Source organism: Dryas octopetala, chromosome 5 (assembly GCF_963921425.1).
Source record: "Dryas octopetala chromosome 5, drDryOcto1.1, whole genome shotgun sequence".
Lineage (NCBI taxonomy): Eukaryota > Viridiplantae > Streptophyta > Magnoliopsida > Rosales > Rosaceae > Dryas > Dryas octopetala.
Genome location: NC_141370.1, coordinates 3,263,211 through 3,331,718, shown reverse-complemented (window position 1 = coordinate 3,331,718; position 68,508 = coordinate 3,263,211). Strand labels below are relative to the sequence as shown.

At 36.9% G+C, this 68,508-nt stretch overlaps 2 protein-coding genes, 2 long non-coding RNA genes and 1 other non-coding gene across 6 annotated transcripts; 3 read left to right on the top strand and 2 right to left on the bottom strand.

The window, feature by feature from the left end:
* Nucleotides 1-9,748: 9,748 nt before the first annotated feature.
* LOC147283589 (uncharacterized) lies at nt 9,749-20,914 on the bottom strand. 2 transcript variants are annotated; one of them, XR_015122521.1, is made up of 4 exons: nt 20,809-20,914; nt 20,141-20,210; nt 10,633-10,777; nt 9,749-9,888 (listed from the first exon to the last, which is right to left on the bottom strand). It is a non-coding gene; the product is annotated as an uncharacterized LOC147283589 (long non-coding RNA). The 2 variants fall into 2 exon arrangements; XR_015122522.1 differs by lacking the exon at nt 20,141-20,210.
* An 8,749-nt stretch (nt 20,915-29,663) lies between these two features.
* Nucleotides 29,664-31,879, top strand: LOC147283588 (uncharacterized). The gene is made up of 3 exons (XR_015122426.1): nt 29,664-30,119; nt 30,302-30,523; nt 31,714-31,879. It is a non-coding gene; the product is annotated as an uncharacterized LOC147283588 (long non-coding RNA).
* Nucleotides 31,880-46,913: 15,034 nt separating this feature from the next.
* Nucleotides 46,914-47,020, top strand: LOC147283587 (small nucleolar RNA R71). The gene has a single exon (XR_015122701.1). It is a non-coding gene; the product is annotated as a small nucleolar RNA R71 (small nucleolar RNA).
* A 1,538-nt stretch (nt 47,021-48,558) lies between these two features.
* On the top strand, nt 48,559-54,039 carry LOC147283586 (Pectin lyase-like superfamily protein). Its single transcript, XM_086243677.1, has 5 exons — nt 48,559-49,261; nt 50,791-50,911; nt 51,760-51,934; nt 52,371-52,441; nt 52,688-54,039. The coding sequence occupies exons 1-5, from the start codon at nt 48,818-48,820 to the stop codon at nt 53,320-53,322; spliced, it is 1,446 nt and encodes a 481-aa protein (XP_086099803.1). The 5' UTR covers nt 48,559-48,817; the 3' UTR covers nt 53,323-54,039.
* A 145-nt stretch (nt 54,040-54,184) lies between these two features.
* Nucleotides 54,185-55,465, bottom strand: PSAN (photosystem I reaction center subunit PSI-N, chloroplast, putative / PSI-N, putative (PSAN)). The gene is made up of 3 exons (XM_086243678.1): nt 55,075-55,465; nt 54,530-54,655; nt 54,185-54,391 (listed from the first exon to the last, which is right to left on the bottom strand). The coding sequence occupies exons 1-3, from the start codon at nt 55,366-55,368 to the stop codon at nt 54,302-54,304; spliced, it is 510 nt and encodes a 169-aa protein (XP_086099804.1). The 5' UTR covers nt 55,369-55,465; the 3' UTR covers nt 54,185-54,301.
* Between the last annotated feature and the right edge of the window lie 13,043 nt (nt 55,466-68,508).

Below are 68,508 nucleotides of genomic sequence, written 5' to 3'. Positions count from 1 at the left end.
GATGTCTATTTTCTCTGATATGGTGGAACGAATCATGGAGGTATTTATGGATGATTTTTCTGTTTTTGGTTCGTCTTTTGATGCATGTCTGGATAACTTGTCTTTAGTTCTGAAAAGATGTCAATAAGCCAATCTAGTGCTTAATTGGGAGAAATGTCACTTCATGGTTCGACAAGGAATAGTATTGGGTCATGTGATTTCAAAGGAGGGCATACAAGTTGATAAAGCCAAGATTGATGTGATACAGAGATTGCCGCCTCCATCAAGTGTTAAGGAAGTAAGAAGTTTCCTAGGCCATGCTGGGTTTTATAGGAGGTTCATCAAGGATTTTTCCAAGATCTCCAGGCCTTTGTGCACCTTATTGCAAAAAGAGGTGAATTTCGAGTTTAATGAGGATTGTTTGGTTGCCTTTAACAAATTGAAGAAGCTACTCACCTCCGCTCCGATCATCATGCCACCCGATTGGAACTTGCCGTTTGAGCTTATGTGTGATGCAAGTGACTATGCTGTTGGAGCTGTTTTGGGTCAGAGAGTTGATAAGCTACCACATGTGATCTATTATGCAAGCAGGACTCTGAATGATGCACAGTTGAACTATTCTACTACAGAGAAGGAGTTGCTTGCTGTGATCTTTGCTTTGGAGAAATTTAGAAGTTATTTGATTGGGTCTAAGATCATCATTTACACGGATCATTCCGCTCTCAAGTATCTGCTGAATAAGAAAGACGCCAAACCGAGGTTGATTAGATGGACTCTGTTGCTACAGGAATTTGATATTGAGATCAAGGATAAGAAAGGGTGTGAGAATGTGGTAGCAGACCATTTGAGTAGACTCGTCAATGAGGAACAGTCTGAAGAGGACACACTACCGTTACGAGAGTCATTCCCGGACGAGCAGCTTTTTGCCATCTTGACTACTCCATGGTATGCTGACATAGCTAATTATTTAGCAAGTGGAGTGTTGCCCAATGATCTGACACACTACCAAAGGAAGAAGTTTTTGCATGATGTCAGACAGTATGTGTGGGATGATCCTTATTTGTTCAAATATGGGTCAGATCAGTTAATAAGACGATGTGTACCGGAAATGGAGCAGAGGAATGTCATTGAGATGTGCCATTCTAAAGAATGTGGAGGCCATGGTGGAGGAACTAAGACCGCTTACAAGATTCTTCAAGCAGGTTTCTTTTGGCCCACTATTTTTCATGATTGTCGTCAGTTTTATCTCACATGTGACAAATGTCAGAAGATGGGAAATATTTCTGCTCGTGATCAGATGCCACTGAACTTCATGTTGGAAGTCGAAATCTTTGATGTTTGGGGTATAGATTTCATGGGACCATTTCCATCTTCTTTTGGATACGAGTGCATTCTGGTGGGAGTTGATTATGTGTCTAAGTGGGTGGAAGCTGTCGCTTGTAGGACTAATGATGCTCGAGTGGTCTTGAATTTCCTTAAGACCAATATCTTTGCACGATTTGGTACCCCAAGAGCAATCATTAGTGATGGGGGGTCGCATTTTTGCAATAAGCTGTTTGAGGCCGTGATGAAGAAGTATGGAATAAGGCATAAAGTGGCTACTCCCTATCATCCACAGACAAGTGGACAAGTGGAAATATCGAATCGTGAGATCAAGTTCATTTTGGAAAGAACAGTGCTCGCCAATAGGAAGGATTGGTCTACCAAGCTTAATGATGCATTATGGGCTTATCGCACTGCTTACAAGACGCCCATTGGAATGTCTCCATTTCGACTGATCTATGGGAAAGCTTGTCATTTACCAGTTGAGCTGGAGCATAAGGCATATTAGGCGATTAAGAAGTTCAATTTTGATATTCATGCCGTTGGTGAGAAAAGGAAGTTGCAACTTAGTGAGCTGGAAGAAATACGATATTTCGCATATGAGAATGCTAAGTTGTACAAGGAAAGGACCAAGAGGTACCATGATAAGAAGCTACGTCCAAGAGAATTCTTTGTTGGAGGGAAGGTGTTATTATATGATACAAGATTACGTCTCTTCCCAGGCAAGTTGCATTCAAGATGGACCGGACCTTATGAGGTGGTTCGAGTGTTTCCCTATGGTACAGTTGAACTCAAGAATCCGAAGAATGGGAACACATTTAAGGTTAATGGTCATCGTGTGAAGCCTTTCCTTGAACCTGATTTTGAGTTGAACCAAGAGAAAATTGATTTCTAGTACAAGACTAGGTCTGGCTGAAGACGTGAAACTTAGCGCTTCTTGGGAGGCAACCCAAGGGATGGATGACGACGAGGAGGTGATTTGGTACTTATGCATGGGCGAGCCTTTTCACACCAGCCAAGGTACGTTTTCACCCTCTTTTCGCTCATTTAAGTAGTTTTGTTTTATTTATTGTTTTTCCCCTCCTCTGTTTATTATATTGTGCATTACATTTGTCTTTCATTTAAACATTGAGGACAATGTTTCTTTTAAGTTTGGGGGTGGGGAATGCATTGCATTTTTGGAATTTAAAAAAAAAAAAAAAAAATTTTTTGAGTCTTTCTGTTTGTTTTGTTGTCTTGAGTCCCCAACTGATTGATTTTATTATGCATGGCTATTATGAGCATGTCTAGCTTGACTATATAGTATGAATTCTTCTATCTCTAGTATTGGTTCATAACATGCTTTACAACTCTATGAAGTGGGCCTTGTTTTCATAAACTTAAGTGATAACTTACATGACTAGAGATGCATATACTAAATAGAGTAGACTTGTATGACCTAAGTGAGCTTTTGAGCCCTGTACTTCAATTCTTGAGTGTTGACATTACTCTAAAATTTTCGTTTCATATAAAGTCGTTGTGATCTCATTATTCTTTCTTTTGATTAAGTACTTGGAATATAATTGTGAATCAATAAGCTAGAACTTCTCTCTTATTTTACTCAAAGCATGGATATAACTAATGAATCTTAGGAAATGATAGTAGGCCTTGTTTGTTTTAACCCATAACCTAAGGCCTACCCTGTGTTATAACCCTAGTCAAACATTTTGAGCCTAATGACCTTTTCTTTGATTACCCTTGTACCAAATCCTAAGTTTGGGGGAGTTTCACTCCTCTACCTGTTTACCTTACTGATGGATTTGCATTGAGCTAATGAAGCTGTGAGGTTAAAAAGAAATGTGTGTGCATAGCTTGGAAGAGAAGGAATTGTGCTTAAGAATGTGTCGTTCCCTTATAAAAAAAGAAAAAAGAAAAGAAAAGAGAAGTGTTGTTTAAGGGAACGAATGATTTCAAAGGATGAAAAAGAAAAGTGTTCGAATTCAAGACTATGATTACAAATTATGCAAGGAATGCCTCTACTTTTGTTTTGAGCAAATCCATAGTCTGTAGCCCTTTGTTATCCGTTTCATTTCAATACCTTATCCTAACCTAAGCCTCCATTACAACCCTTATTAAAGCCCTACTTGATCTTGGGAGAATTGTAGTTCATTATGTGGAGTCTAGATAAAAGGGAAGCTTATGATTATTGATTCTGTTTCAAGTATTTTAAATCATTTTCTTGAGATCAGTGTTTTTGTTCATGGGTGCCTGTCTTTCATTATTAATATGTGAGCTTTTTGCATTTGTCTATCATATCATCTCTCACATATACTTGAGTGCACATATCAACCCAATCTCTGAGTGTTTTATTGTTGAGAGCATGCCTTGGTGAGAATTGGAGTTGATACTATTTTGGATATGCTGATTTAGTCTTGTTTGTCTAAACACTTGAGTTTGTGTTAAGGATGGTCTATATTTTTCATGGGGGAGTAAGGTATGTTAATTGAAACATTATTAGAGGTCGAAGAATGAATTTTATGTGTATCTTGCTTGATTATGCTATTTATGGCTGTGCTTATGAAATCATGCGTTGGGATGTTTTGAGTCTGTCTTGAGTCTTTTCTTTGTTCTTTTTGCTCGAGGACTAGCAAAATCTAAGTTTGGGGGTATGATGAGTGCTCATTTTACACTATTTTATGATACTAACTCCCTAACTCAAAGTGCAATAACTCGATATTTTGTGTGTTGTTAGTTTGTTTTTGTTTTTATAGGATAAAATGAGCAAAGAAGAGAAAAGGAGCCAAAAGGATCATTTTTAGACATTTCCTAGTCAAACTGGGAAAACGAGAGAAATCCTGGTCAAACCAGGAAAAGGGCCGAAATCCTAGTCGAATGAGGATTCCTAGTCACACTAGGAAACATCAAGTCCAGAACCATCATTGCGGAGCCAGAAATGAGGAAATCCTGGTTGAACTAGGAAACCTAACCCAACTAGGGAAAGGAGTCCTAATGACACTAGGAGACCCCAGGGGCAATATGGTCATTACGAGAAGACAAAATGGATAAGGAATCCTTCATTTACAAGAAATCCTAGTCACACTAGGAAATGCTGGTCAAAGTCAACTCTACAAAATCAAGGTTCCAGAAGCTTCCAGAAGGTGGTGGACACCTTGGGAATAAATGGAGGGAAGAAATGAATTCGAACTCAAATGGAAATGAGGGGCAAAATGAGAAGTCAAAGTTAACGGTCAAGGGTCAACTATGACAAGTCAACAAGTCCAATGGGTCATGGGCCTATGCAAATGCCGAAATCTGAGGGGCCATGCATGCATGCATGCACCAGCCCAAAATGAAGCCCAATGCGCAAGCCTCAAGGTGGCAGCCATGAAGTGAAACCCTAGGGGGCTGGCGTGTGGCACTTAAGCCCAAAGCCAAAGCCTTGCCGCAAGCCCAAAGCTTTCCTTAACCCTAGCAGCAGCCGCATCTTCTCTTTTCCTTGCCTTCCAAGGATTCCTCTCCTACTAATCCCTATAAATATATCTCTAAAAATCAGAAAAAGGGTTCGGAAGTTCTGCCTCTCTCTTTTAATTTTCGGAAAGCCCTAGCAGCCCTTTCACCTTCCTCTTGACGCAGCCCCTATCTCTTCCTCTTCTCTTTATTTCTCTTTCTTTTCTTTTGTGGCCGAACCCTAGCAGCCACCTTTGTTTATGTGTCTTCTATTTTTGCGCTGAATTGAAGTAGGAGAAGGAGGTCAAGCCACAGCCACCTCCAGCAGCCACGCCATCATCACCTTGCTGCCACCTTGCCGAGCACCTCAGCAACCTTGCCGTGGACTCCAAGGCCGAGCAGCAGCCCACCATGCCACCTTCTTGCAGCCGCCTCCTCTACCTTGCTGCCTTGGCTTGATTTCTCTCTCCCTTCCTTTTTATTTTAATTGTTTTATTATGCTTTATTTGTTTATGGAATTAATTATGTGTAGCTGAATATTGGGCTAGGGCTAGGATGAAGCCCTAGCATTGCTGTTCACTTTCACTATGGATTATCAATAATTTAATTGTTTATATGTTGACAAATCTTGAATCTCTGTTTAAACTGAATCTATTTGTTTTGCATCTTTGACTGATCACCTTAGGTTGCATGCATCTAGAATTATGTTGTGGAACTAAATAAGCTCGAAAGGATGATAGTTTCAATAGGCAACAAGTGGGTATCCTAAGATAATATTCATGAGAAAAGAGATCATAGAAGACGTAGGGTACATTAATTTGGAGCTATGCGCTATGTGTTTGTCACTCTCACAGATCGTAACGACTCTTGCATGGGTAACAGCTGCCTTAGCTTAGAACTAGGGAACATGCAAGTTAACTGGCTAAGGAAGGCCCAAGAAGCTCTTAGTTTATGCACAGTAAGGGGAGTAATTGCTAAAAGTGACTAGCCAAACCTTTTAGTAGACGAACTTTGTCAACATGTTTACTTATTGATTGTTAATACCCATAGTGAAGTGAATGGTATGCTAGTGGTGGATTCTGACCCCTAGTGTTTCTCTAATATTATTTTATCCAAAATCTTTCAGTTTGTCATTTTAAAGTTTGTCATTTCTCGTTTAGTTTAGTTAGCCTTAAAAACCAATCAAAACCCCCCATTTGCGTGTGTAAGTTAGAGGTGAGTTAATTGAATTTAATTGATTTAGTAATCGTACACTAGTACAATTCCCTGTGGGATCGACCTCGTATTTGCAAGCTTTGCTACTTAGCGATTCGTGCACTTGCGAGTTAACCTAGAGCTCAGAAAAGGTTATTTAATTTGCTCTAGGAAAACATACAACAATCTTGGTGAAGCAATCAACACAAAAACAAAACTATTTTTTTTTTTAATAATAAAATTTTGATAAACTAAGAAAATACTAGAAATTTCAAGTAAAATTTCAAAACTCTACCCCCAAACTTAAATCAAATATTGTCCTTAATGTTTTGAAAGGAAGAACAAGACAATGACAAAAAATAAGAAGGAAGAAGGTTAAATAAAGAAATTTCTTGAAAGATGATTGTAACGACTCGAACCAAATTCTACTAGAAATTTTATTTTTATTAAACTATGGTTTTAAGAGGTTTTTAAGGAATGTTGAATTGTGACACCCCGTATTTTTTCCAAGGTTTATTTTGAAAAGAATTTTAAAGATTTTGAGATTTATTTGGAAAATAAAAAGGGTTTTGATTTAATTTTTAATTTTTGTTTTAAATTGGGCTTGACCCGAAAGTTGACTTTTAAAATTAGTAGGCTTTTGATTTTGACTTTGGGCTTGTCGGAAAGGTCTCGAGTCCACGAGTTCATAGACACGTAACATGAGTCGATTCGAGTTACGGTTTAAGAGATACAGACATGTGAAGTGAGGGACAATTTTGCAAATTTACAAAACTGGGTTTTAAATACCCAAAAATCAGATTTTCTCACTCTCTCTCTCTCCTCTCTCCCCGTTTTTTTCCTCTCTCTCTCGCCGCCCCTGCCATCGACGCGTAAGGGTGCGTCCGGCGGCGGCTGGTGTCGGGCTTTGGCTCCCCGCCATCGCCGCCCTCTCCACCCTCTACCCTGGTCTCTGTTCAACCCAGAAAAGCCCTGAAACCCGAAACCCAGCCCGGACCCGATTCGAACCCTTGCCGTCGATTTGACTTTTTCGGCGAGATTTGGGTGGACGGACCCACTGGGTCTTGTTCCTCTCATCACGGCGAGTTCAGCCGTGGTGTCCTCTTGCTCCGATAATGCTCCACGACGGAGCAATGAGCTCGGGAAGTCCAACTCAGTCGTCGGCTTCCATCGCCAATTTTGGCCATTTCCGGCGACTTTTTGCCGTCGGTCCAGTTTTGAAAAACGATCCTCTAGGTATGGGCTTCTGTAAGAACCCGAACCAAATTTCTTTGCAAATTTAAAATTTTATTCAACTTTGTTCATTTTAAGAGATTTTATAAGGAAACGAAATTTGAAAGACCTTGGAAAATTTTTACTAAATTACTTTAGAAATTGTTTTAAGAATTTATTTGGTGTGTTCACTGACAATTGATTTAACGTTATTTCAAAACTTATCGACTAAAAGTGTTACATTTTTTAAATTGTGAGACCTTGTATTTTTCAAGGATTTATTTTAAATATTTTAAAAATGTATTTTGATCATCTTAGGAATTTATTTGGAAAATAAAAAGGGTTTTGATTTAATTTAGTATTTTTGTTTAAATTGGGTTTGACCCAAAGTTGACTTTTAAAACTAGTGGGTTTTTGATTTTGACTTTTGGCCCGTTGGATAGGTCTCGTGTCCACGAATTCGTAGACACGAAGCACACATCAATCGGAGCTATAGTTTAAAAGTTACGGATGTGTGAAGTCGTGGACATTTTAGACTTTTGAATTTGGGGACTTAAAATTCAGAAATTTCTCCCCCTTTCTACAACCTTCTACCTCTCTCTCTTAATTTTTTTTTTCATTTATCTCTCTCTCTCTCCTCACACACTCACGAGCTGACCACCCCCCCCCCCCGATTCTCTCTCTTTTCTCTCTGGCCGATCGTCTTCTCCGACGAGTGTCTCACCATCCGGCAGCCAATGGCGACGAGACACCCACCCATCACCTCGCCTTCTCCATTTACCCCTCATCTTCCTCTATCTTAAAAGAGCGTCGCCAACATCGTCCTCGTCCCACGATCTTCACAGCGTCGCCGACGTCGTCCATCTCCGCGTTCATCATCTTCACGCATCACTCGGGTAGTTTTGTGGATTTCTAGTGGTTGATTTATGTTTTGGATGGCTAGGGCTAAGATTTTGATGGTGGGTTTTTGGGTCTAGAAATGGAAATCTGGCTGGGATTATGTTTCTGTGGCTTGGGGTAGTTTTGAGTTTAATTTTGTGGTGGATTTTGGTTCCAGTGATTTTGCTTTAGAGGCTGGGTTTGGGATTTAAAGGGTTTTGAAGGTGGATTTCAACTAGCTTTAGGGTGGGTTTCAATTTTTTATGGTGGACCTTTATTTTTCTTCAATTAATGAGTCCATTTTCCTATTATTCTGTTTTTCTCATTTGTTTTTGCTTTCCTTTGGAATTTTAAATTCGTTCTTGTTTGTTTGTTTTTTCTAATTTGACTGGTGACTCTTTCATTCGACCCCATTTGAGGAATTTGTCTCCTCATCAGCCTATTTTGCCATTTGAGGTATTCCAATCCAAACCCAGCTCTTATTTCCCCTTTTAAATTCATTTAAAATTTGTGTTTGGTGGTTTAGTACAGTGGATATGTGCGAGATGAATGGTGAATAAGTTATACTAGACTTGATAATGCTTGCATAATTATATGACCTTCACTACTACAAATCTTAGCAAAGCCAACCAATTTCAAGGGTATCCTCCCTCCATTAAACAACTAATGTTTAGTTGTTTAAGCTATTAGCCACCAACTACCCTCTAATGTACTGTTAGTTGTACAGATTGAGGTGGCTAATACTCAATACATGACAATGCAAAAATTTCGGTTGCTGCAAAGATCAAATCTGACATTGATGTAGACAAGGGGACATTGATGTCGACAAGGGCTTAAGCAACTAACAGGGACTTTTGTTAGTGGTTTAGTGAAACTAAATATATAATAAAAAACTGATTAGCCATGCCTTATTAAACCAAAGATGATTGGTTTGACAGTGATCCTCACCATTGCTGCAGTGGTTGGTTAAACATGTCAACTCTTTTACAAATGGTTTGAAATTTATTTCAATTTGGTGGCAACCTGGAGATTATGTGCTACCAATAATACCAACTAATTCCATATATGGTTTGAACATATTCCACTAATATGGAAATGGTGACATGGAATTACTAATACAATTCAACCCCATCTGTTATGAAAATTATTGGTTGATTAAAATTGGAAGACATTAATGACAAACAGTGGAGTGGGCTTGGTGTTTACTTACCTTGTAGTGAAGTGGGATTATTACTAATTTTTAGTGAAATGGCTGAGCAACTCAGTTCTAAACTTGTGTTTGTCTATGTCTATTTAGTTGGCTGTATAATGTGTTCTTCCATTCCATTCCCTTCACTTCTTTTTTGTCTTTTATTTTCTGTGTTTGTACAAAATTGATATATACTTGATTTCTTTCAGGAACCTAGAAAGCATTCTTAGAGTTGGTTGATCTCATAATCAAGACAAATTTATATGATATGGAATTTACAATTCTTTTATGATTCTTTAAAGGTTTAGAGATAAAGAGGTATACGTCTATACTATAGTATTTTTACAACAATATTTTATTTCCTTTGTGCTCAAGACGTTGAGCTGGTCTTGGCTCAATTTGAAAATGGAGACTGTAATTGTGCTCTCGTCAGCACCACCAGCTTTTGTGCTTTGCAACAGGGTTTTCATGGATGGAGGAGGTTGGTATTCAATGTGATGAAATGCAGGCTGAGGTGGATCTCTGGCACAAAGTAATGTCATGTCGATGATTGGTGGAATTGTAAGGTCAAGACCACGAGCGATATCAGACCATGTATTTATAAAGTGGAGGCTAGAAACTTCATCTACTACATGATGTTCCATGCCAACACCAAGAGAAAATCCACCACATTTGAAGTATGTGACCTACAAAGAGTAAAATCAAGAGTTCCTCAACTTCAATAAGTTAGTGTTGTGACCTGCAAATGGGTAAGTAGTTGAAATTTTATAATGAATTTAAGCTATGTATTCACTCACATATAATAGCTAGGAAGGTTGAGTGATGCGAAACTACTCTTTGATTAGTTGATTGGCTACTCAATTTTTATTGTTTTGCTTTGCTTTGAATTGGCTTTCACTCAATTGCTGCCTTTATAACTCATTCTTTTATTCATTTGACAACCATTTAATTGGCTTGTGCATTCCCTCCTCTCTCTATCTCAGAAAGTGTGCATGTGCATTGTTGTATTTATGTATCCAACTTAGTGACCACAATGAGTTCAAACTTCTCAGATGGAAAGGTCAAGAATCTAAACCACCTAAGTGACCCTAATGAGTTCAACATTAAACTTGCGTATCATACCTCCAAAAATGGGGCAATAACACGTAATTTAACTATCCTCACTTTCCTATCAGATTTTTGTTAATAATAGGAATGTGAAAACCATCTGAGATAAGAAGCACATGTTGTCCTTCAAGTATTAAAAATTCTAGTAAGGCAAAAGTGAAAGCTTTTAAAGAAGAGCTTTCAGCAATTTCCTGGAATGAGATCATGGAATGCCTTTAAACTTTTTTCTTGTCTACAACATATTTTGTAACAACATTCATATGTAGCTTGTAGTAAATAAACAGAGAGCAAATTACAATTTGCACTCTTCAGGTTTGACTCACCCTTCTGGCGCCCCTTCCCTCTTGATGGTATTGGTTATATTTGAGTTAAGAGTAATAAGTTCAACTTGATGTTTCAGGGATGATTCCAGAGCACATGGTCTTTTGTTGACATCATCAAAGGATGAAGTGGTTGTCCATGGGTCACCTGATATGGGTTCAACAAATCAACAATCCAAGGAAACTAGTCAATGGATAACTCTTGAGCTTTATCCTCTTCGTATCTTATGCATCTTTAGTCTTTTTCATATATTTTCTCTTTCTTAACCCTCAATCCACTTTCTGTTATCAATTAACTCTCAACTTCTTTTATTAAATAGTAGAAGAAATGATAGTTAGAAAAATAATAATAAAAAAGAATAGTCTCCAGATTTGGGATGTAAATGGTTTATGACACAAGTGAAATCTATATGTAATTTTACATAGTGTAGATATCATTTCTATTAAGACTTAATATGTTTAACTCTTAAGCCATCTGTCTATTTATTTCATAATCATAGACATGTTAGGATTTTTATTTTCTTCCAATTTCTTGTTGAATCTGATTGTCTTTATATGAGTTTAAAGCTCTATATTTAATGAAAGTATCATATATTTGCATTTGCATAATATTATAAAAGCATCAAATAGGGAAAAAAAAACTTTTGTATTTCTTTTGAATAAGATAAATATGCTATAGATTAGACTACTTAGAAGTTTTACTCTTAATTTCTTGGGAGTTTCTATTGCATAAACATATTATCTAGTTTGAAGACTTGCACAAGGTTAACTCAGGCTTTGATTGGTAATTTCTGCTGTCATATGGTTCTTATTTCATTGGTAGTTTTGGTCATATGGTTCTTATTTTATGGTATCGATCAATTGTCTATCATTACTATGATTATTGAACTTTCCCACATGTTGTTTCTTTTTGACTTCCATGCTAATTTGTCTACCACAGGAATTGGATATAATGGGTTCCAAGAGGTTGTTCAAATGACAAGCTTCCTTGGGCAAAGGTTTGTATATGCCAATTGATAAATTTAAAAAAGAAAACAAAGATTCATTATGAAGCTATGGTCAGTAGTAAATTAGTAAAGCTGTCATTTCTTTTTTATCAAAAATCCAGACTGGGGATCCTTTGGAGAACAAGTATCCATAAGTGTGTAGTATGCTTTCTTAAACTCCATCTTGATTTGTGGTCTGTTGTTTACTCTAAGAATGAGGGTCTAACATTATTTTGGAGCTGCATTTAATATCTGTAATTATTCTTATTTTGTTTACTGATATGAGGTTTGTTTATTGATTTGGTTTTAGTTGAATCAGTATTTTGATTGTTCCAAATGTTGTTTCCTTTTGTTTAGTCTTGGTTGCTCAGCTTCATGTTGACATAATACTAAGTTCGACACTGGAGGTCCGGTCCTCAAAGGAGAGGTCCGGACCTCAAGCCTAGGTCTCAAACACCAATCTTACTGGAGGTCCGGTCCTCAAGGGTGAGGTCCGAACCTCAAACCTAAATTTCTAAATCCAATCTTACTGGAGGTCCGGTTCTGATCGAAGGGTGAGGTCCGAACCTCAAGTCTAGCTTTGTATTCTAATTTCTTGTGGGATTGAATGCTGGATCAGAATGAAATTTTAAAGCTTGCATGATTATTAAAATAATAAGTTGGGCACTAGGAAAATGGACCAAACATGATTTGTTCACAGACTTTGTAGTGATGATCTTTTACAGAAATTTCAAAAAGATAAAAATATTCACTTATCTGCAAATGAGAAACCCAACAATGAAAAAAATGCATAGACCCAACAATATTTGGTCAAGATACAAAAAGTTAGTGGATTTTCCTTCTTTCAAAACTCTTTTACTTGACCAAATAAGTGAATATTTGTATCTTTTTGAAATTTCTATGAAGTTTATCTAAATGTGACTTTGTGTATGTTTGTGCTCTTTTACAGGGACTTTGTTAGTTTTCTTAGAGCTTTGGAGTTGGGGCAGCTACTTAAAAAGTATAGGGAGAATGAAGGACAATACCCAAAAAGATATCAATGTACGTGTAAATATACAAAATTATCAAGGATTATAATAGTGTTTTCAATTCTTCTATTTAGAGCTTGCATATGACTTGCTTATTGCTTTGCATTGCACTGGTATCCTAGTTATTAGCTTTGTTTTGATTGTAGTTGGCAGTAAGAAGCTGGCAGATATGGATGCGTATGCTTGTGACTTAGGGTGGTCAAGTTAGAAGGAAATAAATGTGTTATGTTAAGCTAGGTTTTTTTTTTGTTTTTTGTTTTTTTTTTGTGCCTCTTCTTTTAAGCTAGTTTGAATGAATGTATTTTTTGTACAACTGATCACACTTATGGAACCTATCATGTAATGTAATCTTACATATATTTATGAAGTATCTTTTGGTTTAATTATGATCATGAGCGTGCATTGGTATACTATAACTAAGTGTTGTATTGCATTGGTTTTTATTGAAAACCAATGTACCAAAGTATTATATACATCAAAATCAAATGGAAATTATTATCTTACACAATGGTTATATGGTTAAAACCAGTTGTACTAAGTGTCGTCCTACAATGGTTTTCAACAGAAACCGTTGTACCAAAGCATTATATACATCAAAATCAAATTGAAATTATCTTGCACAACGTTTATATGATTGAAACCGTTGTTTAAAGTGTCATCCTACAACAGTTTTCAATAGAAACTGATGTACCAAAGCATTATATACATCAAAAGCAAATTGAAATTGTTATTTTACACAACAGTTATTATACATAAACCGTTGTCTTAATGGCTATTTCACCTCGTGTTTATACTTAAAACAGTTGTAAAATACATGTATTAAGGTATAGAAACCATTGTCTCACCTATTAGTACACATCGGTTTTTAAATAAAAATCGATGTCTAGATAAGTACACAACATCGGTATCTCCTAAATCATTGGTTTTTGAGGGTGTATATACAACGGTTTTAAATTAAAACCATTGTGTTAATGTTTACAAGACAACTACCTGTTGTCTATTGGTACCCCAATAGACGTCGGTCGATTAAACGACAGTATTCTGGCAACTTACACAACGGATAAAATCCGTTGCATATTTCGTTTTTTGTAGTAGTGTTTGATCAAGTTTCACAGTCGAATAGTACATTGATGGAACCGGTTTAGAAACTTGATAGGAGTTACGAGTTCAGGAATCACTTGACTGTTACGATTATACTAAATTTCGAGAACGAAATTTTTGTAAGGGGGGAATGTTGTAACGACCCGAACCAAATTCCAACATAAATTTAAATTTTTATTTAACTATGGTTTTAAGAGATTTTTAAAGGATGTTGAATTGTGAAACCCCGTATTTTTTCCAAGGTTTATTTTGAAAAGTATTTTAAAGATTTTGGGACTTATTTGGCAAATAAAAAGGGTTTTGATTTAATTTTTAATTTTTGTTTAAAATTGGGCTTGACCTGAAAGTTGACTTTTAAAATTAGTGGGCTTTTGATTTTGACTTTGGACTTGTTGGGAAGGTCTTGAGTCCACGAGTTCGTAGACACGTAGCATGCGTCGATTCGAGTTACGGTTTGAGAGATACGGACATGTGAAGTGAGGGGCAATTTTGTAAATTTACAAAAGTGGGTTTTAAATACCCAAAAATCATATTTTCTCTCTCTCTCTCTCTCTCTCTCTCTCTCTCTCTCTCTCTCTCTCTCTCTCTCTCGCCGCTCCTACCACCGGCACGTGATGTAACAATCCGACCCAAATTTCACGAGAAATTTAAATTTTTATTCGTAATGGCCATTTAGAGGCGTAGTGCAAGATTGAATTGTGAGACCCCGCATTTTTCAAGGATTTATTCTAAATATTTTAAGAATTTAATTTGATCATTTTGGAAAATAAAGAGGTTGTGATTTAATTTTAACCTTCTTTTAAAATTTGTTTGACCCAAAAGTTGACTTTTTATTCTTTTGGGCTTTTAATTTTGACTTTGGACCCGTTAGATAGGTCTCGAGTACACGATTTCATAGACACGTAGCACGCGTCGATCCGAGTCATGGTTTATGAGTTACGAGGGTATGATGTAAAGGCCAATTTTGTAATTTTTGCACAAAGGAATTTTTTTAAATATCCAAAATCTGTTTGTGTTTTAAAACTCATTCTCTCACGTCTCTCACGCATTCACTCTCCCTCTCATTCTTTCTCCTCGACACCACCTCCCCCGACTTCCTTCTCTTTCTCTCCGGCCTCTCCCTCGCCGTTCCGCCAAGGGGCAGCAACGAGCCACCGCCCTCAGTCCCCTTCTCTCTCTCTTCCCCCGGTCTCTCTGTCTCTCTCTCGCGACCTCCTCTGTGCGCGCGGTTTCACCACTGGAGGCAGTGGTCCGGCTATCTTTCAGGCAGCACTGAGGCCACCTGTACGAAGCCCAGCTACCGGCCAGTCCTCCCCGTGCTTCCCCTCGCCAGCCGCCGCCCCTGTGCACAAGAGTCCACCGGAGAAGCCAACAGCCAACGCTGGCTCTCTTCGTGGATTTCGACTGTTTCCAGCCACCGTTGGCCGTGATTCTTGAGGGGTTTTACTCCTCTAGGTATGGGCTTTCAGTCCCCCTTGGTTTAGTCGATCAATTTTTAGTATTTTTGTGAATTGAAATTTTGGAGTTTATCTGCCTGCTCGTGCCTATGCACAGGATGTGACGAGCTTAATTACTAAAGTGTATGACTAGCAGCTTTTCCAGATACTAATGTGACGTGAGGTTTCATTTTATGGCTTAGAGATGGATAGTTTGCATGAATGATAATGGAGGATTTGAGTTAATTACATTATTGTTTATCTTGGCGTGATATCAGGTTTAGTCGTTTACCTTGTATGTTTTATGGAAATTCCTTTCAGATCATTGTGTTTACTTGTATGATGAAAAATGTTACATGGACTAATCGTTGACTTTGTTTGAAAAGGAGTTTTGATAGAGTTTTAAAAACTGGGAAATTTCAAAGAGCGATTGTAAGGTCTTAGAGATTATTATATTTAGGGCTTCTAAAAAGATAAATAAATCTTATGTTTCGTTTTCATAACTTATCCACTCACTGAGATTTTTTCTCACATCTTGTCTATTTTGTTTTAAATCTTCCCCCAGGTAGGAGCGATCGAGCCAAGAGAAACGTCGAGGCATATTGAAAACGTTTGAGGACATTGTAGGCTAGAGTCCCCTTACATTTTTATTTGTATAAAATCTAGAATGACTCTGATAACTTGTAAAAATTAGTTGTATGTTATTTTACTTTATCTTTGGACAGGTCAGAGACCTTCATTTGCTTTGTGGTAGAGGTGGCTGAAAGAAATAAAAGTGTTTTTCTACATGTCTCATTAGTGGGTTAGTCCATTTTCAAGAGAGCTGCTACCGAATTTTCGATATGATTTTCCTTGACTTGAATCCCAGAGGATCACTTCAGGTTTTCAGGGTGGAAAACCGGGGGCTGTCCTGTCACTTGAGGGCGCGTCCGGCGGCGACTGGTGTCGGGCTTTGGCTCCCCGCCATCGCCACCCTCTACCCCTGGTCTCCGTTCAACCCAGAAAAGCCCTAAAACCTGATACCCAGCCCGGACTTCATTCGAACCCTCACCGTCGATTTGACTTTTCCGGCAAGATTTGGGTGGCCAGACCCACTGGGTCTTGTTCCTCTCATCACGGCAAGTTCAGCCGTGGTGTCCTCTTGCTCCGATGATGCTACATGACGGAGCAATGAGCTCGGCAAGTCCAACTTAGCCATCGGCTTCCAATGCTGATTTCAGCCATTTCTGGCGACTTTTGGCCGTCGGTCCTGTTTTGGAAAACGATCCTCTAGGAATGGGCTTCCTTTCCCTTAAGGCGTGGTCGTTCAATTTTGAGGTTTTAAGAATTTGATTTTAGGGTTTATGCCTATTTCGCATTTCTCAAATTGGACTTGAATTAGAGTTGTTTTTGTGCAATTGAACGTCATATTGTGCAATTAGGACTAATTGGAGTTGTTTTGGGGTGTTTTCTAGGTTTTGTCGCCGCTGCCCCCGTTGAAACCGCCACTTGTGGCGGTAGGTTGGGTGGTTTCCCTTGTTAATCAGCCTCTCTAGGACTCCCAGAGGCCAATCCCAGGATCCCTACTGCTAATTTATGAATGCTGTATGTTATTTGGGGCCGGGCAGCCACCGTGCGTGGTGGTTACCGCCCATTTCGGCTGTTGAATGGCTAAGTTGTGAATCTTGGATATTAAATTATTAATTGTCTGGTCTTAACAGATGCACGAGCTTGGGAAATCTTATTCTCGATGCTGTCATGCTGCCGGATTGGAGATCCGAGCAAAGGCGCCTGAAGGACAATTCTGTCTTTTCACAAGTTACACGGTGAGTGAAACTTATTGGAATTGGTCTGGGAAAACAAAAACTTAGACCTCATTCGATTAAAAGGATATATTGATCATTTTACCTCTTTACTTGAAATTCGTATATCTAACTTCCCAAATTATTAAAGTAGGTGTGTTTTTATACTAGGTCGATAGAGCTTCATCTCTCGGCTATTCTAGTGGCAAACAAGTGAGGGGTCGTGAGTAAGAATCAATTTCAGAAAGGATTCGTCATAACTCGGAGTAAACTGTGAGTGGATTTTGTTTTATAAATATTTTATGCAATTTGGGTTTTATTTATTTAAAAAAAATTATTTAATTATTGCATGCTAACTTAATTGACGGTTTTAAACAAGCTAGTGCAAGTTTATTCATTTTGAAAAGAGGAAAATAATAATGATTTACTATTACTGTTTGGAAACTTATATTTATGATTAATTATCTTGGAATTTTCGATTAATAATTTATGAGATGTTTTGGAAATCTGTTGAATTGCATAAGTTCGAAAATCTTTTGGTAAATAATTGTTTTGATATGAGTTAAGGAAGTAAGATTTGAGATCATGGTTGCAGTGCATGATTATCATAAGGAAGGTTTATGGTAAGGGTTCTTAGGTATTATTCTAAGCTGTTTATGATTAAAACTTCTATTTCTTTGGAAAGGATTTTGATTGAGCAGTCTTCACGATTTGAGAATGATTTTATTTAAGCAGATTTACTTAAAGAATTATATTTTCAGTTTTATCTGAATGAGTATTCCTGAGATGTGGTTTATTGAGATATCCAAAAGCAGTTTCAAACCGCCATATTAGTACCCCCCCTCAGCAGATATAGATTTGCTCTGAACTTGACTAGAGATGACGTAGTAGTGTAGGACCATCACTTGCTCTGCGCTTGCCTAGTCGGCGGTGTATGACCAGCATTATATATTGCTCTGCACTTGCCTAGTCAGCGGTGTATGACCAGCATCACATATTGCTCTGCACTTGCCTAGAAATGACTTGGCAGTGTATGACCAGCAACATAAGCTATGCGTGCACATATGACCAGTTATTCCTAGGGTACTAGTATGGCGTGAGGTTTCAGTTTGTGGACATTTTGAGAAATGAAATTACATCCATTTTAAATGACAGTTTCAGTAGAGCATTGCGTTTTTATTTCAGATATTTTAACAGTTTTACAGCTTAAAAATACTATTTATTCTTCAGAGTTCGAATTACAGTTTTGAAATGATTTAAAAATGGATTTGAGAAATAGTTTTAAAACTAAGGGATTTTTTTAAAGAAAATGAGTTCAAAGTAAACAAGCAGTTTTACAAATGATTTTCAAGGGGTTTGTTTTAAATTTTATTTTTGTCCATTCACATAGATTATTCTCACGTGTTGTTTTTTTTAATGTTTTTCCCCCAGGTATTAGAGATTGCAGAGATCGGACCACACCACGTCGAAGCATCAGCTTTCCCTACCTTTCGTTTGTCAACATTGCTAGCACAATGTTATTGCCTCATTTGTTTTTATGTTTATTGATGTTGTAAAAATCTATGTAGTTATGCTCTGTTAAATTTTCCGATATTATTTTGGTTTACAGTGGAGGTTAGCGGGCCCGACACCTGGTTGGTGTTGGACTCCACAGGTGACAGGACCGTCCCCAGCTTCCACACTAGAACCCGGAGTGATCCTGTGGAGTCCAACACCAACCGAGTGTTAGGCCCGCTAATCTCCACTGTAATCCAAAATTTATGTCTGAATTTAAACAGAGCATAACTAAATAAAATTTTTAGCAAACATCCAAAATCATACAATCAAATAAGACAAGAATATTGTGCCAACATGGTTAACGGACGAATGGTGGAAAAAACTGATGCCTCGACGTGGTGTGGTCTGACCTCAGCAATCTCTAAAAGCTGGGGGGAAAATGTAAAAAAAATAAAACGTGAGAATAATCTTTGTGAGTGGAGAAAAATAAACTTTAGAACCAACCCCTTGAAAACCATTTGTAAAACTGCTCGTTTACTTAAACTCATTTTCTTTAAAAATCCCCCAATTTTAAAACCATTAATTTATCAAATCCATTTTTAAATCACCTCGAAACTGGAAATCAAACTCTGAAGAACAAATAATACTCTCAATCTGTAAAACTATTAAAATATCTGAAATGAAAATGCAAAGCCTTACTAAAACTGTCATTTAAAATATTTATTGATGCAAATTCATTTCTCAAAATACTCCACAAACTGAAATCTCACGCCACACTAGTGCCCGGGAAACTACTGGTCATACACTGCCGAGTCATCTCTAGGCAAGTGCAGAGCAATATGTGATACTGGTCATACACCGCCGACTAGGCAAGTGTAGAGTAATATGTCATGCTGGTCATACACTGTCAACTAGGCAAGTGCAGAGCAAATGCTGGTCATACACCGCCGAGTTATCTCGAGGCGAGTGCAAAGCAATATATAATGCTGGTCATACACCGCCGACTGGGCAAGTGCAGAGCAAATGCTGGTCATACACCGCTAAGTTATCTTGAGGCAAGTGCAGAGTAATATATAATGCTGGTCATACATCGCCGACTGGGCAAGTGCAGGTCATACACTGCCAAGTCATCTCTAGGCGAGTGCAGAGCAATTCTATACCTGCTGAGGGGGGTACTAATATGGCGGTTTGAAACCGCTTTTGGATATCTCAGAAATACTCATCCAGAAACAAAACTAAAAATATCATTTTTTTTTTCAATGAATCCGCTTAAATGAAATCATTCTCAAATCGTAAAAACCGCTCGATCAAAATCATTTCCAAAGAAATAGAAATTCTAATTATAGACAACTTAGCATAATACCGAAAAACCATTTTCATAAACCTTCCTTATGAAAATCTTGCCATGCGACCATAATCTCAAAATCTCATTTTCCTTAACTCATGTCAACACAGTTATTTCATAAATGATTTCTAAGCTCATGCACACTTCACGAATCAAATTATTTTCATTCATGTAAACACATTAAAGTAAGCTTATGGAAAATGATTCTGAAATCACAAATCCAAGAAACTAACTCATGAATTATGATTTCTCAATCAAAACTAAAAAAAAAATATAACTAAAATAAATTAAAACATAAATTCAAGGGAAACTTTTCCAAAATAAAAGTCCAACTCACAGTTTACTCTGAGTTATGCCGAATCCCTTCTGAAATTAATTCCTACTCAGGACCCCTCACTTGTTTGTCACTAGAATAGCCGAGAGATGAAAGTATATCAACCTAATATAAAAATACGTCTACTTTAATAATTTGGGAAATTAGATATACGAATTTCGAGTAAAAAGGTAAAATGATCGATATGCCCTCATAATCAAACGGGGTCTAAGTTTTTGTTTTCCAAAAAAATTTCTAATCCGGTCAACACCACTCACCGATATCATGACTTAACATCTTCCTCAAATAAACAATCACAGTTTCTCAATCAATGCAAAGCAACATTTCTTATTCTCTTCATAATCAATATAAATCATAATAATACCAAGATATAAATAATAATCCTCAAATCATACCAATACTTCCTCAAAATTTAATTCGATCAATTTTGTATAATAATTGCCTAGTCATCATTCATTAACCTCGACAATAAGCATTTCTTCTCTAATTCATCAATTATCGTCATAGTATCTCTATAATTCCTAATTAATCCCTTCGTCTCAAATCTTCATCACTACATTCTCATGATTCAAATCCTACATTTAGCCTCCTCTAACAAAAAACAACATATCACACAAAACAAACAATTCATCCACGGTACTCAACAATATAACCAAATAAGTTTCACTCACCGTGCAACTTGTGAAAAGACAGAATTGCCCTCCAGGCACCTTTGCTCGGATCTCCAATCCGGCAACATGATGACATCGGGAATAAGATTTCTCGAGCCCATGTACCTGTTAAGACCAGACAATCCAATAGTTTAAACCAGGTTTCACAATCTGGCCGTTTTACGGCTGAGTCAGGCGGCCCACCACCACATACGGTGGCTGCCCCGCCCCAAACTAAACCAAAAAATTCTAGGAAACTCACCCAAAACACAACAGGCTCTGGAATTAGCCTCAGGGAGTCTCGGGGAGACTAATTGGCGCGAAAACTATTCAACCCGCCACCACGAGTGGCGGAAATCGGAGGTGGCAGGGACCGCATGACCTGGAAATTACCCAATTTCAACTCCAATTATTTCTACTTGCACAAAGGATCCTTCAATTGCACAAAAACATCTCAATTTCATCTCTAATTTAAGAAATTCGAAAAATAACAAAAAACCCTAAAATCAAATTTTCAATTTCTCATAATTGGACAAACACACCTTAGGGGAAAGATAGCCCATACCTAGAGGGTCGTTTTTTGTAACTGGGTCGCCGGCCAATTATCGCCGAAAACTGCCGAAATCGGCGGTGGAAGCAGTCGGCTTTAAGTCGTCGATTCGCCGTTGTGCGAATTCCGATGGACGATCGGAGGGTACTGTAACGACCCGACCCAAATTTTTACTAGAAATTTAAATTTTTATTTAAATATGTTTTTAAGATATTTTTTTTAAGGTGTGGAATTTCATTTTAAAGATTATGAGATTTATTTGGAAAATAAAAAGGGTTTTGATTTAAATATTTATTTTTGTTTTAATTTAAGCTTGACCAAAAGTTGACTTTTAAAATAAATGGGTTTTCGACTTTGACCTTGGGTCCGTTAGATAGGTTTCGATTCCCCGAGTTCATAGACACGTAGCACGCTTCGATCCGAGTTACAGATTGGAAGATATGGGCGTTTGAAGCGAGGGGCAATTTCGTAAAATGACAAATTGGGTTTAAAAATCTGATTTTTTTTAACTTTCTCTCTCTCTCTAGAACCTTCCCTCCCTTTCTATTTATCACCCCCGCACTCTCTCTCTCTCACTCTCGGTTTTCCTCTCCCCCGCACCCATCCCCTGCGCCCACCAGCCCCAGCCACCCCACTCACCATCACCGGCCACCTCTGGCCAGCCTCTGGCTCCGGCGAGCTTCCCCCAGGCGCCGACCACCCCTCCGGCCTCCTCTCTCCCCGAGTTCTCTCTCTCCCCCTTTTTCTCTGTGCGCGACCAGCTCAGCCTAGCCTAGCCCAGCCCGGTCAATTCCGGCCATTTCCCGACCAGCCCAGGCCACCGGCGAGCCTCCCCCAACGCCGGCCAGCTCGCCAGCTCCTCCTCCAGTTAGCCCAGCCCCCCTTGCGCGTCGATGCTGCTCGAAAAGGCCACACAGGGCCGTCGACTTTTCCCTCCATTTTCAGTCAATTTCACCTCAAATCTTCGAGATTCTTGGTGGGTTTTCTCTTCCCCATCTTGGGCTTTTATTTTCCCTGTACTTTTAATGGTTAATTTCGAGTATTTAGGAAATTGAAAATTTGGGTTTGTAGTGATTTCGGGTTCCCTTTGAGTGTAGAGATTGTGGGTTAATTTTGTTGTGTTTAGATATTTTCCACCTCTTAGGAAGGTCAATTGATGTTTAGAATCGGAAATTTAAAGAAATTCAGAGGAATTTTGAGTAATTGGGAATTTGAAATTTTGGGAATTTTAGCCACTTCGGGATTTCTTTGGGGTTTTCAGTTTTGGGGCGATTATTGTTGTTTAACTGGATATAATTGCAATATTAGGAAGTTCAATTAATGTTTAGGATTGAGAAAATTTGTGGGTCGGTTGAAATTAAATCTAATTGATTAAATTTGGAGTTGGGGCAGCCACTGTGGACGGCTCTTGCGGTGAGTCCGAACCCCCGCTGCCATTCGTGAATAAAGGATTAATTTTGGACAATTGAGGAGTGAGTTATTGATCTTGGTTAGGACGTTTTTGGTTAGGCTGAGCCGAGGAGCTTCCGGAATGTTCATGTAGGGGTTTTGGGTCTACGAGTGGAGGTTGGGAATGGTCGAACTAGATTGGGAGGCGGATGTGACGTTAAGTTAAGCACATATTTACATTTAAGTGCCTTGAATCGGAACTAATTATATTTCGTCGATTGTCTATTTTATAGGCAAGACGACCGCGGCTCGGAACGATTCGGCGGAGGATCGAAGCTAGGCTATCACTGTGAGTGGACTTTTATTTTTGAAAATGTTTATGGAAGTTATAATTTAATTTATACTTTTTTTCTAATTATTGTTTGAGAAATAAAAATCTTTGAGTTGGTTGTTTAATCCTTAATAAGTTATAAAAATCGTATCATTTTAATTATTCCGTGATGTTGATTTTAATTTGGGATTTGACCAATGACAATGGATTTCGGATTTCAAAATGTGTTCATAAATAAGTTTTAAAACCTAGATTTACATGTTGATTTTTCTGAGTTGGTGGACTTTGGAAAAGAATCTAGTCTCTTGTTTCATTCACGTGGTTTATTTAATAATTTGGGTATTGTCGAAAGTTTGGATTTGTTTCATGGTTATTTGAAATAGTACACTTTGGCATTTTGATTTAAGTTTTGTTGGAAGGTTTCGAAAATATTTGCTTTCGATGAGAAAAGATTTATTATTTGGTTATGAAAAATGGTTTTCAAACCACCCTTTGCAGTACCCTCCAGGTTATCAGATACATAGGTCTTTGGGACCCATCACGGCACACATATAGGCTTTGGGCCGTGTGTCGGGATGCTTCGCCCTTTGGGGGCTGCTCTGCGTGCACGTATGACCAGGTTTGCCTGCACGTGCTGATTTTATTCACACGTGTGTATGGCCAGGATATTGCCTGCACGTGTTATTGCGATGCAGGAATTCTGCACAGGTGTATGGCCAGGTTATTCAGGGTATATAGCATGGTGGAAAATGAAATTGGTATCTTCAGAGTTTAAGTATGGATTTTAAGTGAGATATATCTTTCGATTTTTATAATGATTTCGATTTTATTATTATTTTTATGACTTTGTTAATTTAAATGATTTGATATTGAGAAATGTGTTTTGAGTTATCTTTTCCTTGAGTTTCATGAGTTTTATAACATTCTTAAGACTTGTGAAATTGTTTTAAAACTGGGGGATTTCAAAGAGTGACCTGAGGTTTTAGAGTTAAACGTGGTTTTGAAGGATTTTCTAAGACATAAATTTTACTTATGTTATTCGTTTTTATTAAACTGTCCACTCACTGAGTTTGTCTCACGGTTTATTTTCTTTCGTCTTAAATTGTTCCCCCCAGGTAGTAGCTTTGGTGAAGGTCGAGCCATTACGTCGAGGCAGTCACATCCATATTACTTCTCGGACCAGTAGGCGTCATTTTATTTTTCGGTGTAAAATTCTTTGTAATAGTTTAGAGGCTCTGATAACCACTTTAAATATTTAGTTGGTTTTTCTGTGAAATTGTTGGGTCTGAGACCCTATTTGGTTGTGGTAGAGGTGGTTGTTGTTTAGAAGTGTGCTTTTAACAGGTTTGAAATTTCTGGGTTAGTCCATTTTCAGGGGAGGTTCTGCCGAATTTTCGGTAGGATTTTCCTTGATTTTGGATTCCCGCAGGACCTCTCCGGGTTTCAGGGTGGAATTCGGGGGCGGTCCTGTCAGGTACCATCGTGACGGTTTCGACGAGAGGGAGCTTTTTGGGCCGGAGCTGGGCTGCGAAACGGTCGGAATCCGTCGCGTCACCGCCGGAGCTCCAACCGGCCAAAACTGGGCTTCGAGTTTGGGGGATTTCTAAGTTGAACCAACGCCAGGGGAAGGAAGGGAGAGAGATGGCGATGGCGGCAGGCCAAAGTCCAACCCCAGCCATGGTGTCACGTGCCCTCACGCGCTGGAGAGAGAAATGGCGAGAGTAAGGGGCGCGAGAGAGAGAGAAATCAAAAAAAATTTCTGATTTTGGGTATTTAAAACCCATTAATGCAATTTTACAAAATTGCCCTTCACTTCATATGTCCATATTTCTCAAACCGTAACTCGGATCGACGTACAGTTCGCGTCTACGCGCTCGTGTGTTCAAAAATCTTCCAACAAGCCGAAACTCAAAGTCAAAATTAAAAGCCCACTAATTTTAATAGTCAACTTTCGGGTCAAGCCCAATTTAAAACAAAAATTAAAAATTAAATTAAAACCCTTTTTATTTTTCAAATAAATCCCAAAATCTTTAAAATACTTTTCAAAATAAACCTTTAAAAAAAATACGGGGCTTCACAATTCAACATCCTTTAAAAACCTCTTAAAACCATAATTAAATAAAAATTTAAATTTCTAGTGGAATTTGATTTGAGTCGTTACAACAGGGTCACTTCGGATTCCAGGGTGGAATATGGAGACGGTCCTGTCAATCATATTCTCATTTCTTTGCAATTACCAACAATAAAGCTCAACAAATAATGAATGATAATTTCCAAATATATGAAGAGAGTATGCAACACAACAAAATAAAGAAAAGCAACACAATGGAAAATCTTAAAACAATAACTACTCAAAGAACATCAATCATGATAAACCGGATCATAAAGCAAGACCTCCTCAACCTCAGAATTTTGGAACCGAAGAAATGGTTTCAATCTTTGACCAATGACCTTAAACACATCACCATTTTTAGGATTTTCAATTTCAACTAACCTATGAGAATAAACAGTGCGAACAAGGAAATGACCAGTCCAACGAGACTTCAATTTTTTCAGGAAACAGATGCAAACGAGAATTATATAAAAGGACTTTTTGATTAGGTGAAAAAGTTTTCCTCAAAATGTGTTTATTGTAGACCACCTTTATACGGTCCTTGTAGGTTTTAGCACAATTGTAAGCATCTTTCCTTAATTTCCCAAGCTCATTTAACTGGAGCATCCTATGGGTCCCTGCTTTATCTAGAGCAAAATTAAACTGTTTTATGGCCTAAAACGCTTTATGTTCTAATTCAACAGGTATATGACACGCTTTCCCAAAAACTAAGCGATAAGGAGACATTCCAATTAGGGCTTTAAAAGCAGTTCGGTAAGCCCACAATGCATCAACGAGTCGCAAAGACTAATCTTTTCGGGACGGGTTGACTGTTTTCTCTAAGATATGCTTAATCTCTATTAGAAATCTCTACTTGACCACTTGTTTGGGGATGGTAAGGGGTGACAACTCAATGGGTGACGCCATAAATTTCCTTAAGTGTTCAAATGACTTATTACAAAAGTGCTTCCCACCATCACTAATGATAGTGTTATTATCCTACCTCAAGTGTAAGGTTGTCAAGTTTTAGTATGGAAATGGAAGTAAGAGGTTGTCGTACCTAAGAGATTGGATTGAGATTTCAACCACAAACTAGATTGATTTTAGAGTTATAAAACTAACAAACAACCTATTATGTACTATGCAAAGCCTAGACTAAGCATAATGGTGTGTGTAAATGTGTAGTATTGAGTTATTGGTTGGTTGATTGATGACAAGTGACACTAAAATGAAAGACAAGCTAATATAAATGGAAAGCAAACAAATTCAAGTACAAGTTTAAATTGATGATGATATGAGATTTGGGGTTGTTAGGGGTTCACACTAACCTTTCCATGTAACAAACAATGCAATTAGTGATTATGTCAAATTGAATATATTAGAATCCCTCCTAATCCCCGGCCAAGGTGAATTAGGGCACATCCTCTTTCATGTTATCAACTACCCCACCCAAGGTGATAGCTAACTACCTAAGATTAATGTCATAGCAAACCCTAGGTGCATAAAGTTCTAAGGATGAGGAATCCAAGCAATTAAAACAATCCAACCAAGGTGCTTTTAAATTACCCATGCTCTTATGCAACAAGCTTTAGAAACTAAAGGTTACCAATCTCCAATTTTTATATGACAACATTTCTCATATGCACAAGTGGTAAAATCACACATACAAGTCATGATCTTTAAACTAACATAAGAGCATATATATCCAAAATGACATTTATATCACAAATCACAAAGTCATTACATAGTTGGGTTAGGGCTACATTCCTAGCCCCAAATCAAGAAACTACTCACTAGCCATAAAAGTTACAAACATCACAAATTGAAACATAAATGGAAACAAGAGGGAAAAGATAAAACTTTAGATGTTGAAGCCAACCTCCCAAGGGGTGTCACTCCTCCAAAATTAAGGATGCCCAAAATAGCTTCTTGTCCCAAGTGTCTCCAAGCTCCTCTTACAATAATGGTGGTGAATATGGTAGATGGGTGTTGTGATGGTGTTTGGCTTTTTGGAGAGGAAAAGTTGATGGAGGGAAGATGAAGAAAAGAAATGATGAAGAGAGATGAGAAAATGCTAGGGTTTTGGAAGATGGAAGATGAGATGTATGTTTTTGAGATGAGATGATAGAATGAATGATGAAATGAGTGAAATTAGAGAGGATGGAGAGGCCGGGGAGCTCGAAATTGAGAGAATGTTTTATGGTTTGAGTGAGTTGTTATGTTTAGAATATGTGGCTAGGATTAAAAGGAAATGAAGGGATAATGTTTGGTTAATTCAAAAATGAGAATATTTCATCTTATCTCTCAATGGATGATCCTTGAAGGATGTTGAGATAGGTAGATGTTCTCTTTGCCTCATTTAGAGTCTTCACATTGTGGTTTCTGAATTTTGCTTAGAATGGGCGAACAAAGGGGAAGGAAAGAGAGCATGTGATAGACAATTACCCAAAATGGAAAGATGCCTTAGGATCACACTACAAGAAAATGGGTGATACACCACAGGTGTATTTTCCACAGTGTAAATCCAGTGGCAAATAATAAGTCATAACCCATAGCAAATTTGACTCTCGTGGTAAAATGGTAAAACACCACAGGCTGCCTGTGGCACATACGCAAAAAACCATTGCTTGCGTGTGGTGTTTACAGAATTAGTCACATACTCTATGGCTAATTAGCCAACGTGTCAGATAAAACCTTACTTTCTGACACAAAAGTTGTTGCGTTGGTAATCTCTCAAACCATTTTATCACACTACCTGTGGTATATGAGTTTCAAATCTCCCTTTATATCCAAATTTAGTGTTCTGATCAAAAAATTTGTCATGGGGAACCTCCCAAACATAAAATATTTATTTTAGAGTTTAAAAAGTTGCATTGAAAATCTTCCAAGCATTTAATGATTTTAATCATAGCCCAGTAGAAAATGAATCTCAAAATTTGTGAATGAAATTTAAATTTTAAATTATGTTTTCCGACCCAAATTCAAAGTGGAGGCTCTTTAATCAACAAAAAAAATTCTTTTCCCTTTCATTTTATCACTTTTTAGTTATCTATTTTCTTAATAAGAATGAACTATTTACCCTTTTCTCTCTCAGCCTTCATACCTTTCTCTCTCACCCGTCTCCCCAGCTAGTACAGCAGCACAATTCTTCTTCTCTCAAAGCAGAAAAAGAAACATGGGAACTTCTTGTTCGGCATTAGGTGTGATGTTCTTCAATTTTGGCTTTTATTTTTATAATTTTTGTTTTTCTTCTCAAGAATGGATTGTTAAGCATGAAGGATTTGGATTTACGATTTTTTTTTTTACAGTTTCAATTTCTCATTACAAAAATGATGATCGGGTTTGCTCCAAATGGATGACGATTTGGGTAAGGGTTTTATTTTTTGGGTCTTTTGTTTCTCTGATTTTTATTTTACAGAGTTTATTTTTTTCTTCAAGAACTGGTTGTTAAACATGGAGGATGTATATTTAAGATTTCTTTATTCTTTTCCCTTTTTTTTTTCATCGAATTGGGTTTGCTATAAATATTAGATGATTTTGGATTTCTTTTTTCCTATTGTTGGACTTTTGGAATCACATAAAGTGGACCATTGTATTTACTAAGTTCTTTTGCTGAGTTATAATGGTTAGCTAATATATATGTTTCATCTGCAGGGTCTCCAAGGAAAGGAAAGTAAACATTGACTGTTGGGATTACTTAGATAAGAAAGTGTAGGCTTCAGAAGTTTCAGATTTCATGCTCAAAGATGCTGGCATGTTGCAAGGGTTGGGTGGCCAAATTAATATTAAAATTAAATTTAAAATGAAAAATGGGATTCTAAAATGAAAAATGAAAAATGGGATTTTAAAAAGAAAATTTTATTTAGAAATAAACATAATATTTTAACAAAAAGTAAAGATAGAGTGTCAGACAAAAGAAGAAGGGGGACCCGCTGATCAAATGCCACAACTGTAACGACCCGAACCAAATTTCTTTGAAAATTTAAAATTTTATTTAACTTTGTATATTTTAAGAGATTTTATAAGGAAACGAAATGTGAAAGACCTCGGAAATTTTTTTGGCACTAAATTACTTTAAAAATGTTTTAAGAATTTATTTGGTGTGTTCACTGACAATTGATTTAACACTATTAAAAACTTATCGACTTAAAGTATTACATTTTAAATTGTGAGACCCTGTATTTTTCAAGAATTTATTCTAAATATTTTGAGAATTTATTTTGATAATTTTGGGAATTTATTTGGAAAATAAAAAGGGTTTTGATTTGATTTTTTATGTATTTTTGTTTTAAATTGGGCTTGACTCAATGTTGACTTTTAAATTTAGTGGGCTTTCGTCTTTGACTTTGGGCACGTTGGATAGGTCTCGAGTCTACGAGTTCGTAGACACGAAGCACGCGTAAATCGGAGTTACGGTTTGAAAGATACGGGCTTTTGAAGTGAGTGTCAAACTTGTAATTTATACAAAAGTGAGTTTTTAAAACCCAAAAAAAGTCAGAAACCTCTCTCTCTCCTCATTTCTCTCTCCCTCCCGTGCATTCTCTCTCTCTCTTCCCGAATTCTTTTCTCTCTCATCCTCTCCTCTTGACCAAACTTTGACCGGCTATAACTCTTGCTCCCGACCTCCGATTCAGGCGTTCTTGGTGGCGTTGGAAAGCTATCGATGATACCTTTTTATTGGTGGTCTCGGATCAGCCATCCGACCACCCACGACAGCGCAGCAAGCCAGCAAAGTTGCGGCTGCGCCACCGCGATCTCACTGTTCCGGCAGAAATTGGATGGCCCGACCTACTGGGCTTTGTTCCCCTCGTCATGGTGAGTCTAGCCATGGTCTCCGTTCGTTTATACGATGCTCCACGATGGAGCAATGAGCTCGGGAAACCAAATCTCCACCGTCGGCTACACTGCCGATTTTGGCCGTTTCCGGCGACTTTTGGCGGTCGGTCCAGTTGTCAAAAACGATCCTCGAGGTATGGGTAATCTTTCCCCTAAGGTGGGCACGTCCAATTTTGAGAAATTGAAAATTCGATTTTAGGGTTTATGCTTATTTCAAATTTCTTGAAATTAGTCTTGAATTCGAGTTTTTATTGTGCAATTGAAGGTTCCATTGTGCAATTAAGATTAATTGGAGTTGAAATTGGGTAATTTTCAGGTCAGGCTACCCCTGCCACCTTTGATTTCCGCCACTCGTGGTGGCGGGTTGAATAGTTTTCGCGCCAACCAGCTTCCCCGGGACTCTCAGAGACAAAATCCAGGCTCCGTTGTGTTTTGGGTGGATGGAGCTTTGTCTTTTGGCTATTTCTAGTGACGAACAATAAGAGATCGTGAGATGAGAACGTATTCCGGAAAGGATTAGACGTTGATCGGTTAAATTGTGAGTGGACTCTTATTTCTTTAAATGATTTATGAAATTCATTATCTATTTTTGATATGTCAATTTTTAGTTGAGAAATTGAAGTTTAAAATAGACTTTTGGTTTTTCTAAGAGTTTTTGGAAATATCACCAATTAATTTATATTTAATGTTTTGAAGTTGATTTTGGGATTTGATTAATGGTATTAAATTTTAGATTACAAATGCTACTGCAAATAAATTTCTTCTTGTTGGATGTTGAAACTAGTTTCTTATTTTACACGTATGAGTTATTTCATATTTTAGTATATGAACGAAAGATTTGATTTGTTTTGTTTTATGTTTTTGAATGTGATTTTATTGAGGACTGTTTTAAGTTGTGTTTATGCATTTGTTTTGAGGATTTAAAGTTTTTGAAATGTTATAAAAATGTTCTTTATTAGTGGAAAAGACATTATGTTTGGTTATGGGAAAAATAGTTTTAAATCGTCTTTCAGTACCCTCCAAGTTATCAGATTGAATAGGTCTTTGGGACCCATTGCGGCACACACATAGGCTTTGGGCCGTGTGTCGTGATGCTTGACCTTTTGGGGGTTGGCTCTGCGTGCACGTAAGACAGAATTTGTGGCTCTGCATGCGTACGACAGATTCTTGGCTCTGCGCGTATATGACAGATATTATGGGTAACTGACTGGTGTGTGTTTTCAGTTTGTAAATATTTTAAGTGATGAGTTTTATGACAGCAGAGGTTTTAAGTGTGATGGTTTCAATTTAACAGATTTATTGATTTTCAGCATATTGAGAGTGTTTGAGATGAAAGTTTTCAGCTTAAACTATTTATTTATAAATTGACAGTACCGATTTTAGTTTAAGAATTTGTTATTTTCAAATATTGATTTTCAACTTCAGATTTTATTATTTTACGAGTTTTCTTATGCATTGGGCATTTCTGAGGATTCGAAATAGTTTTATGTTCATATGTTTTTCTCATACTCTAAGCATGATTCGTGGTTTATAAGGAGATTTTGAAATAGACTTGTGAAATGGTTTTAAAACTGGGGGATTTCAAAGAGTGATGTGAGGTCTTAAAGGAGATTTGATTTTAAAGGAATTTGAACGGATGAATAACTTAATGTCTTGTTTTTATATCTTGTCCACTCACTGAGAGTTATCTCACATTTTCTTTATTTTGTTTATAACATTTTCCCCCAGGTGTTATAGATCGCTGAAGTTGGGCCGTACCACGTCGAGGCAGGACTTTCAGATCTTCGGCGTCATTTCCCTTAAGTTGTGGAGATAACTTTTATTTTGTAATGGAAGTTTATTTTTGCTCTGATTATCATGTGCCTTGGTGAATAAGAACTTTTTGGTTGTGGTAGAGGTGGTTGCTGATTTAGAAGTGTTTTTAACAGGTTTTGAAATTTCTAGGTTAGTCCATTTTCAGGGGAGGTTCTGCCGAATTTTCGATAGGATTTTTCTTGATTTTGGACTCCCGCAGGACCTCTCTGGGTTTCAGGGTGGAATTCGGGGGCTGTTCTGTCAACAACCATCTATCCAGTGGTAGTAGACTTTTCGATACACCCGCAACGGCCACTGATACCTTTCTTGTGACTATGGCTATGGTGTATACTCTAATACCACAGGGGGTCAGTGGTATTTGTAAGCATATACCACTGCTGGGGAGGCGTGGTGTATGACCAGTTTTCTTGTAGTGCTACTTTGTCCTTTTGCTGACAGGATTTCTGAGTTGTCTTTGGAGAGCCATTTGGAGGCCTTAACCAACTCAGAAATTTACGTTTTATATATCAATAGAAAGCATTGGATGTGTTCTTTCCAACTATATATTATGTGCCTCAATCCAAGCTCGGACCAAAACGTTATGCCCCACACAATGCATCTGACTCAGTTCTCCTCTCGTGCAGTTTTGGGCTGACTTTAAAATTCAAAATGAACACTTTAGAAGTCTTCAAATGTCACGAAATTTAATCTAGAATCATTTCCAGGTGATAGCTTCTATCTCCAATTGGATTCATGTCAAAATTTATTAAGAATAATAAATGGTGAAATTTCTCATTTTATTGCTCGAAAGCCAAAAACACAAAACTAAATGAAATTTAAAACTTTTAATCAAATGAGGATGTGAATTTATGAACATATCAGATAACGCGTGGGGTCCCAAATCAAGTGAAAATGTTTTCTTTTAAGAAGTGAACCACTACCCTATGGTCATTCGTTTTACATGCAATTGCCTCTACTCACTTGAACACATAATCCACATCCACAAGTATGTACAAATTGCCAAATGAATTAGAAAATGTCTCATAAAATCAATGACCCAAACATCAAAGATTTCTACAACAAAGATTGGGTTTAAAGACATCATGTTTCTCCTAGTAAGACTTCCTAACTTTTGACAACTCTCACAAGATTGACAATACACATGAGCATCATGGAAAATGGAAGGCAATAGAAACAACTTTGAAGGATCTTGGCGGCGGTTTTCTTAGCACTAAAGTGGCCCCCACAACCATGGTCATGGCAAAAGGAAATGACATTGGATTGCTCACTAATCGGGACTCATATCCTAATAATTTGATCGGGGCAATACTTATACAAGTACAGATTATCCCAAAAATAATGTTTGACCCTAGTTAGAAACTTAAATTTATCTTCCTTAATCCAATGGGAAGGTATCTCATTAGTGATAAAGAAATTCACAATATCCGCATACCATGATGTTTGGGAAACAAGCATAAGTTGCTCATTATGAAATGTTTGGGTGATGGGAATGGACTCCTCACATGACTCAACTATCAACCTAGAGAGATGGTCGACAACCACATTTGCGAACCATTTTTTGTCACGGATTTTTATGTCAAATTCTTGGAGCAAAAAGATCCAACGGATTAGGTGGGATTTATCATCTTTTTTTATAAAAAGACAAAAGGTATTTCAAGGCTGCATGATCGGAATAAACAATAACCTTAGTGCCTAAAAGGTAAGACCTAAACTTTTATAGCACAAAGACAACAGCCAACAGTTCTTTTTCAGTGGTGGAATATTTGAGTTGGGCATCAGTGAGGGTCTTTCTTACGGCATCTATGGCGTAATCGGATGCATCGCACATTATTTCGAAAGGCTCACTCCACACAAGAGGTCTAATGATATATAGGGGCAGAGGTCAATAAAGTCTTAAGTTTATGAATGGCACGAACACAATCATTATCAAAGACAAATGAAGAATCTTTGGCAAGTAAATTGCACAAAGGACTTGAAATTTTGCTAAAATCTTTGATGAATCTTCGATAAAAACCAGAATGTCCTAAGAATGATCTAATTTCTCTAACAATTTGTGGATGCGAAAATTAGAAATTAAATGAACTTTAGCCTTATCAACCTCAATTCCCTTAGAAGAAATGACATGCCCTAACAAAATACCCTTTTCGACCATAAAGTGGCATTTTTTCCAATTTAAAATAAGATTTTTCTCTTTGCAACAAATTAAAACCAAGGAAATATGATGCAAACATTCATCAAAAGAGGATCCAAAAACGGAAAAATCATCCATAAAAACTTCAAGGAATCGCTCTAACATGTCGAAAAAAAATGGAAATCATGCACCTTTGAAAGGTGGCGAGCGCATTACATAACCCAAAGGACATGCGACGGTAGGCAAAAGTGCCAAATGGGCAAGTGAAAGTGATATTTTCTTGGTCCTCGGGTGCTATGAGAATTTTGTTATAATCGGAAAAATCATAAAGGAAACAATAATAGGCATGACCGACTAACCTCTCAAGCATTTGGTTAATGAATAAAAGAGGGAAACGGTTTTTCCTAGTGACAGTGTTCAATTTCCTATAATCTATACACACACGCCAACCAGTTTGCACTAGCATGAGAATCAATTCATTGTCATTATTTTTTACAATAGTGATACTAGATTTCTTGGGAACAACTTGAACAGGACTCACCTAATGACTATCGGAAATGGGGTAAATGACACCTACATCCAACAATTTCAAAACCTCATTCCTCACTACTTCCTTCATGGCAAGGTTCAAACGTCTTTGGGGCTAACAAGAAGTCTTGGAATTGTCCTCTAAGTGGATCCTATGCACGACAATGATGGGGAAATGCCTTTGATCTCAGCTATCGACCAACCTATGACTTCCTTATGTTCCTTCAAAACTTCCACAAGCTTACATTCTTGCTTAACATCTAAATCGGAGGCTATGATCACTGGAAAGGTATCGGAAGATCCTAAAAACACATACTTGAGGTTATCAGGTAATGATTTGAGATATAGCTTGGGTGGTTCAATGATGGAAGGAAGTAGTGTTAGTTTCTAGGATTTGTTATATTGGCTATTTTCCTTGTCAAAACCATTGTATTTATTTTTATTTAATCACTCACAAGCTCTAGGCTAGATTTAGGACAAGTTCAGCTGTATTGAAGAAGTCAAGAATGAACAAGACTCAAGGTATACTGCACTTCATTCAATTCATGAAAATATCATTTTTGTGTCCATTTGACTAGTCATAAAGAACAATGTTTTTCACGTACAGTGGTTGATACAGTGACAGACACTGCAGTGAGGCCATTTCGGGTTTTTCTTTTAAAGCCCATTTCATTGAAAGCCCATTCTCTGTTTTTTACTAAACATACATGTGCATTGCACATGACTTGGTTCCCCCACTGTATCAATCAGATCTGATTGCATCTTAGTCATTCACGCCACACACTTACACACACATCAGCATTATTCATCATCTTCTCCATTTCTGATTTTTGCAAAATAAAGCAATATTGGTTTTTACAGCTCCTCATTCCTATCCTTAGTAATACTAGGATACCCCTCTAGGACAAAGGGAATATGCCCCTTATTCGTCTCGTGTGGACAGCCATTGATTGGCTTCCACGTGGCTCGGGCAAACATGGAAATGGTGTGTGTGTGTACGGGTATATGATGTACTCTGTTCAGATCTTTTGGCGTGTGTCTAGCTATTAGAATTTTCAATGGGTATTTTCGTGGTTTTATGCCTGGGTATTTTTCAGGGTGAGTGCTCATTTTTATCAAGTCAGAAAATGTTCATTTAATTCTTAAAAATCAAAATGATTTTCTGAACTTTTTTGTTTCATCTAAAATTCTGAATGGGCTTGAGTGTTTAAATGTTTTTATATATTTTTCAAACACATTCATTTTAGATTTTAGTTGAAGGATTCAGTATCAACCTTTTCATGCCTCTAGCTTGAGAAAGTTGATCTTCTTTTTAAGAATCCAACATTGGCATATCATGTTCATACATTGATGAATCTACTGGGCTTGGTGTGAATTGGTGCCATGGGTTGATGAGCTTGGAGTTGGAGCTGCCTTCTTCATGAATGACCGATTGCCTTGCTTATGGAAGTTGCACAAAGGGGTAAGAAAGCTGCCACTTAGTCTAGGACTTAGTGATTGAGCTTGTGTGCTGTATGCTCCCTTTGTATTGAGCTTCTTCTGTAGTGGATTGCTTGGTCAGCTAGAAAGACCCCCAGTTTTTAACCGTTATTGGTTTTCTGGGTGAACAATCGTGTGGCTTGTTTGTGATTTGTTTCCTATGTGTTTTTGATTATTAATTCGAAAATAACTTCACAAGATCACACACTTCACTTTAGCATGTTAACTTAGATCATGAATGCTAAATGAAAGTTTGTTAAATCTGTCCACACACCACTTTAGTTGTTGATAGCACTGGGATGCCTACATTGATGGATCCTTTGAGTGCATAGGGTGTCACTCAATTCCTTGGTGTGTTCTGACTTGTGGTATTTACTGAAGTTGGTTTGTGTTCTGACTTGTGGTATTTACTGAAGTTGATTTGATTTTACAAGTAAATCTGGAGTTTCAGATTTTAGTTACTGCATCGTCAGAGTTGTGTTTGTTTGACTAGTTCCTGAATGATCATATAAAATAAAAATTGGGGTCCGATCACTGAAAGTGAATTTAATCAAGTTAATTGAGTGAACAGATTACCTAAATTAAACTTTCAATTGGTATCAAAGCGCTACTCTAAAAACAAATAGAGAGGTCCTAGGGTATTGTTTGTTTTCTAGGTGTGTCTAGATGGAAAGAGATCGAGTCGCAGGGTCTTGCAACTCTACTCCATTTTTTGATGGCAGCAACTACGCTGCTTGGAGAGAGAAATTTGAAATTTTCCTTGATGCCTATGACGAGTTGGCATATGAGTATCTCATTGTTGAGTGGATCCTCCCACACGAACTGTTGATGGGATTGAAACTCCTAAGCCTAGGTCCGAATGGTCTTTAACCGAAGTCACGGCCTCTAGCTCCAACAAGAAGGCTAGAAATGCTATTGTCACTGCACTATCTTCCTCACAATTTGCACACATACAACATTGTGTCACGGCTAGGCAAGCTTGGAACAAACTTAGGGTTGTTCATGAATGGGACAAACAAGTTAGGTCACTTAAGCTTCAAATGGTACATGCCAAATTTGAAGAAATTAGGATGAAAGAGTCCGAGTCATTTTTCGAGTTCTATGAAAGGTTGGAAGCCCTCACAAATGAAGCCATGTCCCTAGGTAAACCTTATAAGGAGTCTACCATTGTCCAAAAGGTTCTTAGATCTCTACCTAAGAGATTTCAATCTAAGAAACATGCAATACAAGAAGTCCAAAATTTGGATGAACTCAAAATTGGTAAATTGGTAGGAAAACTTAAAACTTTTGAGATGAAACTTGAAATGGATGAAAGAGACAGCAAGAAGTCAAAGGATATTGCTTTGCAAAGTGTCAAAGAGATGAGTGAAAACTTGAGTGAAAAATCATCAATGTCCGATGATGAGGTTGCCCTTTTTGTCAAAAGATTTAGACGAATTCTTAAAAATAAAGGGAGAGAAGCTAGGACTAGTGGTAACAACTTTAAGGAGTTCAAATTCAAACCTCAAGGAGAGAATTCATTTGAGAGAAAACAAGAGAGGAAGTCTAACTTTAAGAAAGGAAGAACAACCAAGAGAGATGTGAAATGTTACACTTGTGGTGGAATATGTCACATAGTAATTGAATGTGCAAATAATAGAAAGAATTATTCTTCAAGTAAGAATAAAGCCATGAAAATCACTTGGAGTGATAGTGAGAGTGAGGACTCAAATGATTGTGAGTCTTCTTCCGATATTGAGGGTGATGAAGTTGCATTTGTTGCATCAATCAAGAAGATTGAACAAGTTGATGGTGGGTCTGACTCAGAATCTGCTCCTGATGATGAGTCTTACACTGCACTTTGTGATAAGTATGACTTACTTTTCACCGAAACTCTTAGCATAAAGGAAGAAAATCAGAAACTAAAGAATGCTAAATTGAAATTGTGTGAGAAGATTGAGTCATTAGAGAGTGAATTAGAAAGTGTGGCTATCTTGAAACAAAATTTTGAGAGTCAAGTCAAAGTGCTCAAGGAGAGCAACATCTACTTTAAATCTTTGAATGAGAAACTTCAAAAAGAAGTACATGAAGCAAATGAGAGCATTGTTGAGCTCACCATTGGGGCTGAAAAGGTTGATAGGATGCTTAGGATTGGAAAGCATCATGGTGACAAGACCGGTTTGGGTTTTAGTGAAAATAGTCCTAGTATATCCAACACAAAAACCATTTTTGTCAAGTCAAAATCAGATCATGGTGTCAAAAAGGGTCTAGGTTTCATTGACATTGGTCAAAATGCATCTCATTCTAAGTCAAGTCAAGCTACATCAAGTGTCACACAAATTGATTGTTCTACTTCACTTAGAAAAACAAAATTTGTCCCGGTTTGTCATTATTGTCATGTCAAGGGTCACATTAGACCAAATTGCAACAAACTTAGATGAAAGAAATCAAGTGAACCAAAGAGAAATATTTCTCTACAAGAGCAAGTGAACAATCTACTCAAAGAGGTAACCAAAATTGCCTTACTTGTCACCCCACTTCCCAAAAATAAGTCAAGTCCACATCAAAGATGGGTTGTGAAGAGCTCCACTAAATGTCTAGTAACCTTGAATGCTTTTTCAGCCACTAAGAGGAACATTTGGTACCTAGATAGTGGGTGTTCCAAACATATGACGGGAGATAAGGAGGTCTTTACCTCACTTGCTCCTTATGATGGTGGTAGTGTGACTTTTGGAGGAGGAGAGAAGTCCTATGTGAGTGGAAAAGGGGTTGTACACATTCCCGGTATACCCGAATTGAAAAATGTAAGATTTTTTGATGGGCTGAATTCTAATTTGCTTAGTATTAGCCAACTTTGTGATGAATGAGGTGGTGAAGTGTGTATGTCCAAGAGTGGATGTAGAATTGTTGACTCCCAAGGAAGGGAGATCTTGAATGCCCCTAGGTCTAGGGATAATTGCTATGTGTTTGATGGCAATGTTGGAAAAATTGAGAATACTTGCAATAGAGCTATTGATGACACTAGCTCTCTTTGGCATCAAAGACTTGGTCACATTAATGTTCATGACCTTTACAAGTTGTCTAAACATGAGATTGTTAGAGGTCTACCAAAGATAGGAAAGCCCGAAACTTTTATTTGTGGTCCTTGTCAAATGGGGAAACAAACCAAAGAACCACACAAAAGAGTCAAAGACATAGGCACCTCTAGGACACTTGAACTAATTCACTTGGATTTAGTTGGTCCTGTCCAAACCTTGTCAATAGGTGGAAAGAAATACATTCTAGTCATGGTAGATGATTTTTCTAGGTACACTTGGGTGTCATTTCTTAAGGACAAGTCAGAGACATTTCATCATTTTGTCAAGATTGTGAAACTGCTGAAAAGTGAAGGTATGTCAAGTCTGTCAACCCTGTCCCGAATTAGATCAGACCATGGAACTGAGTTTGAAAACTCTCAATTCGATGAGTTTTGTTGTCAAATGGGCATCAAACATGAATTTTCAGCTCCTATAACACCCCAACAAAATGGAATCGTTGAGAGAAAGAATAGGGTTTTGATTGAGATGGCAAGAGTGATGTTGAATAGCAAAAATCTTGCTAAACATTTCTGGGCTGAGGCGGTCAACACAGCATGTTACATCATAAATAAAGTCTACCTTAGGCAGGGAATCAAAAAAACTCCCTATGAACTGTGGAAGGGTAGGAAACCCAAGGTTACACACTTTAGAGTGTTTGGGAGTGCATGCTACATCCTTAGGGATAGAGAACATTTGGGGAAATTTGATTCTAAGAGTGATGAGGGTCTGTTTTTAGGCTATTCATTCAACGGTAGAGCTTTCAGAGTTTTCAATTTGCGAACAAATTCTATGATGGAGTCCATAAATGTGAAAATAGATTATCATGATGCATCTATTGAAATGGCTGCATATAAGGATGGATTGTTCCCTCAATCTGATCCTAAAGAGGATAATTTGGTTAAAGAAGAGTCCAAGTCAGGCAGTGATGAACTTACTGATGACTCAAAAAATGTTAGAGTTTGATAAGTCAGAGAGCGAATAAAATGAAAAAACCTTGAGTGACAGATCTGAAAAACCAAGATGGGTGAGGTGTAACCATGGTGAAGATGTAATTCTAGGTTCTTTAGACCAGCCAGTTAGGACTAGAAAACAAATGGCAAATGAACTTGCTCATGTGTGCTATGTGTCCATTGTTGAACCTAAAAATGTCAAAGAAGTCAATCATGAGGAATGGGTGAGTGCAATGCATGAGGAATTAAACCAATTTGAGAGAAACCAAGTGTGGACTCTTGTAGAAAGACCAGCCAACACAAATGTCATTGGAACCAAATGGATCTTCAAAAATAAATCTGATGAATTTGGGAATGTAGTTAGAAACAAGGCTAGGCTTGTTGCTCAAGGGTACTCTCAATTAGAGGGTATTGATTTTGATGAGACTTTTGCACCCGTTGCTAGACTTGAGTCCGTTAGGTTACTTTGTGCCATTGCATGCCATCTTAAGTTCAAATTGTATCAAATGGATGTTAAAACGGCATTTTTAAATGGTTACTTGAATGAGGAAGTTTTTGTGGAACAACCAAAAGGTTTTGAGGATCCTCACATGAAAGATGGTGTTTATAAATTGAGAAAAGCCTTGTATGGGCTGAAGCAAGCTCCAAGAGCTTGGTACGAGAGACTCTCTCATCACTTGTTGTCCAATGGATATCAAAGAGGGTCGGTTGACAAGACCCTATTTGTAAAAAGGTTAAAAAATGATGTCTTGATTGCTCAAGTTTATGTGATGATATTGTCTTTGGTTCAACTTCAAATTTTCATGTTAAGAGATTCATTGATGTAATGTCTAGTGAATTTGAAATGAGTCTAGTTGGTGAAATGAATTTCTTTTTAGGGCTGCAAGTTAAGCAAGTAGATAGTGGGATATTTATCTCCCAATCTAAGTATGCTAGAAATTTGGTCAAAAAGTTTGGGTTTGAGTCTTCCAAAGTGGCTATTACTCCAATGAGTAAAAGCTCCAAACTTCATAGGGATCCAAGTGGTAAGCAAGTGGACCAAACCTTGTATAGAAGCATGATAGGAAGTCTCCTCTATCTCACAGCTAGTATCTCACAGCTAGTAGACCGGACATATCGTTTGCGGTAGGAGTGTGTGCTAGGTTCCAAAGTGATCCCAAAGAATCTCATTTGTTTGCAACAAAGAGGATCATCAAATATGTAAGTGGGACTCTTGACTATGGGTTGTGGTATACCCATGATACCAACACTAAATTGGTTGGATTTAGTGACTCTGATTGGGCTGGGTGTAGTGATGATTTGATGAGCACCTCGGGTGGTGCTTTCTATGTTGGGAATAACTTAGTGTCTTGGCATAGCAAGAAGCAGAATTCTGTCTCTTTGTCGACTGCTGAAGCTGAATACATAGCAGCAGGGAGTTGTTGTACACAACTCATTTGGATGAGACAAATGTTAGCCGATTATAGATATCTTGAGAAAACCTTTCTTATCTATTGTGATAACATGAGTGCTATAGATATCTCCAAGAACCCGGTGCAACATACTCGAACCAAGCATATTGACATAAGACATCATTTCATTCGAGATCTTGTGGAGAGTGGAACTCTTACTTTGACTTTTGTTCCTTCCGAACAGCAACTTGCAGACATCTTGACAAAGGCTTTAGAGAATCCAAAGCACATTAGTCTTCGGAAGTCAATTGGCATTTGTACACATGCATGATTCTTTGTAGTTAAATGTGCTTCATTGTTTAAGTTTCCTTTCTTTGGTTTAAGTAGTTTCGTTTTTTTTAAATAACCATTTTGAAAGGTCTTAACATTGCTTGTCACACTCTCTTTGATATTCAAAAAGGTTCTTGCATTACATGTGTCATGTCAATAAGCATAATCATTTCTTCTTGTCCAATGTTAGCTTTGAGATCTCTTTCTATTTAACACTTTGTCATGGTCAATCAAACTTGTTAAATATTTTTCAAAGACAATTTGTTTGAGGATGCAATTTAGCCCTTCAATATAATTCCTCCTTTGTGACCCATCTTCAGCTAAACTTTCCTCATTTGAACAAATGTGCACCATACAAAAATAACAAAAAAGAAAAAAGGAAGTGTGACCAAAGAAGTCACGGCCCTAGGGAGAAATAAGGTGTTTTTATGGTGTTCTAGGGTAAAGAGTCGTAAAATTGGACCAAATCATTGCACTTAACTTGGGATGTGCCTAAACAAAACAAATGAAAATAATTTTCTCATAGCCATTGTCATGAGTTGAAAAACTTTGTTTTCAAGATTTGTTCCCAAATTAGAAATTCTCTTGAGTGGTCAAATTCTAATCTCTTTTTGTGGATGAAACTTATTCAACCTCTTTGGTTGTCTTTGACATTGTTTTTCCATCTAGAACAAGTCTTGAATGCTAGCATTGACCTACCTATATCCCAAATATGCTTATTTTCTTGCACAAAATTTGCAATCCTCATTTTCTATATCTATTAGAGTGTTGACATTGGTGGTTAATTCTTTTCAATTGTGTTTGTTGTTTTGTCAAATTTTTTTTATCAAAAATAAAATCCCTGAAGCACATTTAACTCGTAGATTTTTCTTGTGTGTCATTGCTTCCAACTCTTCTAGGATTCCTCTATCTTTTCGTCAAATTTCATGACTGCTTTATGTCCCTGTTCTGTTCTGTACGAACTTTGTCTATTTTGACTGGTCTGCAGTCGTCACATACAGTCATTTTAACACGACCATTCAGCTCTTTGGGTTACTGTTCATTAAAGGGCATTTCAATCTTTTTTGAATGCCTATTTTCTTTTCTAGCTGCCCCTCATATTATATGTCTATATTCTGCAAGCCCGGTACAGAGACGCTGCTACTGCTGCTGCCGGTTATCAGTCCTAGGGGGAGTTCGAATTTAGGGGGAGTTAGAACTTAGGGGGAGTTAGTCTTTTGTGGAAGTTACTTTTTAAGCATGTATTTTTCTCTTGAATATTTCTCCAACTTTCTGTGCTCTTTAACTTCACTCATATTTTTTATATATGTCCTTTTGTCTTTCCATGACAAAAAGGGGGAGAATGTATTTGTTTACTCTACATTGCTTGCTGTGTTGGTTGCTGTACTATCATATTTTGTGTTGTGCAAATACTTCTTATTGCAGGTACATTATAACATAGTGTTGGGCTGAGTGTTGAGAGTCTTGTGAGGTGAATGTGTTGATGTTTTGTCAAGGAAAGCCAAAGGGGGAGATTGTTAGTTTCTAGGATTTGTTATATTGGCTATTTTCCTTGTCAAAACTATTGTATTTATTTTTATTTAATCACTCACAAGCTCTAGGCTAGATTAAGGACAAGTTCAGCTGTATTGAAGAAGTCAAGAATGAACAAGACTCAAGGTATACTGCACTTCATTCAATTCATGAAAATATCATTTTTGTGTCCATTTGACTAGTCATAAAGAACAATGTTTTTCACGTACAGTGGTTGATACAGTGACAGACACTGCAGTGAGGCCATTTCGGGTTTTTCTTTTAAAGCCCATTTCATTGAAAGCCCATTCTCTGTTTTTTACTAAACATACATGTGCATTGCACATGACTTGGTTCCCCCACTGTATCAATCAGATCTGATTGCATCTTAGTCATTCACGCCACACACTTACACACACATCAGCACTATTCATCATCTTCTCCATTTCTGATTTTTGCAAAATAAAGCAATATTAGTTTTTACAGCTCCTCATTCCTATCCTTAGTAATACTAGGATACCCCTCTAGGACAAAGGGAATATGCCCCTTATTCGTCTCGTGTGGACAGCCATTGATTGGCTTCCACGTGGCTCGGGCAAACATGGAAATGGTGTGTGTGTGTACGGGTATATGATGTACTCTGTTCAGATCTTTTGGCGTGTGTCTAGCTATGAGCATTTTCAATGGGTATTTTCGTGGTTTTATGCCTGGGTATTTTTCAGGGTGAGTGCTCATTTTTATCAAGTTAGAAAATGTTCATTTAATTCTTAAAAATCAAAATAATTTTCTGAACTTTTTTGTTTCATCTAAAATTATGAATGGGCTTGAGTGTTTAAATCTTTTTATATATTTTTCAAACACATTCATTTTAGATTTTAGTTGAAGGATTCAGTATCAACCTTTTCATGCCTCTAGCTTGAGAAGGTTGATCTTCTTTTTAAGAATCCAACATTGGCATATCATGTTCATACATTGATGAATCTACTGGGCTTGGTGTGAATTGGTGCCATGGGTTGATGAGCTTGGAGTTGGAGCTGCCTTCTTCATGAATGACCGATTGCCTTGCTTGTGGAAGTTGCACAAAGGGGTAAGAATGCTGCCACTTAGTCTAGGACTTAGTGATTGAGCTTGTGTGCTGTATGCTCCCTTTGTATTGAACTTCTTCTTTAGTGGATTGCTTGGTCAGCTGGAAAGACCCCTAGTTTTTAACCGTTAGTAGTTTTCTGGGTGAACAATCGTGTGGCTTGTTTGTGATTTGTTTCCTATGTGTTGCTGATTATTAATTCGAAAATAACTCCACAAGATCACACACACTTCACTTTAGCATGTTAACTTAGATCATGAATGCTAAATGAAAGTTTGTTAAATCTGTCCACACACCACTTTAGTTGTTGATAGCACTAGAATGCCTACATTGATGGATCCTTTGAGTGCATAGGGTGTCACTCAATTCGTTGGTGTGTTCTGACTTGTGGTATTTACTGAAGTTGGTTTGATTTTACAAGTAAATCTGGAGTTTCAGATTTTAGTTACTGCATCGTCAGAGTTGTGTCTGTTTGACTAGTTCTTGAATGATCATATAAAATAAAAATTGGGGTCCGATCACTGAAAGTGAATTTAATCAAGTATAAAATAAAAATTGGGGTCCGATCACTGAAAGTGAATTTAATCAAGTTAATTGAGTGAATAGATCACCTAAATTAAACTTTCAAGTAGAAGATTTTTGGAAAAATGAAGAGATTCTACCCTAGGTTTCCAATTTGTGGTATTCATGATGGATGTGGACTCCAAGAGTGCATTGATTTCTTCTATGGCTTCATTAAGATCAAAATCTCAACCAAAGTGGACTAAACATGCTTCTAATGGGTCCTCAAGATTATCCCTATGGAAAGAGTCTACCACTATTTGTTCGATTAGATTAACCTCGCAAATAATATCCTCACCCTCTTGTGGTTGATGACTTATGTTAAAAATATTAAGATTCCTAGTTAAGTTCCCAAACGATAAAATCATGACCTCATTCCTACAATTAATTTGTGCATTGGCGGTGGCTAGGAATAAACGTCTTAAAATTACCGGAATTTGATCACAAGCATTTGTCACGTGTTGGGTTTCTAGCACAATAAAATTCACAGGGAAATAAAACTCATTAACCTTGACCAAGACATCTTCTACCATTCCTGTAGGAATTTTAATCGACCTATCTGCTAAAGAGAGAGTCACCAAGGTTGGTTTCATTTCTTCTAAGCCTAGTTGCACATAAACGAAGTATGGTAAAAGGTTCACGCTTGCTCATAAATCTAGAAATGCTCTTTCTATATGATGAGTTCCTATCGTGCATGCAATGATAGGACAACTGGGGTCCTTGTACTTAACCGGTATTTGATGCTCGATACCTAAACTGATTTGTTCGGTGAGAAAGGCTTAATTGCTTTGGAACGTTGGTTCTCCTTTTATGGTGCATAGGTCTTTCAATAATTTAGCATAAGAAGGCACTTGTTTGAGGCATCTAAGAAGGGGATTTTGATATAGACTTGCTTGAACACTTCTATAATGTCATTAAATTATGCATTTTTCTTTGTCTTAGCTAACTTATGAGGAAATGGGGCTTTGGGCACAAAAGTCTTAGAAGAATCAACAATTAAAGGCTCTTTTCCTTTTGACTTGATATTATGATCAACATTAGGTTCTAGGTCACCTAATCCATTTGTTTCATTTTTGTCATTTTTTATCATTTTCTTCTTCCAAATTAGGCATTTGAACCTTATTATCAATTTGCCTACCCGACCTAAGGGTTGTGATGGACTTGACATGCTCATGAGTATTGAATGAACTAGATTCATCAACTTGGAATGACCCTTTGGATTATAAAGAGGTTGACTTGGAAATTTGACCTTCTCTCTCTCTCTCTCTCTCTCTCTCTCTCTCTCTCTCTCTCTCCCCCCCCCCCTCCACAATGGTAACTAATTGACCTATTTGATGTTTTAGCTTCGCAATGGTTTGTGTATTTTGTTGGGTGGAAGTTTTAACCTCTACAAAGGCTTGATCGATCAATTGCATGAACTTTGGAGAGTGTCCTCTGAGGGTGATGATAAAGTTTGTTGTGGGGCAACACTTTGTGAAGTGGGGTGAGGAACATGAGAAACATAGGAATATGAGGGATTATGAGAATGACATGAATTGCTTGGCATTGAATTTCCTCCTAAGTTCATTTGGGGTTGGCTTTGTCTCCATGAAAGACTTGAGTGATTCTTCCAATTAGGGTTGTAAGTCTCGGAAAAAGTAATTGAATTTACAAATGGCTTCTTAAAATTGTTAAGGGCATTCGCATGCTCAACATTTCTCTAGAAAAAAATTATACAAGAAAGGACACGCTTGGACATTATGCATTGGGCTAGCACAATGGGAACAAACCTCACTTTGAACGTGGTTAACGGAACTGATAGTTTGACTCAAAGATAAGGCTTCTATCTTTCTCGTTAGGCTCTCAATCTTAGACCCTAAGTCTACATTACCTCTCACTTCATACAAGCCCCCACGCTTTGGTTTTTTGGCTTGTCTATCATGTGGATTGGAGAAATCTCATTGTTGAGAATTTTCAGACAATTTTTCAAAGAAACCATAAGCTTGCTCTTCCCCTAGATTAAAAAACACACCCCTATTCATGGACTCTACCATATTGCAATTTATTTGAGTTAAACAATTATAAAAGTATTGTACTAAACGCCACGTTTCAAAACCATGGTGAAGACACTTTAAAATTAAATCCTTGAATCTCTCCCAACTCTCATAAAACTGCTTATTGTTTTTTTGCCTAAACTCCGAAATGTCTCTCCTAAGCGCATTAATCCTAGACATAGGGAAAAATTTGGACAAAATTCTTTTAACAAGTTGATCCCAGTAGGTGATGAAACCTGGGGGTTGGGAGTTCAACCAAGCTTTCACTTTGTCTTTAACCGAGAATGAGAATAAAAGGAGACACACAGACTCATTGGGAATGTTTTGGTATCTAGAGGTCGAGCAATTTCAATGAATTCTTTAACATGTGTGTACGGGCCCTTTCGGTCCAATCTGTGGTACGAGGGCAACAATTGAATAATATAGGGTTTTGCTTCACATGTTTTCCGTTATTTATTATCGATCTCTTATCCAACCCGTACTAAACCAAAAAGGTTTAATCCGTCTTGAGTATTTTAAGGGATTAATACTTGATTTAATGGTATTAATCTCTTGGAGTATTCAAGGTAGATGCCTCTGTTGTATACCTGAGATTCTAAGTATGACAGGGCATAACTAGCTTCTTGGCACTCGTTCCGCACGTGTCAATTGACATTTATATTGTGTTTTCCTTTTATTATATATATATTTTTTTTTGTTTAATAAATTCCCATTACTTTATCTATGTTTTAAGGTAGTGAGGTGTTTTTTATTTTAATAGTTGTATTTTATAATTATATCCTCATTTATTAGATTGTTTTAGTGTGACACTTTTGTTGAATAAATAGTATTTTAGGTAATCTCATTTTTTATGAAGCATGTAGCACCAAACTCTACTCACTACAAAAAAAGTGAGCAAAACATACCCCTCATTGGTGGCACAAAATTGGGTGTCAATTGAGAACTTTAGTCCCTATTACCCAATTGACACCCATTTTTGTTAAAATCGAGACACTTCAGTCCCTATTGCCTAATTGCCACTTTATTCTATGTCACCAATGAGGGTGTGCTTTACTCACTTTTTTTGTAGTGACTCCTGCCTTTATAATAGTAAAAATTCTCCTAAAAACTCTTGATAGAGAAATCTCAACACTCCCTCACTCTGAAGAAGAACACGAAATTTTCAATAGCTTATTTGCAACTTCCATTGTCCTTCAAATTATAACAGCGTTAAAGCATTAACGTCAAATTGATTTTAATATTTTTAAATAAAGTGTAATACTTGCCACATGTCTGAATGTTAATGGTAAGTAACACAACATGTCAAGATGAGGTGGAGTTATGGAAATGCTGAAAAATTTCTCCAAATATTAGGACAAAATATGTAATTTAGAGAAAAAGAAAGCTTAAAAAATAGAATAAAATTAAACTAATAAAATAACATTTTCAAAGACTCCCGTGAATAGCGGCTTCTTTGCTCCCTACACCACCTTCCACGTATGACAAGAGTCACAAGACAAGCCCACAAAAAGTCGTCTCCGCAGCATCTCCAATCCCAAATCATATGCTGGGAACCCAAATTTTAACATCCTACGAACCAATCAGATCCTGCCACGCCATGAAAAGTATGAAAAGTATATTTGCACTCACCTCACTGGATCCCTTCCACACCGAACAAACCGGATCAAGCTTTTGTTCCAACTTTCCGAATCAGACCCCACAGATGACACCCACCCAACGCGCTAATACGAACGGTATGCGCACTGCGCAACCATCCCCTGCCTTTCTTCTCTTCACGTAAGCCTTGCTAACTTACGCACATCCTCGTGCGCACTACGCACGCACACTACTGTTCCATTTAACCCCAAAACCACCACCAGTACCACCTTCATCGATCTCCTCAAGCTCTCCGGAAAACACCCTCTTGAAAATCAATCCAAAACATTTTTTTTGTACTGATTTTCATTTTCATGCATGTAAAAAATGGATTCAGAAAAACCCATCTTGGGTAAAGCCGCCATCGTCAGGCTGAGGTGGCCATCTCTGCTCCTTCTCTTCACCATCATGTTGGTTCTCTCCTATCAAATTTCAACGATGGCGGGTTTTCCGAGATGGGTCGGGTCGGTTTGGCAAGGCGGAGGATCCGAAACAGGTTCGGATGATCCGAGGAGCTGTTCCGGGTTCTTTGGCGACGTCCCGAGGAGGAGGAGGGTGGTGAAGTCGATCAGAGATTTCGGAGGGGTTGGTGACGGAACGACGTCCAACACCGAAGCGTTTCGGAGGGCGGTACTGCACATGCAGCGTTTCGGGGACACTGGTGGGTCCCAGTTGAATGTTCCCAAAGGCAGATGGTTGACGGGTAGTTTTAACCTCACCAGTAATTTCACGCTTTTTCTTCAAGAGGGCGCTGTAATTCTGGGCTCCCAGGTAACTACTCCCAATGTTTTTTTTTTTTTTTTGCTTGGAAAAAGATTAATTTTGTTGATTAATTACGTTCAAGTTTGGTTGGAGAAAACTATTATAAGAAATGTTACGGAATGTCAATGGTTAGACAATTTGTGGGGTCCGGGTTAAAATGAAGGGTAAGTGGGTAACTTTTTTTGTTTTTTTTTTTTTTTCAGTTTATATTTTAAATTCTGAGGAGAAAAATTCAATGCTACATGAAAGTGCCAAAAGAAAAAAAAAACAGTACATATGAATATGTTATTCTTAAAAGTAAATTTAAATAAATGAAAAATTACTACATTCAAAAAAATTAGTTTGTGTATAAAATAAAGCTTAATTATGGTTTTACAACCTATCACTTAACTATTCTGTATCCCAAGTTATCAAAAATGCTGACATGGCCGTGACATTTTTGTCACCAATATTGATGAATTAGCCGACAGAATGAACGAAAATAAGTAAAGTAAGATACGAAAAATAGTTGTAGGTAGTAAAGTGAGACAAATAAATATCTGAGTGATAAAATAATAATTATCTAAAATTAGGTGGTAAAAACACAATTAAGCCTAAAAGAAAGACTAATTTCTTATAGGAGTTCTGTTTTCTCTTCTTTTCTGATAAGAATGCTTTTTGGTACTCATTAGGGAGGTCACGGTTATCATGCTCTTGCTTCCTTTTGAAACAATTTCTATTAGAAATGGAATAAGAAAGTTCACGGGTCCTGCTAAAAGGTCCCACCCAATAAAGTTCATTGAACTGCATGATTCTCTATATGTTTATATTTAATATATTGCATGTGCTGCACTTTCTTTTGTCACTCTATTGGTTTTATTCTTTTGGCACTTTCTTCTGGAAGTGTTTATGTAAAATATGTTTTTGTTTGTAGTGCTTTTGCCCCTTTTATCAAAAAAAGCTCATGATTTTTTTTGTTTATAAATGAACTTAAAAGCACTATATGAAAAAGGACCTAATATATGAGAAACCACTTATCAGAAAGTACTTTTCATAAAGTACTAACAAATGCTTTTATGACCCCAAAACATTTTTAGCTATTTCTACTAAAATCGTTTTTGAGTATCTGAAAAGGCTTTTACCAATTTTAAAGACACTCCAAAATATGCCCTTAGTTTTATGGTATATCACTTGATGCCAAATTTTTAGCGCTCTCTAATCATTTTATGCAAATATTCCCACCAGTTCCAATTTTTTTTTTTTTTTTTTTAACTTTGGTTTGTGTTTTTACTATTACTTGATTGAGTCAATGTGTATGTTGATCTTAACAACAATAGTTTCAAGTGAAGAGCAATTTGTGTGTTTTATCATTTCCATTTTGTAATGATGAATACATTAATGGTTCCAGACGCTGTGTGTCAATAAAATAGAATGCAGCGGTCACTGATCATTTTCCATTTAATTACCTTTGATCATATCTTATTTCTTAACCCCTAAGAAATACAATTTAATTTTGCAGTGTTTGCTTAATCAGGTTGATGTTGTCTTTTTCTTCATAGGACCCGAAGCAATGGCCTGTTATTGAGCCATTGCCTTCTTATGGAAGAGGGAGAGAGAGGTTAGGAGGAAGACATATAAGCCTTATTCATGGTGATGGCCTCACAAATGTTGTCATTACAGGTACGTACCAAAAACTTAGCATTTTTTTACCAATCTTTTTATTCCCTTTTAAGTAATTCTTAGCCAAAGACTTAAAAACAAAATGAAGTTGGTGAATTGTGGGTGTCAATATAGGTGCATGCCTCTGAATGTAATGAATGATCAACCAGAATATTTTATATTCTTTCAATGTGAGTTAAACGATTGCCTCTCCATGTCCTAATGTAGCAGACTGCATTGTGTTACCTGAGTCCACATTCATTAGAATTGGCCAAGTAGTGCCACCATCCTTTAGTGAATTATTAGTTTTGGTGAACATGCAAAACTAACCATCAAGGTGGTATTAGTATTACGCTTCATTAGGTGGTTCTGAAATATTGTCATAATAGCAACAAAGTGACAGTTTGTATCCGTCCATTATTTTAGTTTAATTTGTTTGGTGCAATTATTAATTAAGGAGAAGGGTGCGTGGCATCATATTTTTTTACACAAATTTTCAATGGGGCCCACTCCATATAGGATTTTCCGAACCATTCATTTTTTAGGTCTCTATTAAAGGATCATACTGCAAAAAATTAGGTAAATCGGAAACCATTTACCTATCGAGGTCTCCATTTATTTTGTTCGTGTATTTGTTTGATCAAAGTTAGATAACTTTATGGTTTCCGATTTACCTAATTTTTTTGTGAAGATGATCCTTTAATGGAAACCTAAAAAATAGATGGTTCAGATAGTTGAAATCCTATATGGAGTGAGTCTCATTGAAATATTGTGTCAAAACTTGTGTCAAAAATGGGATGCAACGGATCTGCCCCCATTAATAGGCTGTTGAGGAGGACATTGAATCAAGTATTTGGGGCATTTTTCAGGTGAGAATGGGACAATTGATGGCCAAGGGAAAATGTGGTGGGAACTGTGGTGGAACAGAACACTGGAGCATACTAGAGGTCACCTCCTTGAAGTAATGAACTCTCACAACGTTCTCATTTCTAACCTCACCTTCCTCAATTCTCCTTTTTGGACCATTCATCCTGTTTACTGCAGGTCTGACACCCCCGCCCTTTTTCCCGATATGTTATTTCTGTTTCTTTTGTACACATACGTTTGCAGATTCCTTGTTCAAGTTACTGCTTATCCATAGTTGATCACAGATTTCATTGTATATATTCAGGACCAGAAAATTAGGACTTAATTTGTTATTATTTTCTTTAAATGAGCCAGCTACTTGTAATTTCTAGTCTTTTTCTCTGATCTGGAAAACCATAATAAAACAGCTCTTGATGGAAGATGAAAGTAAGGGTTTGTTATCAATTAAATGAGCCAGCTACTTCCTATTCTCTTCTTATTTTATTTTAGTTTATTATGATTTTTTTATCTTGATGACAATTGAAAGTAATGGGTTGTTGCATAGGCAATTTAGCATTGTTCCTTTTGAATTAAGCGTGGATGATTCAGTAATGTTGTTCTGTGTTTGTTTCAGTAACGTTGTTATAAAGGACATGACAATCTTGGCTCCGCTTAATGCTCCTAATACTGATGGTATAGACCCAGGTATGCTCCTGTTCTGTCAATTGAACATAACTTGTATTCTATATCAAAACTAATTAAAGAGGTTGACAGTTAGAAACTTGCATATCTTATTCGCATATTTAATTTTTATATGATGTACTTTCAGATTCAAGGATTCTCTTATTCTATCAATTTAACATAGCATGCTTACCCAAACCAGTTAAAGAAGCTACCATAACGAAACACATATTTTTGTTTTGCATATTTAACTTGTATGTTATGTTTCAGATTCAAGCACAAATGTGTGCATTGAAGACTGTTACATTGAGAGTGGCGATGATCTTGTAGCCGTGAAAAGTGGATGGGATCACTACGGAATGAGAATGGCCCGCCCAAGCTCAAATATCATAGTGAGAAGAGTTGTTGGCACCACTCCGACCTGCTCGGGAGTTGGAATAGGTAGCGAGATGTCTGGTGGGATCTCAAATGTTACCATTGAGGATTTGCATGTTTGGGATTCTGCAGCTGGGGTGCGTATAAAAACTGATAAGGGTAGAGGGGGTTACATAACAAATGTTAAGATAAGTAACATAAAGATGGAAAGGGTCAAGATACCCATAAGATTTAGTAGAGGGGCCAATGACCACCCAGACAAAGGATGGGATCCCAAAGCTATTCCCAAAGTAAAGGGTATTTTTGTTACCAATGTGCTGAGTGTAAATTCGACAAAAGCCCCTGAATTGAAGGGCATTGAGGGTGCATTATTTGAAGGGATATGCTTTAAAAATGTGACAGTACTTGGTCTTGCTCCATCTGCAGCATGGCATTGTGAGTTTGTTTCGGGTTTTGCCAATGGGGTGTTTCCTGCCCCGTGTCCTCAGATGCAGGATAAGGGTTCTTTTGACTGGTGTTTGCAACGTTGAGCTTCTGTGGTTGGCTATGGCTTTAGAATGTGTCTCTGGAAATATGATCTCTGCACTTGGAGGCTTGATTTGAATTACTCTGCACTCTGCAGCAGTCAGGATTTGGTTTTGGAATCGAATGCATGATGGGGCTTGTTTTAGTGAGATATCAAGTCGGTGTTCAAGCAGTTCATAAATCACATACCTTGTCTGCACATCGACCTCAATTTGAACAAAGATGAATTTGTCTTGTGCATTGGACACATTCGACACAATACCGCACAAGTCTGTCTGGTGATCACCAGAATTTACTGACAGGGATAACATTATTTCGGACAATTTTTTCGTCGAGATTTATTGTTTATTCAAAAAGTTGATTACATGGTGCTACACATACTTCCTCAGAAAGTACAGATGGTAGTAAACCCATACCAGGAGGGAAAAAGATGAACTTGTATAGAATTCATACAAGGGAAATGTAACAATTTTTTTCTGAACTTATAATTCACTTTATAGATGGTTTTATGTCAGGTATTTACAAGATGACTTGTTGTCGATTCTAGTACATTGCTAGCTTTCAGGATGCCATGTTTGACCTGCATCACTGGAATTAAATGATGGATTCAAGAGTCCTATAGTATATATGAACCATATTTTGTAATTTTCAACAACTTGGAGGAGTGACAGAACATGATTAAGTCCTATAATTAAGTCCAATATTAATGGAAATGATTAAAACTAAACTGGGTCAGAAAGTAATGTGGGTGTGTATGCAGTAACAGGAGATTAAAGTAATGCAGACAATAATTCCCTTCTGTTACTTTTTCCTATTCCTTAGTTTAAAGTAGAGCTTGCAAGTATTCAAAAAGAAATATGAAAGAAATGAAACAGAATTATGAGAAAAAATATTAAATTAAAAGGCAGATGAAGCTTTTTAATCAATAATTAAGAAACTTAATTAGGTACATGCATATAAGTTGGAGGTTGCCTCTTTTGATGATCACCATTTCCAGAATACATTGGAACCACACTTGTACTTGTCTTTACCTTCGCATTCCAAACTCAGATCATCAGAGATAAATGGTACTTTCTGCATATATGCCACGTACCAAATTAAGCCAAACAAATTAATTAATTAGTTAGTTAATTAGGAATAAATATTATTAATTAATTTCAACTGTGCAGGTGTAAGAAGCCTAGCACCAATAGTGAGTTGTTGTAGTTGTACCTTTTGCCTGGCAAGATCTTGGCAGCCAGTAAAGTTCTCTGGGAACTTGCATGTCCCAAATTGAACTGTGAATGCTCGCGCAAAGTTTGCACCACTTGTTGCCAGTCTCTTCTTGTCATTCAGTTCCTATATATTCCAAAATCAAACTTATTATAATTAATAATTATCGATCATGAAACTATCAACCATGTATGTATCAGATATAATCAAACATGTCATGTTACTACCCTAAACCTTATACCCTATATTCATAAATACTGTCTCATTGAAAGGTGAAATGATATTATTGGCTGTAATAAACTGGCAAAGTGTGATGTTGGCTGTAATACTTTATACCCTATTCAGACAAATAGGGTTCCTTGGATAAAATTCAAATGATATTGGTTATAATAAATTAGCTAAATAATTTCCGATTTAGTTAATATTTTGCATGAGTAATTTTGAATGATGTTCTAAAATATAAACGGTTTCGATCATTGAATTGTAAGTCCAGAGATATTCTTAGTTTTCGATCTTACTTGAAAACTTGCAAGCAAAGAGGTTACCTTGTTGGCTTTGCTCTTTTCAAGGTATTGTTCAATGACTCCGGCATTGGCAAAGGAGTTGTTGGAGGCAGCGGCGGCGGCGGTGGTGAAAACGGTGGCTGCTAGGCAGAGCAGCGCAGCCCTTCTTCCTTCACTCCTCTGTGATTCTTTTGCCAGTTGGGCCCTGATTATAGGCATTTTCTGACCTGCAGGCACAACTGAAGGCACAGAAGTGATCTTGGCATTCAGATCAGACGTTGCAGAGCCAGAGATGGCATAGTTGCATGCCAAAACACCAGAGTTGAGGGCTGCCATTGCTCACTATTTTAATTTGATTATCACAATTCACAATAATGTAGAGAAGTTGAACTAAGGTATAGTGAGGGCTGTATTTTGATTTTTGGGGTTATGGATATTTGATAAGGAGTGATTGTGATAATCCATCAATGTAATGGAAGGTTGTGGTGGGAGTGTGGATAAGGTGAGATTGCCTCGCTCCTATTGGCAAACTTTACACTTCATGCTAGTTTATGGGACATTGGAGTTTGTGGTTGGCTTGTGTTTTGGACCCACTTGGGAATCAAAACTTGTGCTTCTTACCAGATACCGTATTCACAAATTTGGAATATGTAATTACTTGTCATAAGCAAGGAGTAAAATTTCGGTTTCGACGAAAATTTTCATCGAAAATTCAATTAAAATTTCGATTTTGACAAAATTAGACAAAAACGACGAAAATTATTAATAAAATATAAAAATTTTGAATGAAACTTGACCATATGTTTATGTAACATATTATCTACTATATTGATTAAAAATATTGAAGAAACCAAATTATATAATAGGTTTCATGTAATATAAGTTGAATATAATGCGTGCTGGAGATAAATACTGTTAAATAAAAATGGTTCACTAATTAACAATTACATAAAAATAACGATATTTAATCACTTTGAATCCAATTGTCCTTAAAATATATGTGGACAAATAAGAAAATGACATATATTATTATTTTCTAAACCACTTAACCCAATAACCAAACACAATTCAAATAGATTGTATCCCGTAAAGTTTGTTTATAATTTATTTTGAAGTAAATAATGATTTATTGATAATTATCTTGTTAATTTGAAGATGTTAAATTTTTCTGAGGAATTTTGGAAGAAAATAAATGAATTTGAAGTCGTACAAAAATGAGATTTATCGAGATGAGCTCACAGAATTTTACAGAACATTTTTCGGACCTCGAAGTTAATTTTGGTGAGTTATTTGAATTTTAAGTGATTTCGGCGAGCCATTGAGAAACAATAAAAATTAAGAAAAGCTCAGTCTTGATTTTAGTCTTGTTGGAAAGATCTCGAGTTAACGAGCGCGAAAACACAAACGAAACGTGATTTTTTTTTCTTTCCTTTTTCTTTTTTTTTCCTCTTCTTTTTTTCTCTTTTTTTTTTCTTTCCTTTTCTTTTCTCTTCCTTTTTTTTTTTCTTTCCTTCTTCAATTCTTCCTCCGTGCCCCGTGACTAACCTCTGACCTCTTCCTTTTTTTTTTTTTTCCTTTTCTTTTCTTTTTTTTTCTTTCCTTTTTTTTTCTCTTCCTTTTTTTTTTTCTTTCCTTCTTCAGTTCTTCGTCCCTTACCATGTGACTAACCAGTTTGACATCTTCATTTTTTTTTTCTTTCCTTCTTCAGTTCTCATCTTCTCTTTCTCTCTCCTAGTCCCTCACTCCCTCCTCCTTCATGTTCTCTTCTCTGTGCTCTCTCTCTCTCCCTCCCCCTCCCTGATCTCCCTATCTTCCTCCTCTCCCTCCCCGGATCTCTTCTCTTCCTTTTTCAACGGCGCGTGTGGCTCTGCCTCTTTCCCACCGGTCTCTACCTCCCAAAATTTCGACGAAATTTTCTGAAATCTAAACGAAAATTATTGGGTATGTTGATAAAATTTCCACCTCCCCAAAAAACAAAATTTTCGGCGAAATTTCGCCTAAAATTTCAAAATTTTCTTCCTTGGGAAGAACCATAAGGATGGTACGTAAATCGAAATTGAAGTAAACAAACACACAAGTGTCTTAGAAATGCAAGTCTAAATTTCAGATGCTTATGTTGAGATTTGAGAAGGGATTAAAATATAATTTTTTATTATTCATGTTCTTCTAGAAAATAGTTGAGATGGATTTGATGGTTTCAACTTTTGTTTTGTTTTTTTAACTTCTGTGGAAGATGTTATGAGCCTTGATACTATAACTGTTTGTCTAGCAGGCTTACGTGGCAACTGGCAAGCATCTTATAGAAACCAAGCAATCTAAGACCTTCTATTGCAATGATATCCGAATTTGGTGACCCAATTTAATTTTGAAAAAAATTATTGGGTGTAACCGATACACCGTTGTGTGGTATAATCAATCCAACGTGCAAGAGTATTGTTAGACGGTATATTTATATTAGAAGAGTATAATATTAATAAGAGAAAATTACAGATTTGGTCAATTTGTTTTATATTTAGTTCAATTTTGATCCACGATATTTTTTAAATTATGTTTTGGTCCACTAATTGTTTCACTTGTTCAATAAAGGTCTAGATTTATTTTTTCAAATTTGTCCCGCCTTTTACTCTATCAAATCTCAGCCAAATTCAGAAAACATATACTTGTTTTAAAGGTATGCATCTCCTCTTTACAACCATATAAAAATTATTCAAATCTAAGTTCTAAAACTCAAGATAATTTGCCCCAAAGTAGGATACCCGAAACTACCAATTTTTCTTAGAAAATTTTCAGATTTTTCAAACTTTACCAAACTTCAATTCTCTTTGATTATAATATTCCAAATTGGTTCTTATGACCAAGAAATGATGAAATATAACTTATACTTTAATTATAATTGAAGAAAATACAACCAAAAAGATTTAAAATCATAACTTAAAAAGATCGTAGACTAAAATTGAATTTGGTATAAAATAAGTGGACCAAAATTGAACTTAAAAAAGATCGTGGACCACAATTGAACTAGGTATAAACTAAGTGGACCAAATTTGTAATTTTCTCTATTAATAATATCCACTTATATTATGAAACGTTGAATTGATTATAGCACGCAGCGATGTATCGATTATACAGAATAATTTCCCTAATTTTCGGTCACCAAATAGTGACAAAATTTTGGGTTTCAATTTTTGTTACATTGTTGTGTTGAGGCCTAAATTTATGTCTCAGCTTTTTATACCCATTTAAAATATGTCTAAAATTAATTAAGATGCCGTTAATTTAAAATATATAAACTTTAATCATTATGAATATTATATCAATGTTAAAATTTAATGAAGCCTTCAGAATGAGACTAATATTGTATATACTGAAAACTTAATTTAAATACTCATATTGGATTTTCTCTATTTTATCTGAATTTGATTAATTTTCTTATCACTAATTTTTCTTTGTACTTGTTTGTTGATATTGTATTGTTTGAAACACTTAAGAACGGTAAATTTCATAAATTAGACGACACGAGAGGTACAATGGTAATACATCTACAACCACATGAAAACAACATTAAAAAAACAACAATAACACCTGACAAAAAATAAAACGATGATACATCTAACCATAGTGAAAATGAAAAATTTGATGTAAAAGAGAGAAAGATGTGAAGAAAAACTATGAATAAATAAGATATATATATTGATGAGTGTTCATTTTACGTTATTCTATGATACTAACTCTCTAATCTAGAGTGTTAGAACTCGATACTTTTGTATCTGTTGTCTTGTTTTTGTGTTTTTAGGTCTAATGAAGCATAAATAGGAAATAGGAGCAAATTTAGCCATTTTGGGACATTTCCTGGTCAAACTAGGAAAAGAGGAGAAATCCTAGTCAAATGAGAATTTCTAGTCATACGAGAGAACATCAAGCCCAGAACCATCATTGTCAAGCCAGAAATGAGAAATTCTAATTAGAGCATGAATTCCTGGTTGAACTAGGATACCTAACCCTACTAAGGGATTGAGTCCTAATGACACTAGGAATTACTAGGGGCAATATGGTCATTATGAGAAGTTGAAATGGATAAGGAATCCTACATCTACAAGGAATCCTAGTGGGACTAGGAAAGGTTGGTCAAAGTCAACTCAATCAAGTCAAGGTTCCATAATTTTCTAGAAGGTATTGGACATCCATGGAAACAAATGGAGGGAAGAAATGAATTCGAATCCAAGGGGAAATGAGGGGCGAAATTGGAAGTCAAAGTCAATGGTCAAGGGTCAACTATGTCATGTCATGAAGTCAATTGGGCTTTGGGCCTAGGTGAAGTCGAAATGCACAAGCAAGTGAGGTGGCAGCCCAATACACTATTTGCATTGAACCCATCACACCACTTCCAGCTCATTCCAAGAAGCCATGCGCCAACCCTAGAGCCCAAGTCATGCAGCCCACATACGCAAGCTCAAGGAAACCCTAGCCCATCACACCTACAAGGAGGGAGCCCAAGTCGACACTTAAGGAGCCCAAAGAAGAAGCCCATGTGCCTATTCCTTGCCCTATAAGACTTTCCTTATTCTGAAATCCTATTTTGAAAGGAAGATATTTGGAGGATTTAGTCAAAGATCACAAGGAATCCTAGCTGAAAAAGAAGTCAAAACCCTGGAAAATAGAGCACCAATTTCGACAGAAATTATGTAATTCTCCAGAGAGAACCAGATTACATGCCATATATGGTTGGAAAGATACGGATGTTAGCTTCGCAGGGAATTTTACAGATTTTGATTCCAAGTTTTCTAGCTCAAGATATGGCCATTTTAGTGAAGGTAGCGCAGCAGTTCCGCGAGCTGAAAAGAAGTTACGCCCAAAAAGAGCCCAAATTAGCCCAAGGCCCACTTTTGGCCGAAAATTAGAAGTCTTAAGGAACAAGGAACACACTTATCCCACATTGGAAAATCAGCAAAACCTCTCCACCTCCTCACTACTATATAAGACCATCACTCTCTCACATATCAGACACTTCTACACTTTACATTTTTTTATTTTCTGAAAGTTAGAGAGAGGGAGAAGTTGGCGCAAGGAGGAGGAGGGGGTAGCAAAAAGGCCGCATCTCCCTTGGGTCCTTTGTCTTTTTCTTTTAATTTTATTTGTTTTCTTTAATTATTTAGTTTGTTCTTGTTTTCATTATGGATTCAATGATTATAATGAAAGTTAGATCTTTTATTTTCTTTTCTATATTTTGAGTTTTTATTGCTTTGCTAAGTTGGATGATGAAACTTTAATTGTGAGTTATGCAATGGTGACACTTGTGATTTAATATTATGTATGTAGTAAATCCTTGATCTTTAGTAAAATTGATTCTATTTGTTTGCACCCTTTGACTAGCTACCTTAGGGTAATTGCATCTAGATTATGTTGTGAAATTAAATAAGCTCAAAAGGATGCTAATTTCAATTGGCAGCAAGTGAGTATCCTAAAAACATACTCATGAGAAAAGAGATCAATATTGGATGTTCATAGGTTACATTAAGGTGGATCTATGCTCCATGTGTTTACCGTTTTCACAAAACTTAATGACTCTTGCATGGTTAACATGCGCCTAGGGAATGCCTAACAAAACTCTTAGGACACATGCAAGTTAACTGACTAGGGGAAGCCTAAGAAACTCTTAGTTTATGCATAAGGAGAACAATAGTTAGGAGTGTCCTCAAAAAGGCCTTCGGCTGGTAAACTTTATTACATTTATGCATTATCTTGAATTGCTTGGTTGTATTTCCATCAATTGGTGGTGGATTCTGAATTCTTAGCATTGCAATTGTTTGTTTGTGTGTGTGTGTATGTGGTGTGCGCGAGTTTCACAATTTACAAACCCCCTGCCGTGTATGTGTGTTTGGTGATTCTAATTGGTAAGTTGAATTGGTTTGATGTATATTTACCTATTCATCGTGGGATCAACCTCGTATTTATACGCTATGCTTACATGAGCGATTCGTATACTTGCAAGCTACAACTTGGTATTCGTTTCTAAATTCCAAGTAAAACAAGTTGTACAAAAAGGAGCAACATATACACGATCTAGGCCGTTGGTATGCAACAGCCCAAAGATCTAAGCCCCACATTTCAAAACAAATTTTTTTGACCATTGCTTGTTTGAAAGGCATCGTCGGATTGCAACGAACAACTTATCCTATCCGTGCGTGTACGTACATGTCACACCCCGAACCCTGGGTATACAACAGATGCACCCACCTTAAATATCCTAAGAGATTAATGTCACTAATCAAGCATTAATTCCTCAAGACAGCTAAGGAGGGTTGAACATTTTGATTTAAATGGACCGGGTTAGATCAGAGATAATAAAAAGCAGAAAACATGTGAAGTAAAAATAAGACTTCTTTATAAAACCAACCCCCAAGGTTACGGTAGTTAGGGGTGGGAATTAAACCCGGAATACCGAACCCATACCGATACCATCCCGTACCATCCCAAATCCGTCCCGTACCGTTTAAGTCCCGTGAATTTCAGAACCATCCCATACCGATCCCGAATACAACGGGATGGGATCGGTACCAACATTTCAATCCAATCCCGTACCGTACCGTACCGTTTATAATTTTTTTTATAATTTTTTTATTATTTAATTACGTGTCATACTTTGGTTGGCTGTTTGGGCAAGTCTATATTTCTAGTATAGACTTGACCACAACCAACCATACCCAATGCCCATACCCTAATACCCTAATCCCAAATTTGTTCAGCCTTTCTTTCAGTCTTCGTCTCTTCCCAAGTTCCCATTCGCAATTTTGCAGCCTCTCAGCCTCCTCACTCATCAGTCCTCTCTAGTCTTTCCTCTGAGTCCTCTCCAATCAAAACGAAAAATCAAAATCAGATTACCAAAACAACTAAACAAGAACAACCCTCCTCTCGAATCCCTCTCCGATTACCAATACTGAACAAACATCTCCAGCTTTCCCCTCGAATCTTTCTCAAAGAGTCGAAGCCAGAACCTATCTCTCTCAAATTCCTCTAGAATCCATAATCCCCTTTCAAACCCCTCTCGAATCCATCTCAAATTCTTTCTAGAATCCGTAATCCCCTTTCTAACCCCTCTTGAATCCCTCTCGAAATCACGCTATTTGTCTCTTAAGTCTTGATCAGATCGTCACGGGACTAGGTTATGAGTTCTGGGTTATGGGTTCTTGGTTATGGGTTCTTCGGTTCTTGATTGATTAGTTGATTATTTAGTTGCTTAGTTGATTAGTCAGTTTCAAATTCCCAGTTTATTAGTTAGTTGATTAGTGTAGCTTGACAAGCTTGTTATCTGTGATTTTCCAGTTGATTAGTTATTTATCCCCAGTTGAGTTACTGATTTTGGACATGGTTCTGTGGTTTGTTTCTTTGTTGATGCAGTCTCAATCACAACAGCAGAATGTGGGTGCTTCTTTGTTGATGCAGTCTCGATCACAGCAGCAGAGTGTGGGTGCTTCTTCTACTACAACCTCACCAAGCCCAGTGCCTCCAAGCTCAGTGCCCATGCAATCTGAACCTCCAGCAGAAAAAGGAGTGCACATGCAAGATGAAGCAGAGGTAAGCCTCACTAATGATAGTAAACCTAAAGCTTGTACTGGTTCCAAACGTAGTTAGGTTTGGGATCATTTTAAAGTGTATAATGATAAGAAAACAGAAAAAAAAAAAAAAAAAAGATCAATCAGGGAAGATAGTAGATGTAGAAGTTATTTTGAAGAGAACCAAATGCATATACTGTTCTAAAGGTAGTCTTGAAGATTATGCTGTTGATAGTGAAAAAAATGGGACATCATGAATGCTTAAGCATTTTAGAAAATATTGCAGATATTACCCACCAAACCAAAATAAAAACAAAAAAATCATTGTTGGTGATAAGGGTCAGGGTAACAAGATGGTTGCTAGGGGGTTTGTGCAGAATGATACTATGGAAGCTTGTGTGGAGATGATTGTAGTAGATGAGCTTCCATTTAGTTTTGTAGAGAAGAAGGGTTTTAGGAAGTTTTGTAGTGTTGTTTGCCCATTGTTTGATGTACCTAGCAGGAGAACCATAGTTAGGCAATTTCTAAAAATGTATGATGTCTGTAAGATCAACTTGAAGAAGGAGTTGAGTGCATATAGGATCAGCCTCACTACTAACACTTGGACAAGTGTCCAAAACTTTAATTATATGGTGCTAACTGCCCATTTTATTGATAGTGATTGGAAAATGCACAAAAGAGTTTTAAACTTTTGTGTGATTCCTAATCACCAAGGGACTACCATAGGGAAGCTTATTGAGTGTTTGTTAGAGTGGGGGATAGAGAAGGTTATGACCATAACTGTTGACAATGCTTCTGCAAATAAAGTAGCTTTAGATTGGGTTAGGTCTAAGATGAATATGTGGGAGAATTCACAAGCTGTTTTGGGTGGAAAGTACTTGCATGTGAGATGTTGTGTTCACATAACCAATTTAATAGTAGGAAGTGGGTTGAAGAAGCTGAATAAGTTTGTTTTAGCTATTAGGAATGCTGTGAAGTATGTGAAGTCCTCTCCACAGAGATTGGAGTATTTTAAGTCCTCAGTGGAAAAAGTGAAATTGTCCAGCAAAGATCTTGTGTGTATGGATGTCCTCACAAGGTGGAATTCAACATTTATAATGTTTGAATCTGCCTTGAAATTTAAAAAGGCTTTTGCAAGAATGGGGGAGGATGATGACAGCTCATTTTTGGCTTACTTCAAGGAAGGAGATGAAGAATTTGATGAGAATGGCAATGTGATTCAGAGTAGTAGTAAGAGTTTTAGGGTTGGACCACCAAGTGAAGTTGATTGGGAAAATGTAAGAGTGTTTGTGAAGTTTTTGAAGGTGTTTTATGATGTGACTTTAAGGGTTAGTGCATCTTTCCATCCCACTATCAACACAACCTTTCATGATATATTAGCTATTGAACATGAGATTGAAAGGTTATTTGTGGCACCTGAGATGGCAAATGGTTCAGAAAGTGAGAGAGTGTTGGCTGACATGGCAGACAACATGAGAGCTAAATACAATAAGTATTTTGGCTTATTCCACAATCTGAATAGATTGGTGTTGATTTCACTTCTTTTGGATCCAAGGTTCAAGATGAAACATGTAATTCATCTGTATAAAAAGAAGGGTTTTGAAGAGTGGGAGGTGCAGGGGGTTGCCAAAGAGTTGAAAGAAGTGTTGATGGCTCTTTATGATGAGTATGGACCAAACGTAGATGGTGGAATACACATGAGAATGAATGTGAATTCTGATTCACAAATTGTCACTTCTAGTTCTGTGGTAGAAGATGAGGGTAGAGGTAGTGGGAGGGATGACATATTGGATGATTGGAGAAAGGTGGTGGAAGAGAGTAATGAAGTTGTGGTGGCACATGAAGTTGATAAATATTTGATGGATCCTTTGGAATGGACAACAAAAAATGTAGATGATTTTGATATTTTATTATGGTGGAAACTCAATGGTCCCAAGTACCCTGTGTTGGCAGCAATTGCCAAGGATATTCTTGCCATTCAAGTGTCAACAGTTGCATCTGAAAATTGTTTTAGCACTGGGGGCAGGGGCATAGATGCATTTAGGAGTTCATTAACTCCTACATCAGTGGGGGCCTTGATTTGTATGCAAAACTGGTTGAGGGGGGATGACATTTCCAGCTTGGAAGATGAACCTTGTATTGAAGAATTTGAATTTTATGAAAGTATTGAATCGGGTAATGTTCTGTAAATTTGTTTTACTTTACTTGCTTTGCTTTGTGTATTGAATTTTAATAGTTTCTAACTTTCTGCTGTGATTTATTTTGTGTAGAAAATGCAAGTGTGACCACTGTTGCCAGTAGTTTGAAGGGTTCAAAACCAAAGGCAAAAGTGTGACCAGTTGACCACTGCTGCCTGCCTGCCAGTAGTTTGAAGTGTGACCACTGCTGCCTGTGGTTTGAAGGGTTGAAATCAAATTATTGTGTGATTTCTGAGTTTGTAACTTTGTAGTTTGTATTTTGTATTTGTAAATTGTAATAAGCCATTAGGCTTAATTCTAATCTTTTGAGTTTGTGATGTACACTGAGTTTAAGTTTGTGAGTTTGTACTTTGTGATGTTACTGATGTAGATTGAGTTTGTGATGCATTGATGTCATATAATTAAATTACTTCCAACTTGAATTGTTGAAATTTGAATAACAGTAACTTGAAGTCTTGAATTGTTGAGATTTGAGAACTTGAGTTTGAAACTTTGAACTTTGAACCTTGAAGTTGCATCATATTCATTGTTGAAACTTGAATTGTTATCTGTTGAAGTATAGTCATGAATGCATGAATAGCTAGCAGGTCCCAAAACTCATCCCGAACCCATCCCAAACCCATCTTGTTCCATATATTTGGTTTTGAAATGGTATCATGGTCATCCCGTCCCGATCCCATCCCGAATGCAACTTCCAGGATTGGGAACGGGATGAGGTCATCCCATCCCCCCCCCCTCGCGTCCCGTGCCCACACCTAACGGTAGTTCATTGCAACCTTGAAAAATTAAATAAATTCGAAATACATGGCAAACATAGAATAAAGGAAGCTACGCAAATGTATAATCAAAGTAAATGACTCAAAACCATCTCCAAACAATGAAGGTAAAATCATTCAAGACATACTCGATACGAGAAAACAATCAAATGACATTACCAATTAAATCCTGGAAGTTGATAAGTCTCAAGATGCTGCTCTGATGGACCATCATCCAAGTTCGTTTATTTACCATGCTCGTACCTATAAAAACATCCAATAAACAAGGAACACAAAAACAATGCAGGGGGTAAGCATCTCATACGATCATAGCTTTTCTTAGGGGACCCTGCTAGGTTTGAAAACCACAAAACCTTTCCTAGTGAAAAATATAGTGAAAATTATAGTGAAAATCCTTTTCCGTCGGATTCTTAAATCATCCAAAACAAATTCTTCAAGCATTTCTTTGAAATCCTTTACAAAACATTTATGACTCGGCTGTACAACAATATGGTAAACATGCATAAAAACCCATAAATAACAATAATTCAGATAGTAGATACACATTAGGTACGACTATGACCAGCTATAATCAAAGAAAATAGCATCCATAGCGAAAGTGCCCTGGAAAACAGAAATAGGAACTCGCAATTGAGAAACCGTATCACTACGACCTGATCAATCATGGGTAACCGTTTCGCACAAGCACACATTAGCCTGTCTAAAATGTGAAGCGTGTTTAGCACATGTCTTTGGTAATTTTGAGTGTGAACAATCAATTGAAGAGGTCAATGCATTGTTAAGTTCAGTTCCTCTCATAAACATAACCACTTGAAATCCTAGGGTTGATCCTATTCTCATTTCTCCTCCACTTCCTTCCATCATAGAGCCACCTAAGTTAGACTTGGAACCACTGCCTGATTTGCCTAGGCATAAGGCTTTACACTCTTCAATTACCTTGCTTGTACTTCTAGCTTCATATTTTGATTAAACTCAGAAAGTAATCTTAGATTGTTTAAAGAGCAGAAAGAAGTAGTAGAATGGACCATTGAAGAATGAAGATATAACGGGGGAAGTTAGAGCAAAATATTGTGATGCCTTAATCCATTGTGGTAGTACACTGATGCACATCTCTTGTGGAAAAATGACTCATGTTTTTAATATCAAAGAGAAACCACCATATAGTAAGGAGAGTTTTGAGTTAAACATGATTGATGATCAAGTCGTACATGAACCTTCTTTGAGATCTAGAATAGAGTCTCCAAACCCTAAACATCTTTGTGAGGTTTATTTGAGTGAAAGTTCAATTCATGAATGCTTCTTATAATTAATTTGTTTATAATTAATTTGTTCATGATCCAGGTTGATTGTGTCTTAATCAAAGTCTTGTTAAAGTGTTAGTTTGCTTTCGTTTTTCTTTTATTTTTAGTTGTGTTTTTAAATTCCTAGAATCTTTGTTTTTTCTTTTATTTTTAGTTGTGTTTTAAATTATTTTGGGATTATCATATATTTTTCATTGTGAGGTAATTTCAAAGAAATGAGAGTGTCATCTTTCAAGTAATTTCCTTCTTAACCTTCTTCCATCTTGATTCTTGTCATTGTCCAATTCTTTCTTTTAAAACATTGAGAACAATGTTTGATTTAGGTTTGGGGGTAGAGTTTTGAAATTTTTAGTTTTTCTTAGCTTGTCAAATTTTCTTTATACAAAAAAAAAAAAAGTTTTAGTTTTGTTTTTTGTGTTGATTGCTTCACCATGATGAGATTGATTTTCTTGAAGTCAGTGTTTAACTCTAGGAAATGCATGATATTCTACTTTAATAGTTTGGCATGCAAATAAGATTATCTTTCATTAGATTTCATATTATCTTCACGTTATAATTATTTTTCAAAATTCTTGAACTTAGAGAATATTTTCCCTTGAGCTAATAAATGCATTTTGAAGTTAAAGAGTGAAATTTGAATTAGAAAACCGAAGGAAAGATCGTAGAGACTTGACCCTAGTGAGTTTAGAGTCATTATATTTTTGTTAGTGATATACAAATATCTCTAAATCTTTCTTGGGTCCACATAATGTTGTTGATGATCTCATTATTATTTTTTGTTTGGTCAAATTACTGAAACTGACTTTGAATTTTGAATCATGGCACTTGAAGTTCTTTTAATTCAATTGAAGCATAATAGCCATTCTTGACTTAGAAAATGATTTTAGGTCATTTTTGAATACGTTTGAGTCTTTCTAGCTTAAATAAAATTTTATCACTAGTACCACTTTTGAGCCTTTTATTAATCTTTTTTTTGTTTAAATACAATCACCCTCGTTTCTGAGGAGTCAAAAAAAAAAAAAAAGAAATTATTAGGGCATTGAGATACCTCTCTTATTATTATTTCTCTTTAAAATAAATTCCTTTGTTAAAAGAAAAAACAAAAAAGAGAGAAATAAAAAGAAATGCCTTTGTTTCATTTTCAAATGAACTTTCTCAGAAAAGCAAAACACCAAGGAAGAAGAGGCCGACACCTTCTCATTGAAGTGGGAGGGTCCCTATGAGTCTATGAGATCATAGAAGTGGTAAAGCCATGAATCTACAGACTCAAGATCTCACATGGAAAAATGCTGAAACACCCATAGAACGCAAAGCATCTCCGTTACTACTACAAGTAAAAAGTCTTTAGTTTGATTTTTTGCTTTAACAATGGTGTTTGAGATGTTGCGCCTGAGCCTATCTAGCCAAGGTTGGAAGGGTAAAACTAAAAAAGGCTAGGGATCTAAGCCGAAGTAGAGGCGGCTGGTGCTGCGTTTGTGATCTCGCGCCGAGATCAGGGACGGCGACAGCAGTCTTCAAGTCTCCAAATCTTCGAATGTTCCTTACCCGTGGTGTGAAGAAGAGGTTGTGAGAAAGCAATGGAGGAACAAATGAAGGATATGGGTTTTCAAAACCCTCTCTGTACGGTGAGGAAGAGGCAATGAAGAGTTTG

What these genes read in the sequence shown, in the direction of transcription:
- LOC147283586 (XM_086243677.1), top strand. Translation starts at nt 48,818, where the DNA reads ATGGATTCAGAAAAACCCATCTTGGGTAAAGCCGCCATCGTCAGGCTG. An exon ending in ATTCATCCTGTTTACTGCAG is followed by an intron (nt 51,935 to 52,370) that starts GTCTGACACCCC and finishes TGTTTGTTTCAG; the next exon opens with TAACGTTGTTATAAAGGACA. An exon ending in TACTGATGGTATAGACCCAG is followed by an intron (nt 52,442 to 52,687) that starts GTATGCTCCTGT and finishes GTTATGTTTCAG; the next exon opens with ATTCAAGCACAAATGTGTGC.
- PSAN (XM_086243678.1), bottom strand. Translation starts at nt 55,368, where the DNA reads ATGGCAGCCCTCAACTCTGGTGTTTTGGCATGCAACTATGCCATCTCT. An exon ending in AAAAGAGCAAAGCCAACAAG is followed by an intron (nt 54,656 to 55,074) that starts GTAACCTCTTTG and finishes TGGAATATATAG; the next exon opens with GAACTGAATGACAAGAAGAG. An exon ending in AAGATCTTGCCAGGCAAAAG is followed by an intron (nt 54,392 to 54,529) that starts GTACAACTACAA and finishes GCATATATGCAG; the next exon opens with AAAGTACCATTTATCTCTGA.